The sequence below is a fragment of the Lycium barbarum genome, chromosome 6 (genome assembly GCF_019175385.1).
Source record: "Lycium barbarum isolate Lr01 chromosome 6, ASM1917538v2, whole genome shotgun sequence".
NCBI classification, from domain to species: domain Eukaryota; kingdom Viridiplantae; phylum Streptophyta; class Magnoliopsida; order Solanales; family Solanaceae; genus Lycium; species Lycium barbarum.
The window spans coordinates 106,924,771-106,996,859 of NC_083342.1; the positions used below are offsets into that span (position 1 = coordinate 106,924,771).

The following is a 72,089-nucleotide window of genomic DNA, read 5'->3' on the forward strand; positions in this document are numbered from 1 at the left end:
CAGTTCAAAGGAAGTGCCATCTTTCATGTGAATAAGAAGGTAAAAGACACCTTGATCTTCAATACTTTCGTACTCTGTCAAGTCTTCAATGAGTTCAATGCAAGGAACTTGGAGAAGAAAAACATATTCCATGGAATACTGAAGAACAGACTGTTTGTTGGGATAGTGGGAATGACAATACTTCTCCAGGTAATTATGGTTGAATTCCTGAGGAGGTTTGCTGATACTGAAAGGCTGAACTGGACGCAATGGGCTGCATGCATCGGGATTTCGTCATTGTCATGGCCTATTGGTTGGATTATAAAGTGTGTTCCTGTATCCAAAACAAATGAAAACTTCAACACCTAAAGCAGCAGCAAAAGACATATAAGTAGCGCCTTTTTTTTTACATAACAATAAGTTAAATACCTTGTCCTCTTTTTTGTTTTTTAATTTAAGCTTTTCTTTCATTTCTAGTTTTACTTTCTTGCAACTTAAATTAATCCACATGACGAGTTGCGGTAAAAGTTACAAGACGGAATGTGTTAGTAAAACTTCCCAAATCTTCTCTCAAAATAAGACTTATGATAACAACAAACTGTACAATTAGCTCTAGGGTCCACAATGTAAACCTTCCTAGGCTCAGAACAGTTTTTCCATGGATAAAATATAGTCGGCCCAGAAAATTCTTGCAATCCAAAGTTGACAAGAGTTTCTCAAAGTCAAAAACAAGGAACATACGCTAATGCTTGGGGAGCACATTTGATTTTCCACAGGAGGTTTTAGCTTAAAAAAAGAGAAATCACATTAGTTGCTTCAGTAACTTTATGGAATATGGAAACTAAGCCCCCGTTTGGCCATAAAAATTATTCGCTTTATTCCAGAATCAGCGTTTGGCCATGAGAATTCCGAATACAACTTGAAGTTGTATTCTGGAATACCAAAAACTCAAAAAACTTGTTTTTAAAAAAAAATTCACTTTTTTACAACTACATTTCACCAAAAACTACAATTCAAAAACTATGGCCAAACACAACTCCAACTCCAACGCCAAAATTCCAAAAAAAAATGATTTTTTTTTTGGTATCTATGGACAAACGGGGCCTAAAAGTAGCTAAAGGTGGTTAACAATTAAAGAGAAAAAAGAAAGTTCCACTGAACTATGGAAGATGATCGATAATGTGTTTGCTAAGGAAGTATGCAATGATAGATAAAAATGTAATATATAGTATTAAGAAGGATGACTGAGATGGAGGGGATTCTACGAGAAAACTAAGTGATAGGATACCTATCCATAGGATTTTGCACAAGTGGTGTCGGCTTATTATTATCTGAACTCTAGCTTCTATGTGAATTTCGGTGGACTATTATATAGCTTTACTACTTGTCTCAAATTGATGTTTACTTTGTACTACTTTCAAATGGTGTCAGTTGAAAAATATTAGTTTGAACATATAATATTTACCTATGTTGCTCGGACTTTCACTTTCAGTGCCGCACCCATGTCGACACGATATGGGTGTGGGTGTGGGATCCGTACCCGATCTGGTCAACCAATTTTGGGTACTTTGATCAAAATCGAGAGAGAAATTCCTAACAGATTCAATGATTATTTAATCAAAACAAAAGCTATGGTGAAATTGAAGAAAATGGAATAACTTGTTTATAGAAATTTCTATTTCACTCCTTTTCCTTTTATCTCCTTCCGAGATTATCCTCTTGAGCAATATTTTCTCCTCAAATTTTCCACATAACTCTATTTTTAGAAATTTGAATTAGTTTTTGCCCAATCCACGCACCCGTATCCGTACCTGGATCTGTACCCACGAATGTTCAAATTTAGATCATGATGAATCCAACCTCTAGATCTGTACCCCTATCCAGACACCCGCACCCGAGTCCAAGCAACATGGTTATTTACATAGATACCGAGTATTTGTGAATTTTTCAGCGAAGCGCTGTCGCATGACACTCCTTGTAGAAGTGTGTCTCTGCCACTGTCTATAAAGTGAAAGAAATGTTCTATACAATAATTATGATACCAACTATGTTATCTACAAATAGATGTTAGACCTCCAAGGCCCGACATATTCACAAGATAAATCTCATACGAAGATGAATGTGTAGTTATACAAAAATTAAACAATAAGAGAAATCATAAGATCTGACTGAGGCATCAGGCACGCATGGATGATTAAAAGAAAAAGAGAAAATTGTCTGAAATTGTTTTGTCATGTTCGACATATACTTCTAGTTAGGTCTATATTATGATGATAAAAGTTGCAGAAATGAGACGAGGTAGATTTTAAACTCACACAGAGTAAAACTTCTTCACCAACAATTCTAGAAAGTAAAAACAGATTTAGCTTAGAATTTTTTTTTATTGGTAGATTTAGCTTAGAACAAAGCACATTGGAAGCAAAAGATCCATATAAAGTGTTACCAATTCATTTTGGATTAAGCCTTAGTTATTGTTTTTACACTTATATCAGGTCTTTTATCAATCAAGAGTCTATTTAGGTTGTTTATAGATTTTTATGTTAGCATGACAAAAATAGTGAGATGAAGAGAACATTTAGGTTTAGAGAAATTGGCCCGAATAGAATGGAGCAGATTTTGAGAATTCATTCCACCGGCACCCACTAGGTTGGAATAGGAATGTAGTTGATTGACTAAGAGCCCGTTTGGGTTGGCTTATAAGTTGGTCAAACCAGCTTATAAGCCATTTTTAACTTATTTGGGTGTTTGGTAAAATAGAAAACAACTTAAATTAAGTTAAAAAGTGTTTAAAATAAGCCAAAATCAAGAAGTTGCTCAAACCCAATTTTTGTTTTTTGGCTTAAAAGCCATTTGGATTTGACCAACAACGTTACTGTTTTATCCCTTATATTTTCTGTTAATTCCAATGCTACCCTTACTTCTAAAAACCTTTTAAACACTTTTATCCAAACACGTAACTGCTTATTCGTAAAATAACTTTCAGCACCTCAAAGTACTTTAAGCACTTATGCTTAAAAGCCACTTTTTTTCGGCTAATCCAAACGGGCTCTAATTGTGTATAATAAAAATGGAAATTTGTCTCCTTCAACACATTTATCCATTTCAACTCAAAAGCATAAGAGAAAATGCCACTTTACCACTGCGTCAATAATCAAAAGGATTTTCAAATATATTAGTTTCAATTTCAATATCTTTCCACAATGTGCTTATAGTAGCATTCCTATAAAACTATATAGAGCTGTAAATAAAATTAAGTCTAATACACTTACTTTAAGCGTGGATAAAGGGACAACCATTAGAATGTATTCCTCAAGTACAGTTGCTTCTTTTTTAAAAAAAAAAATCAATTATTCCTTAACTAAAAGCTCATGGTTAAAACATAAAAAACCCCATAAAACAGTAATCTTTCATATCACTTTGCATGATTTATTGCAAGTCTAGTGAGTCTTGATCCTTAAAAATTTTATGTTCCTTCTGCAATGACTTCACCAAGAAGTTGCATCCCAATTATTATATAATGTGACTTGCCAAATTATTTCCATGATTTACTTATTGCTATCAGACATACGGTTACACCTCGAAAAATTTTCGCGTCGTTTGCGTCGTAAGTAAATTAAAGTAAGCTCAGAGAGTCATGGAACCCTTACAAGGTTAATGAATGCTCTTAACAAGTGTCAAGCAAGTACCTAAAGGTTTCGGGACCAAGCAAATCGAAGAAAATAAATTTGTCGAAAAAAATTTGGAAAAAAAAGTTGGCAGAATTTTGGGCAGATTTTTAGTCAACTTTGAAGGGGTATATCTCCTAGTATATTAGGAGTTTTAAGGTGTTTCAAAAGCCTAAAGTGAAGTTCGTCGAGTCTAGTTTCCAATGCAACAAACCGCTCATCGATACGACATTAGAGTAGAGAATTATGGACGTTACAAGTTAGGCTGACAGAACAGAAACGCGCTGCTACAGTGCTACAGTGATGCTACAGTGTTACAATGCCACCGACTTTAGCACACTATATAAGGGTTAAAACCCCTTTTTTTTGTCATAAAAATTTCCCAAATATTCCAGAAAATTCAGCAAGCATAAGAGAGCATATATACATCACAAAAGTGAGGATTTTGAGTAATTTCAAGTAACGGAGTACTAGTCGCGGTCCAGGTAACGTGTAGTCGCGATTATAATTTTGTTTTGCGTTGGAAAGGGCTTGGGTACAAATTAAATATTGAAGATCTTGCTACTTTAGTAAAGATAAGGTATGAATCATTGAATCTCTATCTTTATTAACGTTGATTTAGAAATATTTACGAGAATAAAAGTTATAGTTTGTTGCGTTGATGTTGTTGGCTTATGGATTGAGGTTTGAAGAAAGTTTGGATAGAATTGTGCATATTTATCTTGTAGAATCTTGATGATATTGTTGTTGATGTTGTTGGTATTGTTTGGGAGTTGTTTTGGTATTTGGAGGAGGTAAAGAATATAAGGGAAATGCTGCCCAAATTTTCGTAACCCAAATTAGTCTTCAATAATTAGTGCTTATAAATTGATGGAAATATGATGAAAGTATGATTAAAGATGTATTTCTCGATATATAGGTTCGGGTGAAGGGAAAACACCGAAGTAACAGATCCTTTAAGTGGTAGCTTGACGGATAAGGTATGGAAGGTGTTCGTTTCCCTCTTTCTTTGGCACGAATTCAACTAGAATATGAACATGAGCGTTCCATAGCAAATTCGCTCCACTCCTATACTTTGTATTTCCAAATCTTAATGTCTTAGTTATTTGATTGATTCTTGGTATATTATTATGTTCATCATCGTTAAGTTATTTCTTTGGATTCGACACGAATTCCATAATATAAATCGGAGGTTACCGACCTTACGTCACTCCGATAAAGTTGTAGCTTTTATATGACCTCTCATGCATGCTATTTACGTTATGTATATATTATATTTATGGATCGGGTTGTACGTTCCTTGGCACTAACAGGTGATATTTATGGATCGGGTCGTACGTTCCTCGGCACTAACAGGTGATTTTATGAATCGGGTCGTACGTTCCTCGGCACTAACAGGTGATATGTATGGATCGGGCCGTACGTTCCTTGGCACTAACATATCATAATTATGGATCGAGCCGTACGTTCCTCCGCACTAATATATCATATTTATGGATCGGGCCATACGTTCCTCGGCACTAACATATCATATTTATGGATCCGGTCGTATGTTCCTCGGCACTAACATATATGGATCGGGCAACACGTTCCGCAGCACTAATACTTATATGATATACATATACACATATGTGCTTACTTATATATGATTTTTAAGATTCATGCATGGCATATTGTATGTTCTCAGCTGACAGATTAACTTTACTCTATTTATATTTTCATCCCACTTATGTTATTGCTTCCAGCCGTACATACTTAGTACTTTTATCTGTACTGACGTCCCATTGCACGGGACACTGCATTTCATGCTGCAGGCTCTGACTGGGTTATTGAGGAGCGACCGCAGTAGGATTTTCTAGCTCAGCGATGTCAGCAAGTGCCACTACTCCGGACTTGCTACTTTTGGTACTTTTTTGCTTATGTAATATATGTTCATATGTACACTTTTAGTGGCTCATAGACATAGTGGGGTATGTACATATTATGTATGGCCCCATCGGCCTTGTTTTGGGTTCTTGATATTTTTCTGATAGTCTTGCCGGCTTTATGATACTCGTCAGGTTGTAGCGACCTTGTCGGTTCACATTTGTACATATATGTTGGATAATCAGACATTTCTATGTTGGGCCTTTTCTGCGTGCAGGTGCCCTTTGAGTTACGGTATATGATGTTTAGAGTAACCGCTAAGTCAGGTGATTCCCGGCCTATTTGTCGGAGCCCGTCCTACTCCTCGTTGGGGTGTGACACATTCCATGTTATCTCCTAGGTATACTCCAGCTAACTCCTTATGATATAAGTATAACCATTTCAGAAGTGACCTAACACTTGCTTGTACGTCAATATGGATTTATCTTAACACCAACTATGTTGAACCATTGTCAAGGGAAAATTTAAAAGAAAACAAGAATCAGCCTGTCTGCTCTCCTCTCTCCTCTCATTTAAACAGTAGGTCAGCAAAGGGTGACACCACATAGAAAAACGCTTCATACTCGAAGACGGATCCATAATTTTTAAATCGATTTGTGCAGATTACCAATACTTCCATTATTACTGGTAACAAGAGCAAACTTAGTATAGAAAGATAATTATAATTCAAACTGAAGCCAGTGGGTGCAGAGGGCAGCAAAGCTCTACATTAGTTACGCTTTTGGAACTGAATATGGGGGAAATCACAAGAAAAAGCAAACCATGAATTTTTATTTTATTTTTTGACCTTCAGTAGCCCTAGATTGGCAAAAAATTACGCCTGTACTACAAAGAAGCTCCCCTTCCCAAAAATTTTACCCAAACAATGAAACAATTAAAGAAATTGCAGAGCACCACAGTCAAAATACATACACAAACGTGGCGAGAATTACAAATTAAATAGTATCCTGAATGAGTGGTTGAGAAGAATTATCACCTAGGGTTAAGAGAGGCGACAATTATATCTGACCTCATGCTGCTGGCCTCGCTCCAGAGATTGTGGGGGCCAAGGAATAGAAAATGTTGAATAGGGGGAACACAGTTTGTACGGAGTGTACTTTGATTGAGATTTAACAATGGAGCCCTGTCGGTCCTAATTGCAGATATCTTCATTTCTCTCTACAACCTCAAGAAGCTTTTTTTCTTTTTCTATTTTTCGGTCCAAAATAGAGAAAAAGCCTACAAATTTGTAACTTTGTCCTGGGATCTAAAAATTCCGATTTTTTTTGACCAAAATGGTGTCCTTTTGGGGGCAAATCCAATAAATGGGTTTGTCAAAATTTCTGTGACCAAAATGGTGAAAACGCACCCGTGTCGGAGCGTCTTTAGTGTTTAGTTTTCACGTCTAAAAATAGACGGTCCGTTAAAAATATTTACACTGAAAGTTCTTTGAGATCCATGAGCCTTCAGTTGATATGTCCAACCTTGAAGAAAGGCTCATCTATCGTAAAACACTTTCAATGTAAACTTTAAAAATCAGAGAATCTGAAAATTTAATATTTTTTGCAGTGATATGACATTACGTGGCAGGTTTTCTAAACCTAAAGGCTCATACCATGTAAGGCACCTTCAATGAAGCTCATTTCCCCACCACTTTTCCAAAAACGCCCTTATTCTTCCCCACCACTTTCTGAGGTCACCCCATTTCCCCACCACTTTCTGAGGTCCCCCTATTTCCCCACCTTCTGTCAAAGAAAGCTCTCCACAAACAAAACCACAAAAAAAAAAAAAAAAAAAAAAACTTTCAAAACATTATTTAGAAGGTGGAGATCAATTCTAGCTGAATAATTAATCAACCGTTCAAATCGCATCTTCACGAGGTAACCTTTTCATTTTATTTTATTGTACTTTATTACTTTTCTAATTTGTGTATTAATTTTTTACCACATTTATCTATGCATTGTTGGGTTTATTTGTATTATATTGCTGATTTTGTCTTATAGAATTTTATTATTATTAACCATTGTATCCATTTGTTATTCCTCCATTTGCTTCCAATTTTCACCATTTCCTCGTAAATGAATTCAAACTTGGTGGTGATTAATTGCCTCAACAAATATTCATTGGTCATTTTAAGTGTTTGCTTATATGTTGCACTAATATGCCGAGCAATTCCCATAGGCCATCGGACTCTTTCGGACAACACTTCAGTAGCATTCCAGAGAACACACATGCTTCTGGCTTGCAGTATCCTAGTGAGACAAGCTATAACATGCATGACAGCCAATTTGATAGTCAATTAGTGTCGTACCAGCCCAAGTGCATCACACGTCAGTTCTCACCTCACACGCCATACCAACCCACACAAATGATGGATTCAGAATTTTATGGGCACTCGCCAGTCATTGCAAATCCCGATCCACGGAGAATGCATCCTACTGATCTAGTACCCTTTATGCTAGACCTTGAGTCGCAGGTCGATGATGATGGCGAGGATACGTTGGGTATGGTTAGAGGTAGGGGAGGTGGTAGGCCACGAGGTAGAGGTAGGTGCCAGCATGTGGATGCTCCGGCTATTAGGAGGACTAGGCCCGATGATACGGACGGCGACGAGCCTGCACATTCCCATATGCTTAGGCCTCTAGCCGTTATTCATCCTAGGGGTTGTGGTACTCATTGATGTTTTAGTTTTAAGTATCAGATTAATGTATTAACAACTGCTGAACATGAATTTTATGCTAAGCCTTTATTTTGCTCATTGTGATTAGAATTATATACTTTTTGAATTATCCTTAAACAGAAGATGAAAGATACACGCTACAGTGGTTGTTTGAAACATAAATAGTACTCCACTATTTAACTAGTTCATCACTTTGCACAAATATAGAACCAGAATTTGCCTACTTTAGTTTGTTATCATTTCCACTTAATTGTTTTAAGTCAATAAATAGATCCTATATCTCCTGCTCTATTTATTATTGCTGCTGAAGTTCTTTCTTGCAGGTTGAACAATCTGTTTAATGACCCTAAGTTTAACAGTTTTACTATGCAAAAAGAAGGCCCTAAGATCAATCATCTTGCGTATGCTGACGACTTGATTATCTTTTGTGGAGGTAAAACAGAGTCTTTAAAGAGTTTGATGAAAGTTCTAGAGGACTACTCAACCAACTCAGGTCAAATGATAAACAGGAACAAAAGCTGCTTTTTGATGGATAAGAAAACTTCTGAAAAAAGAAGCAGGATAGTTTCCAACATCTTACAAGTACATAGACAAGAATTCCCAATAAACTACTTGGGATGTCCTTTGTTTCAGGGCAGGAAACTCATTAGTTATTTTGCTGAAATGGCTACTAGAATTCTCAAGAAAATAAGTTCTTGGAACTATGGTAAACTGTCAGCAGGAGGCAAGGTGATTTTGATTAAACATGTTTTGTCTGTTATGCCAGTGCATCTTCTTGCTATATGTCAACCTCCTAAGACTATCTTCAAGCAATTGGAACAAATTTTTGCTAATTTCTTTTGGGGCAGTAATGAGGGCAAAAATAAGTATCATTGGGCAAAATGGTCTAGTCTTTGCCATCCAACAGAGGAGGGAGGGATTGGGATTAGAGCTTTACAGGATATTTCTGATTCTTTTGCTGCTAAGTTGTGGTGGCAATTCAGGACTAAAGAATCTCTATGGGCCAGTTTTCTGAAGGCAAAGTATGCCAGAAGAATCCATCCTGTAGCCAGGAAATGGAACTACTCTCAGTCCCATAACTGGAGGAGAATGATGAAGATCAAAGGGAAAGTTGACCACCTTATTTTTTGGAAGCTAAATAATGGTAAGGCTAGCTTTTGGTGGGATAACTGGTCAGGACTAGGTGACTTGGCTAAATTTGGTAAAGCTAACACTTCGGTGAGGGGTCAAGTAGCTGAGTACATTGAGAATGGCAGTTGGAATGTGAATAAGATGAGATTAAAACTTCCGGAACAGGTGGTTAATCATATCCAGGGAATTACTATTAAATTTCCACATCTCAATGATAAACCAATATGGACAATCACCACAGATGGGAAATTTAGTTGTAAATCTGCATGGAGTTGTCTGAGAAAACCCCAATATGCTACATTTGTCAACAAGATGATGTGGCATAGGAAAGCTCCTTTCAAAGTCTCCTTTTTTCTGTGGAAAACTCTGAAAAACAAGGTATCTGTTGATCTCAATCTTAATAGATTTAACGTTAACTTACCTTCTAGATGTTCTTGTTGTTTTGACCATGAACAGGAAAACCTGGAGCATTTAATGGTGAGAAGCAGGATCAACAAAAAGGTTTGGATGCATTTCAATCAAAGCTTTGGAATCTATCAGACTACAAACAACATAAGACAACGAGTTATTACATGGTGGCTCGTAAAAGGGAAGAATCCTATCCAGAAAATGGCATTGCAGATTCTTCCAAGCATCATTTTGTGGCAGATTTGGAAGGACAGATGCAAAGCTAGATTTGAAGGAAGGAATATGTTTGTACAAGGGATAATTCAGAGGAGTTGGCAACAACTTATCATGATCATTCATAAGCAATTCCCACATTTTTTTTTCAAAAACCACCTTGTCTATTATTTTCCGCAAAAACAAAATTACACTGGCTTGGAGGGGGGCTTTAGTACCTGATCTCCTTGATTTTTAGAACAGTAGGTTACACTATCCTTTTAGCAAGCTACAAACTTCTATCAGTCACAGTCTTAGCAAACTATATAAAGATGCATTGAAACTATAAGAAGTTAATGCATTTACAGAAGGTTTGCTCACGGAGGTTCGAAGAACCAGCCGGAGTTTTTCTTCACTTGTCTCCTGAAGGATGGGAGATCAAGTTTGTTCATTCTTAAAGGACCTCTAGCCTCCATAGGTAGGTCTCCTTCAATCAAAAAAATTCTTGGGGCCTGTACTTGTGCAGCGTATTTGGCTAGAGCATCCGCAACCTCGTTCCGTTCTCTGTAGCAGTGTTGAACTGAGATGTTTCTCCCTGTCATCTTTGCCCTTATTTCATTGATAATACCTTGAATCCTCCATGGGGGTTTAAGTGTACCATTTAGCATTTGAACCACCAATAATGAGTCCAGTTCCACTTCTAATGCCTCAAACTGTTGATTAACACACCAAGAGATTCCTATCAGAGCTGCTTGAGCCTCGCTATAATTGTTAGTGTAGAATTGGGATGGATATGAAAAGGCCATGATCATGTTCCCAAATCTGTTTCTAACAATACCACCAGTCTCCAGCTTTTCTCTGATTCTTCAGATAACTTCCATCTGTGTTGAGTTTCCACTTGTTGCCTGTTGGTTTAATCCACTTGATCATTTTACTTGTGATTACTGCCTTGAAATTCTCTGCCATAAGACAGACCTTGTTCCAGTTCCATGTGTAATCAATGTACTTGAATTTCTTCCCAATGCCCACCTTGATCTGAAAAAGAGATTTGAAACATATAATAGAGACTGTTGTCTTTTTATTTTCAAATTTTTGTTTACACCTTGCTTTCCAAATTTCCCAACATACTATCACTGGAGTGATAAGTAGCAAGAATTTATGGACTAAGCTCCTTGGTTTTTGTCTCCACCACTGCCAAAGAATGGCTTGGACTGAATTTGCAGTGACCGTAAATCCCAGAGGTCTTGTTATATTCTGCTATGTTTTTTTGGCCAGTTCACTTGCAGCGAAGACATGGTCACCTGTTTCCATGCATGCTACCCTGCAACAACAACAACTGGGGCCCTTGTTAATGTTAAATCTTGATAAGTAAGCATCTAGAGGAAGATTTTTCTTTAAAAGTTTCCACATGAAAAATGAAATCTTAAAAGGAATCTCTTTAGTCCAAATGTACTTATAAATAGGAGGGGCCACATTTTTATTCCTAACAATTTCATAAGCAGTTGAACAACTAAATGTTCCATTGCTATTCAAATTCCATATTGTTTTATCATCCTCCCTTTCATTGCCAATAGGGATAGTTTTGATCATTTCCAGGATGTTCCTTGGAATAAAAGGATCATTTTCATCCAACTCCCATTGCTGATTATGTAAAAAGTGTTTAACCATTACATTTCTAGGTTTGGGAGTTGGATTAATCATTTGATAAAGGGACCCTCTAAAAGTCCAGTTATCCCACCAGAATAAAATTTTACCAAAATTAATTCTCCAGTTGATATTGATCTCCATTTTATCCCTAATGTGAAGCAGGTCCTTCCAAGCAGCAGAGTCTTTTGAAGCTATCATTTTGGAATTGAGATTGCTTCTTTGACAATATTTGGCTTTTAAAAATTGTGCCCACAGAGAAGGCTCAGTTCTTAGTCTCCACCATCTTTTAGCAGTGAAAGTATGACAGATGTCCAGCAAACTTTTGAAGCCCAGACCTCCTTCTTTAACAGGAAAGTTCATGTTCTCCCGTGAGGACCAATGATAGTTGTTTTTCCCGTCTTTTTCACCCCAAAAGAAGTTAGCAAACTGCATTTCGATCTCATATAAAACTGTTACTGGTGGCATCAATGCAGCAAATATATGCAGAGTTTGAGATTGTAAAATATGTTTAATAATCACAGCCTTACCTCCAGGTGATAAGAATCTACCTTTCCAACCTGCAATCTTATTGATAATCTTTTTGGAGATATCAGAGAAATAAGAGATTCTTTTTCTTCCACAGTATATAGGACAGCCTAAATAAGTGACGGGGAAAGTAGCCTGTTTGTAACCAGTCCACCTTCTTATCCTTCTGTTATAGATCCTGTCAGTCTTACTATGAGTTAGAAAGCAGGTCTTATCCTTATTAATTTCCTATCCTGAAGCTCTTTGATACAACTTCAACTGTTTCATGATAAGCTTAATTGAGATTCTATCAGCAGATGTGAATAGAACAAAATCATCAGCATAGCTCAGGTGATTAATTTGAGGGCCTTTTTTATGCATTGAGAAACTAGCGAACCTTTCATTATGGTGAAGATAATTCAAGGCTCTGGTAAGAGTTTCAGCTGCAATAATAAAAAGAGCTGGGGACAAAGGGTCTCCTTGTTTTAATCCCCGAGAGGATTTGAAGAAACTAAATCTAATGCCATTAATAATCACAGAATACCAGTTATTAGAAATTAGTCTATAAACCATGTTAATAAAGAAATCGTCAAATCCCATCTTCCTAAGAATAGAAGTAAGGAAATTCCAAGATAATTTATCATAGGCTTTAGACATATCAAGCTTGATAACAACATTGCAATCATTAGATTTGGATCTCATACCATGAATAATCTCCTGTGTCAAGAGAATGTTTTCGGTAATCAGCCTTCCTTTAACAAAACCAGTTTGATTTTCTGAAATAATCTTAGGCAAAATAGTGTTGATTCTCAAAGCAAGAATTTTTGATAGAATTTTTGTTAGAAAAATTGCTTAAACTGATCGGTCTAAGCTTTGAAAAACAATCAGGAGAAGTGACCTTAGGGATAAGAGCTAAACAAGAGTGAGTATAAAACTTAGTGAGTTCAGCTCCATGAAAAAAGGAAAGAACAAAGGATAATACCTCTCTTCTGATGATTTCCCAGCAGTGTTGGAAAAAGAAACCATTGAATCCATCTGGTCCTGCACAACTATTAGGATCCATAGAATCTATTGCCATTTTGATTTCCTCGGCTGTTGGAATTTTGGTCAATAGAGTATTGTCCTCTTGACTAATCAAGTTTTCACAGTCTTTAACAAAGTCCAGATTTAAATCCCTCTGGTTTTCAGAGAACATCTCACTGAAGTAATCAGTGGCAGCTTTAGAAATGTCAGTATTACCTTCTACCCAATGGCCCTGTTGATGTTTGATTTTAAAAATCTGGGCTCTCCTTCTTCTAGCCCTGATAGTACTATGAAAGTACTTAGTATTGGAGTCTCCATCTTCAGCCCATTTTATTCTAGCCTTTTGCCTGATGATAGAGTCTTCCATTTTCAACCATTTTATATATTCAGCCTTGGATTTATTGAGAAGCATTCTATCAATATCAGAGTCTGAGTTCAAATAAGCTGTTTCAGCTTCTGAAACTTGTTTTTCCAGCTCCTTAACTTTCTCAAAAACATCTCCAATGCTATGTCTAGACCATTTACTTAGTTCCTTGGCTAAAAACTTAAGCTTTTGTTGTAACCTCCACATAGGATTACCATAAACTTCAATGTCCCAAACAGTTTTAACCAATGGAAGAAAGTCCTCTTGCTCTGTCCAAAAATTAAGGAACTTAAAATACTTGATTACCTGTTGGTTGTCCTCTGTACAGTCGACCAATAATAGATTGTGGTCTGATCCAGTTTTTGATAGATGCTCCACATGAATGTTTTGAAATTTGGTAGACCATTCTTCATTGTGCACAAGTCTATCAAGTCTCATATGTATCCTTTCAGTTCCTCCTCTTCCATTGCACCAAGTGTGGATATTACCTGTAAAACCTGCATCAGTCATTCCACAGTCTTCCATACAATTAATAAAGTCAAGACAATTGCTTAATCTAAATGGAACACCCCCTTTCTTTTCTTCTGCTTCCATTATGGAGTTAAAGTCCCCTCCAATGATCCATGGGCCATTTATGATATAATTTAGCTCTCTTAATTTCTGCCACAGGTGTCTCCTTTTATTTGCTTTGGATCTAGCATATACAATTGTTATCCAAGACATGTCTGCATTTCCTTGTAGCTGAACCTGCAAAGTAACTTGTTGTCTACTTTTGAACAGTACTGAACAAATGATGTTAGCTTTCCAAAAAATCCAAACTTTACTATGAGAATTGGAGATAGCATGATCAAATCCAAGCTTTCTCCTAAATTTTTCAATTTTATTACTTTGTAAAAAAGGTTCCTGCAAAGCAATAAAATCAATTATGTGAAGTTTAACTAATTTAGTAAGTCTATCGAAAGCACCTTGAGAGGTTATCCCCCTAATATTCCATATTATGAGCTTAATCATAAAGAAATTTTAGAGGGGGTAGCCATTTTTTCAGCTTGTTCAGCTTTGTTTCCTTTTCTACTGTTTTTACCTTTCCTGTTTTTGCTACCTCTTGGTGATAAGCCTTGCTGATTTATGACTTGTTCTCTTTCCTGTGTGATAGGGTCATTGATGTCTCTTGGACTTGGAGCAAATACTTCAACCAAGCTGTCCAGGATTTGCTCCTCTTCTGCTGTAGTAATATTCTCAAAACTGTCTGGCACCTCCTCATCTGATGAAATTCGTGCTATTTGTTCCTCGCTGGTGTCATAACATAATTCCTGATCTGAATTATGTTCTATATCCGGGCCATGTTTATCTTCAAGTGGAATGAACTTGACATATCCCAAATCTATCTCCAGTCTGCCTCCTTTTTGTTGCAAACATTCAGTATTCGCAGTAATAGGAGACATATGCCCTTTATGTTCTCCTTTAGAGCTACTTCCCTGGCTGTCTAAGAAATCATCTCCAATTTCTCCTTTATTAACCTCCATGCTATCTAAAGAGTTATTGTTCTTATAATGCTCTGTTCTATCAAGATTTTCCTTAGCATAAGATTGCTTTGGTTTCTGTTTAACCCATAGCATATTCTTGAGGAATCTAGCAGCATTTACTTTCTTCCTTTTCTTTCTTTGCGTCTTCTTCTGCCCTTTAGCTCCAACACTTTCCAAATTTAATTTTTCGTCTATGCTTCCTGTTAAAATAAGAGGTTTTTCTGGTGCCTTTTCTTGCTCTTTCTGCTTGCTTTGTTCAGCTACTAATAGCTTATTAACCTGATTTCTTGTATCTGTCACCTGTTGACCTTGATTTTGATTGGCAGAATAGTTCTGAGCATCTTTGGTGTCAATACCTTTCGTTGTATTGACTGGGTTTGTGGGCTTATCAAAAACTTTCTTGCTCTTTCTCTTAGTGACTTCTATGAACCCATCCTCATCTTGCTTCTTTTTCCCCATGTTGGAACCACTTGGTACATTGTTGTGTTTCTCATTGTGCTTGTTCTTATCCCCTTCCCTTTCCCTTTCATGATGTTGTGTTTCAATTTTTTCCTCTTGATTCTTGTTATTTTGTACTTCGACAGTAGCCTCCTATTTACCCTCCTGTTAATTTGTTTTTCTCCTAGCTTCCACTTTGCACTTGGATTGATCATGACCCTGTAATCTACAAGTTCGACAAAAAAGCCGGAACACCGTCGTATTCAATTTTTTGATAGTAACCTTTCAATCCTGCTCCTTTCTTTTCTATCCCAATGAAAACAGAATTTGGAAGAGGTTTCTCCAGGTCAACCTCTACCCTTACTTTAGCAAGATTTGGTCTGGTTCTAGTATTTGTTGCAATGTCCCCTTTTATAGGAATCCCTACTTGCTCGAGTATTTGACTCAGATAATTCCATTGATACAAATGATATTTCAAACCCGGAAGCAGAACCCAAATTGGGGCTAATGAGGTTTCCTCATTTGGGTCAAAATCCGGAGACCATTTAAACATTCTCATCAAAGAGTCATTAGTAGAAATAAATCTTCTAAAGTAAACGTCGTTGAGATCAGCTTCATTATCAAAATCTAAGAAAATATGTCTATAATCGTAAACACCTATGCGAACCTCACCTTTTAGAGGAATCTGCTCACGAAATTTGCTCCGAATGAGGTCGATTTGAGGTCTGCCATACGTGTATTTACCCACCAGAGTCCATTTGCCCTGTTCCGTCATCACCCCGTAGTAGTTATCAGCATCAAATATTGTCGCCGGTGTGCCGTTGTGGGTTGTTTGCCTTGCCTTCACTGGGTAATTATTAATAGGGATAAATTGTTTATGGGTTCCTTCGATTGCCCCTTTATAGCTGTTGTTTTTCAGATTTGGGTGTGTAGAAGAGGTCGCCTCTGTTGTTGGGTCCTTTGGCTGCTCAATACGCGCCGGAATTCCGGCCGTTGGAGTTGCCATAGGGTGGCGCGTGGGTGGACGCGCAGTGGTTTCAATGGCTGTATTTAGTACGGAGATAGAAAAGTTGCTAACAATGGTGAAAGGTAATTATAAGGTACACCTATCACACTGGAAAGTAGCAAGATTATTGCACTGGGAGGCCGCTGGGTGAATCTATTGCCATTGTAAAGGTTAGCAACGGTAATTTTTTTTTCTAGAGAGAAGGCAAACCTTCTCTTTCTAAAGTTGCTGTGTGTATCTTAACTATATTGATCCTTTTTTACATTGGAGGCAGTTCATACATGTAATGGAGCAAGCAAAACTACTTTTTAAATCTATAGTTGTGAAATGGGCTTTTCCTGCTAATGACTATGTGAAACTGAATACGGATGGTTGTTCAAAAGGAAATCCTGGCATCAGTGGAGGTGGGGGTATTATCAGAGACAGTAAAGGTACATTGATAGCTGCTTTTGGAGTGAATTTTGGCATCTCTACTAATAACTTAGCTGAGGCACAGGCGATGGAAATAGGAGTAGAATGGTGTGTGACGAAGGGATTTAGAAAGTTAGAAATGGAAAGCGATTCCAAGCTGCTGGTAGACTGGATATTGAATCAAAGTGAACCTCCATGGTCCATAATGGACACTATCGTGAATATTAGATCTCTTCTGGAAAATGTGGATAGTTGGAAGATGGAACACTGTTACAGGGAAGGCAATAGAGCAGCAGACACCTTGTCCAACTGGGGATTGGAATGCAAAGAAACAACGTGGATTACTAATTTCCAACAGCTGCCCAAAACAGTTAAAGGGGAGTTAAACATGGATAGAATGCAAATGCCTACTTTTAGGAACTGTCCAGTCAAGAATTCAAAGGAGTACCAAAACAAGAGGTATAGAATTTATACTTTTGACGTTCCTTAACTCATATTTTGTATAGAAGAAGAGTAGTCACTCTTCTATGACACCAATTTTTGTAAGCTTAAAGGAAAACCTATCAAACATAGTATGGGGACTGTCCATACAAAGATAGGTATAGGGAGATTTTCTCCTCTGTGATGTAATTTGGAGATATGAATAAAATAGAGCCCTCGAGGAGAGGGTGAATTGAAGAAAAAAAAAAAGTCAATAGCTGGGACATATGGTTGTCATTTCCATTTAATTCTGCATCTTATATGTTACTCCTCATTTCCCTTTTTTTGTAGTTTTGCGGTGATTGTGAATAATTGTACTAATCTTCATGCATTTGTCCACTGGATAATCAAGTCAGAATTAGAATTAGAGCGATCTAACGAATCACAAGCAAAGTCTTCTTCATTCATAACAACAACCAATACATACTAAAACATTACAAATTGCAAAAAGTACATAATATAACATTAGAAATAAAAACACATTTTAGCTATTGCCTACAGTTGTTTGCACGTTCTTGGTTCGGACTGCCATTGTTTTAAAAGGCAGTGTCAGGACTCGCCGCGAGACTCGCCGCGAGGCTCGCCTCGGGGCAGGGCAGTGGCAAAACGCTCTGGGGATAACTTGCGGGGCTTAGTTCCTATGAGGCTTACGCCCTAAACACGCCTAACGCCCAACGCGCAGGGCTCGCCTAACAGTTCTTACACAAATTATATTTTAAATTCCTTAATTAAAATCATTCACCCTCATAATTGTTTAACAAAATAATGATACTTAATAGTTTTTCATCTATAGAAATAGAAGATTGGGTGTAACTCATATAACAAGTCGTAGTATTGGATATTTACTATTTGAGAACGTCGTGAGGGTGAATATTACTTAATTTTTTTAAAAAAAACACATAGCGGAATTGTACATTTTCACTTGTCATTGGTCATAAGTCCTATGTATCAGAATTATCATGTAATTTTATTTTTTGTTCATGAAGAAGTTATGTTTTAATTGTAATATTGATAAATTTTATTGATTATTTGCTTATAGGGAGATAAAATGAATAGTATGATAGTAATAGTGTTTTAAGAAACTGTGTTTTTTTCCGTGTTTGAAAGTTAAAATGTTAGAATTGTTTTGCATTTCATAATAGCTTTTATTTCATTGTATTGTTTATACTTGTAAAATTATGTTATATATAATTACAAGTTATAAGCGGTGTATAATGAATTGCTTTGATCATTTTTTTGTGAGGATCAAGCGCGCGCGCGCGCTCACACACACACACACACACACACACACACACACATATATATATATATATATATATATATATATATATATATATTTCATTTATTTACAGTTTTCTTTTATTTTTTTAATGTAATTTTACCTATTTAAAAATATTTATTGTAATTATATTATTTTAAGAAATACTAAAATACCCATGGGGCTTACGCCCCGTGCCTCGAGGCTTACGCCTCGTCGAGGCGTATGTAAAACGCCCCGCCTTACCCCCCCCCCCCCCCCCCCCTTTTAAAACACTGCGGACTGCTACGCCTGTCATGCCCTGTTTGTCTGCACATTCCACAAGCTTTTGAGTATCTTGTACGTCCAACGTCCATCTCGTTTGGAATACAGGTGGTTCTTCTAGCTCCACTCTATCGGATAAATGACTCATTGCAAACCATTTTAAAAGGCGCCTCTGGCCAGTACGCTTCATCGCCAAGTGGAAGAAACGCCACTTGATATGTCTCAAAATATTTCACCGTGCCATGGTATTCACTGACCAAATCATGTGCAACCCTATTCATTTGCTGAGTAACTTTCAACACGTGTGAACATGGCATGCGGTACGCTTGCCATTTTTGACATTGACACGTATTTCTACTAAACTTAATAATATGTTTTCTGTCACCACGACCTTCACGACGGTATGTTTCAACCTCGAATACACCTGTTTCCTTGGAATAAGCTGTCACCTTGTGGTTTTTGCACTTCAATTCATATTTCAGAAATTTTCTTGAAACCACAGGGGGCCCTAATTCTTGTGCATCAATGAGGTCTTGTGCATACTGTTTCCTGGACACAAACCTTTCCACAATTTGGCCGTATGTAAGCTTAATCATTGCAGTAACTGGAAGACCTCGACATTTCTTCAAAAACCCATTGAATGATTCAGAAAGATTGGTTGTTAAGATGCCCCATCTTCTACCACCATCACGATGAACCGTCCACTTTTCTAGTGGGATTTTCATTAGGTAATTGTACGCCTCGGGCTTAGCATCTTTCAAACATTGCATGACAACTTTGAATTTACGTTCTTGGTGTTGGATGGAGGCCTGCCACATCAATCCCTCGAGCTGCTTGTTAGGATACTTAGACAACAAATTACTCTTCACGTGCCTAAGACAAAAACGAAGATATGCATTCGGCTCATGCAACTCAACCAAATCATCAAAACTTCTAAGTATTCCAAGAGCGCGATCAGATATGTATGTAACACCTCTACGACTAGCTACCACATGAATTCCAAGGTACGACAAAAACCATGACCACGCTTCTTTGGTCTCCTTATCAACAATTGCAAAAGCAAGTGGAAATATTTGTCCATTTGCATCAGCAGTCACAACAATTAACATATTTAAGTCATATTTTCCATAAATATGAGTACCATCAATGGAGATAACAGTTCTGCATCTTTTAAACCCTTTAATACAAGGTTTAAATATCCAAAACACATATTTAAAAACACTTACCTCCGTTGTTGATTGATCTGCATGCAACCATTTCACTACTGTTCCCAGGTTAAAATGTTGAAGTGCATTCATGTACATTGGAAGTTGTGCAAATTACTGATCGAAGTCACCGTATATTGACTTGAATGCACGCCTTCGGCCAAGCCATGACTTTTGTAGGACGATGTATGTTTAATGCAACCTGAACAGTAGTTTGGACATCTTTAACCTTGTATTGAGGGTTAATCTTGAGGTAAGCTAACAACAAAGAAGAGATCAATTTATAATCCAAGTCAAAATGATCGGTTGGGATTACACCCATGTGACAAGTATGTCTGTGATAGTATTTTTCGATAATCCATAAATTTGTTGGTGTTTTTCGACCTCTGAGCATCCAATCACATCCCGATTCCTACCTCCTACGCTTAACAGTCCAATAATTTTTTTGATTCCTATACGGTGAACTCTCTGTTACCCCGCAAACTCCATAGTTTTACAACAGTCTTTAATCTTTCCTTACTAGGGAACAACTGCCCAGACTCAAGATCAGATTCTTTATCATCCATCCAAACTTTACAGCCAACACCCTCTGATTCACGGGTAGAAGCATACACCTCTTGAAAATCTTGAAGATCGTAGAGAAATGGGATGTTCTCCCCGTGAAATGGTGTGTTTTGTGATATATTATCGGATGGCTATTGATCATTATCATTATCATCACCAGAGTCACCCATCTCATCCGACTCATATGCATCATTCGGGACATCGCTGTCGGAATCATCACCCCCTTCACCGAAATGAGCATCGACATGAGAATCAACCTCTACCCTAGCCTGTATTTCGTTTACTCTTGGAATGTCTGAAACTTGAGGGGACCTGCTAGTTCCTGCACCATCTCCAAAATCATGACAATTATAATTACCGACATCAAAATTTGTACCAAAGTTATTCCGCCCATGGCCATATCTATTGGATGGAACATCAATTTGTGGTATTGTACCCCGTGACAAAAAGCTTGTAAAACTTGGAAATCTGGAAAACTACTCATAATATCTGCAGATGGTTCATAAAGATCAAGAGGTGGCTCATTAAGATTTAAAGAGGGAGCATTTAGATTGTGTGCGGGCTCAACAACATCCAACACTTCTGTTTTAATATACATCTTGTCACGACCCAGCTAGGGGCCGTGACGGATACCCGGGGCTAGCCACCGAGCACCACTCGTTCTAATACTCATCTTACTCATTTAATGCCCTTTTACCAATTTTATACACGAATTGTAGGAAAATCATATTTTATATAGAAACATAAATACTTATATACATTTGCCTCTCGGTCATCAAAATAATATATACATAATAATAACATCTTGTGAGACCATCTAACCCACACTGCGTATCTACGAGCCTCTACTGACATACTAAACATAAAAACGGAACAAGACTCCGTCGTGCCCAAAATATGCATATATACCAAAAGAAGAATCATAAGCACCTCCGGACAATGGAGTGCTCTCAATCAGCTGACAGCTACTAAGGGTCTGGACCAAGCTCACCTCCCTGTCTACCTGTGGGCATGAACACAACGTCCAAAGAAAATGGACGTCAGTACGAACATTGTACTGAGTATGAGAGGCATAAATAATAAAGAAAGACAGTGTTAATATAATGTGAACATCAATATGAAACATCTAAATCTGAATGACAATCATAAAAGAAGTAATGCATGCTGTCTTACTCATACTCATCATAATTTCATATATGCATAATATGCAAGCTGCCCGTCCATATCGGAACGGTGTAATAATCAATAACATTAGCCCGCGTCCAGGCCTCCCGCGTCCGGGGTACCATCTCATGCCGCCCACTAGTGGTGTCTGCCCATGCCAAAAGGTCATGGTGTATCCGTATAGCTGCCCGCCTTGGCGGTGACTGCCCGGCCAACTAGGCGCGGTGTAATATGATCATGACATGCTCATAAAAAAAATACTTGTAATAATATGTTTATCATAGTATGCTTATCATAGTACATGCATAAGACTCAAGATCAACTATACTCTGTCGGGGTGGCGTAAGGTCGTGATCCCCCGATTTCATTATGGAGCAATTATTGACATTCTGCCTCACCTTGAAGGAATTAGTACATAAGGTGAGTGTAAGAAATAAATAGCATCATTATCAATATGGCATCATCATATCATATCTCTTATCTCTTATCTTATATAGACATTTATGGACTTAGGCTTCTAGCTTTCCGGAAAATAGGAACTCATGAAGAGGAAAAGAACTTATGCTATAGGATTCATGCCATTAGAAAGAAAGGACTAGCCTCACATACCTTTGTCGTTTAGCTATGTTATCGTTCACTTGCTCTCCCCCAATGTCACGTCGTTACCTTCACGGGAGAATTTGTATTAACATTAGTTAATCGACTATAAGAACGCGTCGTAAATTCTAGAGAAAATTGGGCAGCATTTCCCCGGTAAACTTAACAATCCTCGAAATTCCAACTTAGCCAAACATCAATCAAAATACCAACAACAACAATACTAACAATTTCATATCAAACTAGGATTAAATCCATCCTTAGATTACTCCCAAAACAGCCCAACATGCATTCGGATGCCAATGCTTGTATACACTTCCTTATTTCTGTATATCCATAATATAACAACAACTACAGCTAATCCCCCGATATTCCAGCCCACAAAACAGTCCATAACGACTATAAAACAGTCCCCAAAATATCATCGCAAAACAGCCACAAATATTATACCAAACAGCTCCAAAATATAGTCACAAAATAACCACGAAAATTACATAAAACAGCCCGGTATACGCTTTGTATACAATATCTTTATACACTTTATTCTTCCAAATTCAAGAATAACATCAACAACAATATCAACAACCTCATATAGCAATATAAGCACCTAGAAATCTCTCAAAGTTCCAATCAAAAACAACCCTCAAGGCAATCATATCAACCAACTAATCTATGACTTCATAACATAATTCCCTTCACTTTAAACTAGGGAATTCTCCCATGAATAACTTAATTAACAAGAATAGAGTATATTACATACCTTATTGCCCAGAATACTCAACTAAAATCCTAGCTCCAAGCTTCAATAATCAGTCACACATCAAGCACCAAATACTATAATCCTTTCTTAACTAGTTTCCAATTCCTAAGATGAAATCTTGGTTTGATTTGGAGGACTTCAACTTGAAAAATTTAGAGAGATTTTAGGAGGGTTTGGGAGGGTTTAGAGAGAGTTTAGGGTGAGAGAGAGAGGTAAAAATGAAGAAAAAAAATCAGATTTTTCGATTTTTACTTTCCAGATTTTTACTGTTCACCGAGTACTGTTCATCCGCGTCTACTGTTCCCGTGTTACTGTTCATCCGCGTCTACTGTTCGCCGAGTTACTGTTCATCCGCAGAATTATTTCATGGACTCAATTTTTTTTTTTTCTGAGGTGTAACACATCTCTAGCAAATCAAGATTCATCATATAACGCACCGTATCAGGTGCCACCAAAAAATATTGCAAAGACTCATTGTCAAATATGGGAATTTCAGAATAACGAGCATTACCTTGAACGGTAGAAAATGGCCATCTACTAGAAATGACAAGCCTTAACTCATTCGGATTAGTTTTCATTCTAATATGTAAGTTTCTAACTAACCAATCATACTCAACATTTAATGGAAGTTTAACAACAGAACGAGCACCACAACTATATCTAACTGTGTCAGATTCATATATTATATCACCACCCTAATACAATGCAACTCTAACACGACATTCATTTGACATTTTTTAGACCTGCAAAAATACATCGGTTATCAGTAAATATTTACTCAATGGGAAGAGCAATTGACAATGAAAAAAATCACTAACCCTTTTTCTCCATATTCAGATTGGTGAGAATTCAATGTATTCTGCTCCAGATATAGAGGACTGGGAAAATAATGTTGAAGGCTCTTTAAGGGAAGGCTCCCTCGGATGTATGAGCCTTTAGGTTTAGAAAGTCTGCCATGTAATGTCATATCATTGCAAAAAAAAAATTAAATTTTCAGGTTCTCTGATTTTTAAAGTTTACACTGAAGGTGCTTTACGAAAGATGAGTCTTTCTTCAAAGTACATATCAACTGAAGGCTCATTGATCCCAAAGAAACTTCAGTGAAAATATTTTTAACGGACTGTCTATTTTTAGACGTGAAAACTGAACACTAAAGGCGCTCCGTCAAGGGTGCGTTTTCACCATTTTGGTCACAGAAATTCGGACAAACCCATTTATTGGATTTGTCCCTAAAAGGACACCATTTTGGTCAAAAATTCAAAAATTCCCTTACCCCCTCTGTTTGGAAGTTGTTTCCTGTAGTTTATTAATCTTTTTTATGAAACTATGTTTGTTTTTATTGTTCTTAAAATTATGTTGTATGGTATTATAAACCTGTTGTAATCTCATGGTTATATAACCATGAAAAATCTCAATTTTTATAACTAAGGATTTGGTGATTTTTCCGTAGTTACGTATTTTATTTCCCCATTATATTCCTTATTTTCAAAGTTCCTATTTTATTCTTTACCCTAATTTTATTAATATATACTATAAACTAGATGTTTAATTTTCCCTCCAAAGACTGAAGTCAGTTCTGCCTCCAACTCCTTCAAACGTCTGAAGTCAGTTCCTTTGTGAACTCCTTTGCAAAACTTGTATTGAAACAGAGGGAGTATAAAGGAACAAAAAATCGGTAGAAACCAAAGTTTGAAGCACGTCTCTTTACTGCTTTCATTTTGCTTTTTTTCTTTTTTCCCATTTCCAAAAGTGGTGTCCCAGCCACCTTATGCACTTCTATATAATGTACGTGCATCCTACATACAGGGTAACACTCTGAATTGCTATTCAACACCTCAAATCTCAGTCGTACTTACTAATACTCAGTTGGAACTCAATTATATTAAAGCAGTGAGAAAAAATCAGCAGCACACGCGTGGATCAAACAGAGAGAAATGAAAGCTTTTGTTAGAGCTTCATGCAGTGGCGGACGTAGATAGAGCCGAGGGGGTTCACCGAACCCCCTTCGGCGAAAAATTACACTGTATATATAAGGTGAAAATTATTTTTTATGTATATATAGTAGACGTTGAACCCCTTAGCTTCTTCATTTATGGCTTCTTTATATTTTTGAACCCCCTTGACATAAATCCTGGCTCCGCCACTAGCTTCATGTAGGGCACGCAAGCTTTTTTTTTTCTTTTTATAAAGTAACTTGAACAAACACTTGTATTCGAGGTTAAAGAGTCAAAGAAAAAAAAAAAGAGAAGAAAGCAGTTATTTATTGTCTTTGTAATTGGGATTATCCTAGTGATTGTTGATATTTTTAATAGTTATATTAGTTAAGGGTATTCTAATAAACTTACATGTTATTATATAGTAGCGTACAGTCAAATCAAACAATAAAAATGTTATTAAACCACAAGAAACGATACAGTTTATCCAAACATAATGTTCATTAATACAGTACAATACAATACCATACTGTACATTAATGAACTAGGGGAAACAAACCATCCAAACAGAGGCTTAAGGGCATGTTTAACCAAATTTCCAAAATTTTATTTATTTTGAATATATTAAAAAGTATGATTTGGCGGAATTTAAGTAACTTTAAAGTATCATATATTAAAGAAACTATAAGGCATTTAGTTAAAAGTGACAAAACTAAGATAAGTGATTGATGTGTTTCATAATCAACATTTTGTAGTTAAGAGATTGAAATACTCTTAAAGATTTAACACTAAGAATTAGATTATTAAATTCCTTTTTACACGAACATGTTGTCAAAATAGCAACAATCTTAATATATTTTTATTTAATAACTGAAGGGCTTAATACATATTTTTCCATCTCAACTTGCAAAATTCATTTTATATACTAACCTGAATAATCAAATTGTAAGAGGACAAGAGATTTCATTTCCTCCTAAAATATGCCCAAATCCCTTCTTCTTCTTCTTTTTTTTTTTTTTTTTAATGATTACACCTTTTTGCTCAAAAAAGTATTGTCCCTTTCTTCTATCTTTCATTTTTTGAAAGCAATCTTTCCTTTGTCACACACTACTGATACAGTTAGCACAAAGCCACAAATTGATACTTTATGGACCAAGTCAAGCCTTAGGCCTAATAATAGGGTCCACTGTTTGATCACTCCACAAATAATAATTCTAGCAGAAAAAAAATATGGAGTAGCTAATATAGTCTCAACTTTGCCCGAGATAAAACACAAGCAGACATATCCTAAATTTAAGAGGGAAACGATAAACAACATGCAAAAGAGTCAAGCCTGCACTTGCAATAGCACAGCATTGATCATTTTGTTGGTGGTGGTGTAATGGAAAACTTATATGTTGCCTTATAAAGAGCCTCGCCAGTTCTCTGCCCTGCCACTTCACCAACGGGCACTGCATCAGAACGTTCCTCTACGTCTTCCTCTATGAGCTTTACTCTCATTATCGTGAAGATTTTTTATCTTGGTTGTACCTATAATAAGAGAGGAGGCTAACTCAGTATTCACACGTCGTGTCTTTAAGAAATCAAAGCACAATTTGTAACGGCGTCTGATTTCTTGATGCTCTCCATTTCTTGAGGCAGAAAAATTTAAAACGGAAATATTGCACAACTTTCTCTTTTTTTTTGTCTTTTAGATTTTATAATGGCATACAACCTACAAATCTTCTGGTTAACAAAGTATCAAGTGAGTGCTACTGCTAGTTTTGCAGATTGAGAAATGAGAAATGGAGTGCATATACACAAAGCTTTCATGCGATAAAGTTTGTCTATCTCTGGATAAATGACAATACTACATTAAATGGCATTACCAAACTTAATAGCAGCTAGTTATCAATCATGTCAAGATTAATGAATAACATATCCCCCCTACACCTCTCAGCCTCTCAAATGCTGTACAAAGTCTATCTTCGTTAATGCGCCTATATTCATAATTACTCATTCGGCTGTTTCCACTAGCCAAAATCCTGAAAAAACAATTCTCACTTCTTCAGCATTTTGATGACATAGTCAGTTAGCAGAGAACCTTGCTTTTCTTACCTATTATAGCTGTTTTCACATTTCTTTCTTTACAACTACTCTATGATCATCTTTGTATTAGTGCAGCTACGAGAAGAATTTCTTACCAGGAATAGGTACAATATCATCCCCTTGATGAAGGACCCATGAAATAGCAAGTTGAGCAGGAGAGCATCCATGTTTCTTGGCTATTCCTTCCATACGGATGTATATAGATTTGTTCTTTTCAAAATTCTCTCCAGTAAACCTAGGGTGTGTAGTCTGATAGAGAGTAAATGAATCCAGATTCATAAGAGTGTAAGAAAAAGGGATTCAATGCAAAAATACATTAATAATAATGAAAAGTAGAAAGAATTTAGAATTAAGATAAACAGCTGTTTGTTTTCTTACCAAAAAGCTGTTAGCGGGCAAGCTTTCAACAACCGCTTTTCCAGCAAAAAGCCCACGTCCAACAGGGCCATATGGAACAATCCCAATTCCAAGCTTCCTATTAGAATAAAGATAGAATGAGAGTACTGAAAAGCATGTTGAAAATTTCTCAGCATCACTATCCATTAACTTTCCATTTAGTGGTTCATAATTTTAATAGGGAGAGAGGAAATAATACATTCTCGTACAAAAGGACAACAAGAAAAATGATTAGTAAATATCTCCCGGGAATGTGCCCTTTTTTCAGTTAGATAGCACTCCAAATTATACTAACTAGTAGAAAGTCCAGTTAGTCTTGTCTTTGATTTCGAGGTTCTTTTCTTCTTTTTCAAAATGTGTAACGGAGTATAGAGAAACCTGCAAACTGGAATTATGTCATCCTCAATTGTCAATGTCACGCGTCCATAGGGAATACTCCGGCTGTACAGCAGTGATAGGATGAACTGCATGTGCTCTCCTTATCGTTTCTGGGTGAACTTCAGACAAGATCTCACGTGAACATATGTCATAGCACTGAATATTTATTCTCCTCTCATGTATACACGTATGCACTTCAATTTTAATTCTTCGACACATATTTATTTTCTCCGTGCACTTTTACTTGTTCACTTTTGATTTTTCACGTTCTTTAAAAATTAATAAATGAAGTACTCCCTCCGTCCATATTACTTGGCCACATTACTAAAAATATACGTCCAAATTACTTGTTCATTTACAAACCAAGATAAAATTAATTAAATCTTTTCCATCTTACCCTCTCCTTCCCATATTACTTGGTCACGTTACTAAAAATATATGTCCAAATTACTTATTCCTTTACAAACCAAGATAAAATTATTTGAATCTTTCTCATCTTACCCTCTCCGTTCCATATTACTTGGCCACATTATTGAAAATATATTTCTAAATTACTTGTTCATTTACAAAATTAAGATAAAATTAATTAAATCTTATCGATCTTACGCTCAGTAACGAATAGCAAATATAGTCTTTTTCTTAGAGTTAAGTCAAATCTGATCATTTTCCGTTTTAAATTTAAAGTTTATAAAAATGAGTTATTTTAAAGTGACAAAATAAAAAGTTGAGTCGGTTTCGGAAAACCTATATAAGCCGTATTCGTAACTCTATTTCTAGACACAGATAATTTCAAGAATACTGCATTTGTCCCATTTCAAGGTACCAATCTGCCCTAAGTAAATTAATTTCTATCTATCTATTATTATTACTAGTGAATTAGTCCACGCTTCACGTGGTTGTAAAAGACACCAATAATTTACTAAATTTTATATATATCGTAACAATATCATCCCTCAAGCAATGGTTGCATGTTTAAACCAAAAAATGAAAAAAGCAATATTCCATGTTACATGTTGTCCATGAAAGCTTCCAGATGGCCCGACTTTATAAATAGATAATATTTGTAAAATACACACACATAAGTCAAGATTTTTAAATATTTATTGGGAGTTTCTCCCTACATAAAAAATAATATAAAATAAATAACTACAAATAATAAAAGAAAATTACAACTACTCGGCTGTTTCTATAAATACACAGACGTAAAAATTGGTTCCATAGAGAAAAAGGTTGGGAATTAACATGTAATCATCTTCTTTAGATCAATCTTTATTCTTGCAATTTACAATGACTTTAAAATAAATTATATAACTACACCATTTCTCAAAGTAAAAATAAAAAATAAAAATAATAATAAACATTTAAATAAAACATATATGGTTCTTCTTCGTGTACATAAATTTTGTAATATTACTGTATACGGGTAAAACCGAGGACAAGGATATCCTCAGTTTCCCGACATAGGAATTGATCTCGGTCGTTGAGTTCGGTTGAAATTGGACACCGAGGTACGATGAGAAGACAGTTGATCATCACCATAATGGGAAGACCGAAATATCCGCCATCAGCCGGATATTTCGACATCGATCTCGTCCATCAGTTACCAAAAGATTATGTGCCTTATTTAGACTTGTACTAGGGTTAGGACTCCTCTACTATATAAAGAGGAGTCCACCTTCGTTTGGGCAGTTCTTTTCATACGCACAAATCCAAAAGGCAATACAATTAGCAAAGTGTTCATTCATCTTTCTAAGTATTTCACTACTGTTCATCTTTCACTACACAACCATTATAGCTCGATCTCGGTTCCCTGAACCCGAGGCCGACCACTACCTACTGTGGTTAGATCTTTTACATCTGTATTTACTTCATTGTTTATCACATAATACTCAATCGTGTTAAATCAAACCGCATCTCCTTTGCACCGCGTACAAATTTAATTGTTAACCATTTTTAGGTTAAACAGTTTGGCGCCCACCGTGGGGCCTAGGATAATAGTGGTGGTTCAATACGAGTTTTGATACCACTCGATATTTTTATACTTGTTCTTTGAAGTTTGATTTCAGGTCTACCCGATATGTCAGGCTCTCATTCTGTCAATTTTCACGCTGAATCAAGCCACCACGAGGAAAACGACAATGGGGTACCTAACAATAACGTGCCGCCAATCGATCCTGACCAAATCAGGTCGTCAGTGGAAGACGTACCAGTAGATGGGGATAATGGAGCCACATTGCAACAACTCTGGAACCAGTTGGATATGGCTATGGCGCAATTGCAAGCCTAGTAAGTGGTTATAGCGCAATTGCAAAATCAGAATCGAGCACCCAACGCTGCTTCATCTGAACAGACTGAGGAAACCGAGGAAAGGCACATTGATTGGAACAACGAGAACGACCTCGGACAAAATGTCAAGCTGATAAGAATGCTCGAGGAACTGACGAAACGAGTATAGTCCAGGGACAAGAAGGTGGAAAACTATAACGCAAGGGTTGATCAAATTCCTGGAGCGCCCCCGGTATTGAAAGGACCGAACTCGAAGAAGTTTGTTGTTACACCTCAGAAAAAAAAAATTGAGTCCATGAAATAATTCTGCGGGTGAACAGTAGACACGGATGAATAGTAGACACGGATGAACAGTATCCGGTGAACAGTAAAAATCAGAAATTAAAAACCGGAAAAAAATCTGATTTTTTTCATTTTCTACCTCTCTCTCTCACTCTAAACTCTCTCTAAACCCTCCCAAACCCTCCTAAAAGCTCTCTAAATCTTTCAAGTTGAATTCCTCCAAATCAAAGCAAGATTTCATCTTAGGAAATTGGAAACTAGTTAGGAAAGGATTATAGTATTTGGTGCTTGATGTGTGGCTGATTATTGAAGCTTGGAGCTAGGATTTTAGTTGAGTTTTCTGGGCAATAAGGTATGTAATAAACTCTATTCTTGTTAATTAAGTTATTCATGGGAGAATTCCCTAGTTTAAAGTGAAGGGAATTATGTTATGAAGCCATAGATTAGTTGGTTGATATGGTTGCCTTGAGGGTTGTTTTTTTATTGGAACTTTGAGAGATTTCTAGGTGCTTATATTGCTATATGAGGTTGTTGATATTGTTGTTGATGTTGTTGATAAGTTGTTGTGCTTGAATTTGAGAGAATAAAGTGTATAAAGATATTGTATACAAAGCGTATACCGGGCTGTTTTGTGCCGATATTTGGGGCTGTTTTATGTAATTTTCGTGGCTGTTTTGTGACAATATTTTGGGGCTGTTTTATGTAATTTTCGTGGCTATTTTATGACTGTATTTTGGAGCTATTTGGTATAATATTTGTGGTTGTATTGCGATGATATTTTGGGGACTGTTTTATGGTCGTTATGGACTGTTTTGTGGGATGGAATATCGGGGGATTGGCGGTAGTTGTTGTTGTTATATTATGGATATACGAAAATAAAGAAGTGTATACAAGCATTGGAATCCGAATGCATGTTGGGCTATTTTGGGAGTAATTTAAGAATGGATTTAATCCTAGTTTGATATGAAATTGTTGGTATTGTTGTTGTTGGTATTTTGATTGATGTTTGGCTAAGTTGGAATTTCGAGGATTGTTAAGTTTACAGGGGAAATGCTGCCCAATTTTCTCTAGAATTTACGACGGGTTCTTATAGTCGATTAACTAATGTTAATACAAATTCTCCCGTGAAGGTAACGACGTGACATTGGGGGAGGGCAAGTGAACGATAACATAGCTAAACGACAAAGGTATGTGAGACTAGTCCTTTCTTTCTAATGGCATGAATCCTATAGCATAAGTTCTTTTCCTCTTTATGAGTTCCTATTTTCCGGAAAGCTAGAAGCCTAAGTCCATAAATGTCTATATAAGATAAGAGATAAGAGATATGATATGATGATGCCATATTGATAATGATGCTATTTATTTCTTACACTCACCTTATGTACTAATTCCTTCAAGGTGAGGTAGAATGTCAATAATTGCTCCATAATGAAATCGGGGGATCACGACCTTACGCCACCCCGACAGAGTATAGTTGATCTTGAGTCTTATGCATGTACTATGATAAGCATATTATTACAAGTATTTTTTATGAGCATGTCATGATCATATTACACCGCGCCTAGTTGGCCGGGCAGTCACCGCCAAGGCGGGCAGCTATACGGATACACCATGATCTTTTGGCATGGGCAGACACCACTAGTGGGCGGCATGAGATGGTACCCCGGACGCGGGAGGCCTGGACGCGGGCTAATGTTATTGATTATCACACCGTTCCGATATGGACGGGCAGCTTGCATATTATGCATATATGAGATTATGATGAGTATGATTAGTAAGACAACATGCATTACTTCTTTTATGATTGTCATTCAGATTCAGATGTTTCATATTGATGCTCACATTATATTATCACTGTCTTTCTTCATTGTTTATGCCTCTCATACTCAGTACAATGTTCGTACTGACGTCCGTTTTCTTCGGACGCTGTGTTCATGCCCACAGGTAGACAGGGAGGTGAGCTTGATCCAGATTCTTAGTAGCTGTCAGCTGATTGAGAGCACTCCATTGTTCGGAGGTGCTTATGTTTATTCCTTTGGTTCCTTTATGTATTTCGCGCACGACGGAGTCTTGTTCCGTCTATATGTATAATATGTCAGTAGAGGCTCGTAGACGCGCAGTGTGGGTTAGATGGTCTCACAAGATGTTATTATTATGTATATATTATTTTGATGGCCGAGAGGCAAATGTATATAAGTATTTATGTTTCTATATAAAATATGATTTTCCTACAATTCGTGTATAAAATTGGTAAAAGGGCAATAAATGAGTAAGATGAGTATTAGAACGAGCGGTGCTCGGTGGTTAGCCCCGGGTGCCCGTCGCGGCCCTATTCGGGTCGTGACATTTGTTCAGATGCCTTTCCCACCTAGTGTTGCACCAAAACCGATCCCAAAAGGGTTCCGCATGCCGCACATCCCGAAGTATAATGGGACTACTGACCCAAACGAGCATGTGACCGCATACACATGTGTCATTAAAGGCAATGACCTTGCTGAAGACGAGAGGGAGTAGGTACTACTTAAGAATTTCGGAGAAACCCTATCCAAGGGAGAAATGATATGGTACCCGAGCATTCAATTGACTCGTTCAATATGCTTGCAAATGCTTTTGTCAAAGCTCATGCAGGGACCATCAAGGTTAAAACTAGGAAATCGGACTTATTCAATATTAAACAGCGAGCTGATGAAATCCTCCGTGAGTTTGTGGCCCGGTTTCAAATGGAGCGTATGGATCAGCCATCGGTTATAGATGATTGGGCCGTTCAAGCTTTTACCTAGGGGCTCAACTTAAGAAGCTCGATCACATCTTTGGAGTTGAAGAAAAATCTGGAGGAATACCCGGCAATCGCTCGGGCCGATGTGCACAACAGGTACCAATCGAAGATTATGGTCGAGGATGATAAGATTTTGAGAACTGCATCGGGATCGTGGCATCCCGGTAGGGGGAATGATCGATCGAGAAGAACGATGGATCGGGAACTGAGACCATCACACGATAGATATCAACCTTATCCACTCGATCGAAGGGGTAATATGCACAACGGTGAATTAGGCAAAAATGATAGGAGGAATGATCATGGCTCGAGGAATCGAAGATTGATGAACAGGAATGCTATCGACAGATCATCAGGAAGTAAAGAAGCCCCAAGATTGTGGGAGTATAATTTCTGCGTCGATGTGGCGACCATAGCAGCAGTCGTTATCCACAACAGAGAAACAAGGCATCTGAGGCCAATTCAGTCTGACCAGGAAAAATGGGATAAGAGCCTGATTTGCAAGTACCATCACACCCACGGTCTTCGAACCGAAGACTGTCGACAGTTAAGAGAGGAAGTCACTCGTCTGTTTAATCTAAGTCATCTTCAAGAATTCCTAAGTGAATGGGCCAAAACTCATTTCAAGAACGTAAATGCCAACAAGCAAGATAGACAGGAAGAGCCTCACCAGGTGATCCACATGATTATGAGGGGAGCGGACATTCCCCAAGGGCCGGTAATTAAATGCACCAAAGTTTTCAAAACGAGAGAAATGCGTATCCAGAGTTATGACCCCGATGGTCCTATCTCGTTCAATGATGAAGATATAGAAGGCATCGTTCAGCCCCACAACGATGCACTGGTAATATCTGTCCTCGTTAATAAATTTAGAATTAAACGTGTGCTAATTGATCCAGGTAGCACGGCTAATATCATCCGATGGAGAGTCATCGAGCAGCTGGTACTACTAGACTAGATCGTACCTGCAGTCCGAGTCCTCAACGGATTCAACATGGCATGCAAAACGACGAAGGGTGAGATCACTTTACCGATCAACACAGTTAGAACCACGCAGCAGACCAAATTTTGTGTGATAGAGGGAGACATGGGATACAATGCATTATTTGGAAGACCATGGATTCACAATATGAGAGCAGTGCCCTCAACTCTGCACCAAGCGTTAAAGTTCCCGACCCCGGAAGGGATCAAAACCGTTCATGGTGAGCAGCAAGCTGCAAAGGAAATGTTCGCGATCGAAGAAGCGGTTGTGGTGGCCAAGGCTCTAGTATTGAAGGACGGAAAGTCAAACAGAGGGGAAGAAGCCAAATAGCAATCACAGGTTCCGATCCTGGTGTCCTCGGAAGACTGGGATAGGAACATGCTAGATGAAGAAATCGACTTTGGAGTCCCGAGATCTTTCGTAGTACCCGATGATTCAGATACCACTAAATCCACGGTCGAAGAACTTGAGCAAATCATACTATTCGTTAATCTACTTGACAGGAAGGTATACCTGGGCACGGGGTTGACCCCCGAGCTCAAGAAAATTTTTATGAATTTCTTAAAAATAACTCATATTGTTTGGCTTGGTCCCATTTAGACATGACAGGTATCCCACCGGAGGTGACAACGCACAAGCTGATTCTGGACCCAAATTTCCCTCCAGTTAAACGAAAGAAAAGGCCGCAGCCCGAGGTCAAGCATGCGTTCGTCAAAGATGAGGTATCTAAACTCCTTAAAATGGGATCCATTCAGGAGGTTAAATACCCGGACTCGTTAGCTAATGTTGTAGTAGTATCTAAAAAGGGAAACAAATTTAGAATGTACATAGACTACAAAGATTTAAATAGGGCATGCCCGAATGATTCGTTTCCTTTGCCCAACATCGATCATACGGCGGGCCACGAGACACTGAGTTTCCTCGATGCCTATTCCGGGTACAATCAAATACAGATGGACCCAAAGGACAGAGAAAAAATCTCTTTTGTGACTAGGTTCGGCACATATTGTTATAATGTAATGCCCTTCGGCTTAAAAAATGTCGGAGCCACCTATCAACGGCTGGTCAACTGCATGCTCGAACACCAAATAGGAAAATCAATGGAAGTTTATATAAATGACATGGTTGTTAAGTCCCTGCGAGCAGGGGACCATTTAAAGTATTTGCAGGAAACTTTCGACATACTAAGGAAATACAACATGAAGCTGAACCCGGAAAAATGTGCCTTCGGTGTCGGATCGGGTAAGTTTCTCGGATTCATGGTATCGAATCGAGGGATCGAGATCAGCCCGGACAAGATAAAGGCAATTGAAGATATTACCGTTGTTGACACCCAATTTTGTCCCACCTTTCCTCCTAAATATTCTATTTACGCTTCTAGTATTTTTGGAAACTTTAAAAATAATTATTCATATTTTACTACAATTATTAGCTTTTATTAATACCGGCGTTTCGTTATTCTATTGCAGTCAGTAGCTGTTATTATTTTTGTTATTTATCCTTATCCTTATTATTATTATTGTTATTACTATTATTATTATTATTATTATTATTATTTATTATTATTATTATTATTATTGTTACCAGTATTATTATAGTTCGCATTTTTATCATTTCAGCATTTTTACCATCCTATGCACACGCATCACATTTATTTTGCGCAATTTAATAATAGCGTTTATTTATTGTTGAATTTTAAAAATATTATCGCACGGCTATTCACGACGTCATATAATTTTATTTTTATCTGAGCCCTAATAAATATGTACTTTTATTAGGTAATATTTTGGCACATGTTAGCATATAGTTAATTAAAGTAGATCTTTTACTTAAATTTAGAAGTTCAAATTATTTCTTTCATTCAGCCATATTTTAATTCATCTAACCCAAATCCAAGCCCAATCAACAACAATATTTTCAGACCAGCCTACATGTTAATTCATCTGCCCAGCCCATTACCCGCCTAAATCGACCCAGCCCATATATTTTTTATTATTCACCCAGCCCATGTTTCAGCTGGCCCACGACCCGATTCAACAGATTTGAAACACTAGGGTTATACCCTTTTTCATTTCATCCGCCGCACACACCACCCCCTTGCCCTCTCTTCCTCGCCACTTTTAGCAAAAACCTAGCCTACCTTTAGCCATGGACAGAGTTGTCCACCCCTTTCCCGTGAAAAACTTGACGCGCCCTTTCCCCTCCTCCCTCTCTCTCTCTTCAAGAACAAGAACGGAAAATCGCAGAGCTCCTTTCGCGAACCCAGGCCGTGCATGGCCATTTCGGGGAACGGCAATTAATGCTCGTCCTTTCCCCGTCAGATTTCAACCATGAAAAGCTCTCCAACGTTCAGACTTAGTAGGAGCTTTGACTCGACTTTGAATCTTGGTTTTCAAATCCCACCCAGATATTTCAAACCCAAAACCCTAACAGTTCCCCTATAAATAATTGCTAGATTGAGTCATTGAGAGAGGATTTCAGCCGCCCAAATCCCCTTAAAAAATATTAGTTCTAGCCGCCTCAATTTCCCCTAAAGTATTAACTCACTGTTTTTTGATATTCGAAGCGTCGAATCATTTGTTTTATTCTCATTTTTTTGGTCATGTTACTGTTTCATATCCGAGTCTATGCAAACTCGGAGGTCGTAGCTGTTTCGAGGTATATCGGAGATCCCGCACCCATTTCGCTGCACCCGAAAAAGGTCGGTAAATCTGCTTCCTTTAGCTGTTTTTCTTCCTATTTAGTCTTAGTTGGTAGTTTCTGTCATGCCTTAGTTGTTGTGTGTTTTGATCGCTGTTTGTTTTAATTCCCAGTTAATTGTAGTTTAAGCATAATTAATGTGTACTAATTGCTATTTCTGGTTATCCTTCGTTAGTAACGACTTAAGCACGATTAATGGACATCAGTTATTGTTATAGCAAACTTATGAATGTTAGCAGTTCAGTGTGATTAGGCATTTTAGTTATTTGTTTTAGGTTAGTTACTGGTCGATGTTAATATCGTCCAGTTTAACATGATTTTCATGTGCTGCTTTAGTTTATTTCCTGTTAGTAGCCATTCAACATGATTGGAGTGTCTGTGTTTACTGCCTAGTTACTGCATTATTAGCGATAGCCTGATATAGCATACGTTTCGCTTATTGTTGGATCCTGCTTAGTTTAATGAGACCGGTATTGCCCTTATCGATCAAATCATGTTGTTAATGACGTTCTGGATGGTTTAGTTTAGTTTGTAGTGTGCTATTTCATCCACCCTCTTGTTCGCCTATATGGTTTATTGTTAACACAATCAGTGTTTTAAAAGACAGTTCTGGGACTCGCCTCGGGGCTCGCCCCGGGGCGGGCACTAGCAAAATGCCCCAGGGCTCACGTGCGGGGCTTAATTCCTGCGAGGCTTACGCCCTAAGCGCCCGATTGTACGCCCTAAACACGCCTAACGCCCAACGCTCGGGGCTCGCCTAACAGGTCTTACACAATTATATGTTAAATTCCTTAATTAAAACCGTTGACCCTCATAATTCTTTAACAAATGATTGATACTTAATAATTTTTCATTTACCGAAATAAGAAGATTGGGTATAACTCAAATAACAAGTCGTAGTATTGCATATTTACTATATGAGAACATCGTGAGGGTGAATATCACTTAATATTTCTTTTAAGAATACATAACCGAATTGTGAATTTTCACTTGTCATTGGTCTTTTGTCCTATGTATCAAAATTATCATATTTTATTATTTCTCTATTTGAAAATAATTTTATTTTTATTCATGAAGGAATTACGTTTCAATTATAATACTGAAAAAGTTGTTTATAGGGAGATACAATAAATAGTATGATAGTAATATTGTTTTAACAAATTGTGATTTTTTCATTGTTTGAAAGTTAAGATGTTAGAGTTGATTTGCATTTCATAATAGCTTTTATTTCATTGTATTGTTTATACTTGCAAGGTTACATATATATATATATATATACTTTTCTTTTATTTTTTATGTAATTTTACCTATTTAAAAATATTTATTATAATTATATTATTTTATGAAATACAAAAAATTAAATACCCATGAGGCTTACGCCCCGTGCCTCGGGGCTTACGCCTCACTGAGGCATATGTAAAACGCCCCGCCTTACGCCCCTGCCTTTTTAAACACTGAACACAATACCAATTTGCTACTTGGAGTTCTTTATTAACCCTAGCATAAGTTCATCATGTCTAAAACAAGTATGAGAACTTGTCTGTGTGCATTACTTGATTTTAATTAAAATGCCAACCTGTGTTTATACTGTTTTGCACCCTGTAGATATGACTTCATACCTAAATATGGCTCAGTAGAGTAAAAATGGCATAACTAATAAATTTGAGCAAAGTTCATCCATTTTAGCCTAATATGATATCGCCAAGGTCTTCGTTTGATTTATGGGTTAATTTGACAATTGTTGGCATTAGTAGTAAGCGTATCCGATTCACTCAGCTAACTAAATCTCAAATAGGGTTAATGAGGATCAGGATTTAACTTCAGTCACCTTTAGATGTGTGGTATCTCTGAGTGTTTTTTTTTTTTTTTTTTTTTGCATAAAAGATGATTTGAAATTTGTCCTTATGTCTCTCTAGATGGTGTCGCAATATGCCATGTGAGATAAGATAGTTTCTCTGAGTTTGAGTGTCAACTCCTGCTTAAGAATGAGTTAGAATGAACCTGCAAGTTTTGAGTTATCATATTTTTTATCCAATTCTTATCATATTTCAATTGTGAGATGTGCTTCCATGTCTCTTTGTTCATGAAAACTCCACACACCTTTTTGCCTAAAACAGTTTCTCCTACAGATCTAAATCTATTTAAATTTATATTATCACAATTTGGTTTGTTTTCTCCGTTGAATCTGTTGAAATTCTGAAACTTGATATTCCAAGTATCCATTGACACTTCGTGTTTCAATCGGTTGTTTAGAGCTGCAAGTCTCTGATTGTGGCTGTTGGTAACACATTCGAATGTCATATTGAAATCCCTTCCTCAAGAACCCAGCTGCTCGTAGGATTTAAAACAGTAGTAAAAATAGCTCTACATCCTAAATCTCTTTAAACTTCTGTCTTAATTATTGTTGCTTTGACGAGTTCATTGTCATAGCTGGTTGTTTTGGTGCTGGTTGTTTTGGTTGCTGAACTTTAAAATGATAGAGCATACGCTTGGCCAGAGAATAGTTGTTGTTTGGGTATACTTTGCCATTGAAAATCTGTTGCCTTTCGATAGGAATTGGTTATTGCTTTTTTTTAAAAAAAAAAGGGCTGGTCTCCATCTGCCTCTTAGAATAGCTGGTTGTCATCGTCACATGCTCGATAGCACCAGTTGCTACTGGTTGTGCTTTCCTATAGTTCTGATTAGTTGGTGTACTCTCATAAAATGTGCCATGCCTTGTTACCTCGTTCTGCTGCAAACCTTTTTTTGACACAAGTGCTGCCTACTATTTATGCGTTATAAGTGTTGCACCTTAATTCCTGTGGCATTTCGCTAAATCTTTAAGCACATGCTTTAAGATGTTTTCGTTTATTGATTATATGATATCTTTCTTTAGCTACTGCTTTCCTTATTAAAAATTCAAATTATCCTTTTTATAAATCCCTACTTATTAATCCTTTTTCTTTCATTTTTTTGCATGAACCTCGCATACGAGTCCAAGGGACTCGTCTCCCTCCGCATTCGGTGTTGGGCTAAAGCCCAACGTGATATTCGCTCTCGAGTCAATCTATGTCCGCAGCGAATAAAAGATTTCTGGGCCAAAGCCCAATAGCAGCTACAGATCGCAGCAGCCCAAAAATGGGCTGATCCATTTGATTCTATTTCCGCTATTTTATTTTCCTTGTGTATTTGATTGCTGGGCTAACATTTAGTCTTATTTTTGTTTCCTTAGTTTAGGTGAACCGTAGCGGAATTAGTGGGATTAGTTCTAGTATAATGGGTGTTGATCACTAATTCCATAAGTTTCATTCTTCTCTTAATTTTATGTTAAAATATTTATAATATCTAGAATATTTATCTTTCTTAGAATAATTGATTTTCAAAGATAGTATCACTATATATTTTGAGTCAGGGGAATCATGTTTATTCTTATAATCTTAAAATTTCAAGACGTCACTAATACATAAATATTAGTCCAAGTATATTTTATAAACATTTTTAGACTTATCCAATTATACATATTTTTGGCCGAACATAGCTAAATAAAGTTAATAAAAAAGAAAGAAAACTCATGCCCCTTTTCATCACATTTTAAAGAAAATAAGTCTAGGCATTTCTACATCACCATATTGATATAATATAAATTTTATCTAAAGTTCACATTTGCTAAAAAACTATTATTTATAGGAAAATTATTATATTTTCTGCAAGTCTCAGTTCCAATAGCATTACTATATTTTCATTCAAGGCTTTAGCAACGTTTTTTTAGGTTTTATTTAGCATTTAAAATCTTCCCCTACCCAAATTATTATATTTTCTACAAGTATTATGTTTAATAGCATTATTATACTTTCATTGTCTTAACAACATTTATAAATCTTATTTTAAATAGCATTTAAAATCTTCTTTTATGCAAATTATTATGGTCACTACCCAGTGTAATCCCACAATAGTGGGGTCTGGGGAGGGTAAGATGTACGCAGCCTTACCCCTACCTGGGTAGGGAGGCTGTTTCCGATTGACCCTCGGCAACCCTCCTCCTTTATCCGGGCTTGGGACCGGCAATGTGAGCGAGCTCACACAGGCGGAGTTTTTATGCAAATTATTATATTTTCTCTAAATCTTATTTTAAGCAACATTCTTATATTTTCCTTAAAAACCTCAGCAACATTTCTTAGCCCTTCCTTAAAATTTAAAGCACCTTATTTAGCATTAATTAATTAACCTAAGTTTAGCCGGATAACCGTAGTTAACGGATTCTAGAGGATGCCTAACTCCTTCCCTTTAGGATAATTAGAACCCTTACCTAGAATTAAAATTTAAGCAGACCATTAACGGGGTTTAACTAGCTTTACCTTAGTTAATAATTAGGTTCCCTAATTCACCTTTAAAATTAATTAGGTGGCGACTCTTTAAAACAAAGCAAAATAGGAATCATCAAAATGTTGTACTCTAATTTGACCCGTTTAAATGGGGTATAACAACCGTGATAAACGACATCAAAGGGGTGCAGAGGTTGACTGGGCGGATAGCTGCCCTTAGCCGATTCATCTCCAGATCCTCGGACAAAAGTCATCGATTTTACTCTTTGCTGAAGAAAAAGACCGACTTCGCCTGGACCACCGAGTGTCAGAAGGCTTTAGCAGGACTCAGGAAGTACTTATCGAGCCCACCTTTACTGCACACACCAAAGGCAAACGAGCAGTTGTATCTATACTTGGCGGTGTCCGAGATAGCGGTAAGTGGATTCCTGGTTCGATAAGAAGAAGGTACGCAATACCCAATTTATTATGTAAGCAGGACCTTAGGTGATGCGGAAACTCGATACCCACACTTAGAAAAACTAGCATTGGCTTTATTGAGTGCATCTAGAAAATTAAAGCCTTACTTTCAATGTCATCTTATCTGCGTCGTAACATCATGCCCCTTAAGGAATGTCATGCATAACCCGAACTCTCCGGTCGATTAGCAAAATGGGCTGTCGAGATTAGCGGGTACGATATTGAATACAGACCCCGAACTGCTATCAAATCCCAAATACTGGCGGACTTCGTGGCCGACTTCACACTGGCCATGATCCCCGAGGTCGATAAAGAATTACTCCTTACCTCGGGGAAAGGTTCGGGGGTCTGGACCTTGTACCCGGACGATATCATATAATAGGTATATATAATATATTATATATTATATAATATATGGATCGGGTCATACGTTCCTCGGCACTATTGTATGATATATGGATCGAGTTGTACGTTCCACAGCACTATCAGTTATATTATGACCTATGCATATCATATGCCCTTAGAGGTAGTTTCAGTTATACAAAGTTGTAGATCTTCTCAGCTGTTGGCTATAGATGCATTCAGATATTGAGATTTGCTTTCATGTTTCAGATGTCTCTCATGACTTCTATGTACTTGTTATTCTTGTGCCTTACATACTCGGTACATTATCCTTACTGACTCCCCTATTTCTCGGGGGAGCTGCGTTCATACCGGCAGGTTCAGTTAGATAGAGAGACGATCCAGCTCAGTAGGACTTCCCATCAGCTGTAGTCGGTGTGCTCCACTTGATCTGGAGTTGCGGTCCATTTTGGTATGTTATTTTGAGATGTATATACATGTATATAGGTAAGGTGGGGCCCTGTCCTATCCTTTCTACAGCTTTCTGCTCCATTAGAAGTCTGTAGACAGTTGTATATAGTTGGTACATGATGTAGCCTTGTCGGCTCTCATTCTTTTTGTGTAAAACATATATAGCAGCCTAGTCGGCTTGCACTGTTACCTCGGTATTTTTGCATATATATATATATATATATATATATGCAAAAATACAGTTGGATATGAGTCAAATATGGGCCACCCTGTTGTTATGTGATAATTAAACAAGTGTAGGGGTGTCTGGTCATTAGGGGTCAGGCACTCGTCATGACTCATCAGCTTGGGTCGTGACAATTCCAATAGGTTTTCCTTCAACTTTAGCGAAGCACTCGAACTCCTTGGGTTTAACCCTTTGGCAAATGCCTATGCTGCCTATTCGTCCGGAACGGCAGGAAGCAGCATGCACTCCTTTTGAAACCAGATAACGAATTCTCTGAGCAACTCATTATCTCCCTGAGCAATTTTAAATATATCAGACACCTTTTTCGGTCTAGCATGTGCCTTGATAAAGGCATCCGCAAGCATCTCCAAAGAGTGAATGGAATGCTCCCTATATCATTTCCTTTGACAGCACACGTGTATTAAGTCACGTGCTCCTGAGGATCTGTAGTCCTATCGTATTTCGGCAGATCCGACATCTTAAACCTTTTTGGAATGAGTTTAGGGGTTGCACTTGGTGGGTATGGTAGCTGCACATATCTTTTCGAATCTGGTCCCTTTAACACTGGCGGGGCTTCCGGAAACTGATCTATCCGGGAATTGAATGCCTTGAACTCTTTCTCACTCCGATCCAACCGACTGTTCAATTCTTTGTCATTTTTCTCCAACCGGTTGGAAAGAGCCTCCAAGTACTGCATCACCTCAGGTGCCGCAACATTGCCTCGGGCTTCTCCACTGCTTTCTTCGTGTGCTGCCTCCCCATTAGGCGGATCAACATTTTTTTCCCTGCTTGCCAATCCGTAATGGCTTTCTACTATTTTTTCCAATAACTCCAGTATTTTCGTTATTCCCGGATCTGCTTTTACAACTGCTTCTCCTTCGTGGTCATCGCTAGGAATGTTGTCATCTCCAGTGTGCTTGGATCCATGAGGTGATTCTAGAATCCGCTCGTTACTCGTAGGGTCGTCTTCTTCGGCTTGATTTCTTCCCTGAGTGTTTGAATAGTTCAACACTCCATCGGCCTGATTTCTAGTATTCGTCATCTTTCAAGACTTATTTGGTGACAAGAAATTAAGAATTGTAAGTTTCATGGTTAGAGCAACAAAACAATATCACTATTATCCTTATCCCCACAGTGGGCGCCAAGCTGTTTACCCAAAAAAATAGAGAACAATTAAATTTGTTCTAGGGTTTGAAGGATACGTGATTTGATTTATTATAAGTAACGAAATAAAACTTATTTATAGAAATTAATGTGATAGTAGACAAATTGAGTGACTAAAATAAATAATAAAGCAATTGAGCCTGAGCTTGGTTGATCCTCACAGCAAATCCTTTGGTAGTCTTCCTCCGGTGGAACAGTCAAATGACTAGACTTCGAAGAACAAATATAGTATTCCGGAGCAAAAGCTATTATATAAATAGCTAAGCTTGTAAGAATGTTATATAATCAGTGTTCTTCGATCCTTTTTTTTTCAGGGTCGTTAAGCTCCTTTTATAGTACAAGTGCATGAACTCTTAAACCAGTAATTTAATCCTAATAATGGGCAATGAATATTGCCTTAATACTGAGTCGCAACATCTGTTTCATATCTAGTTCGGTCTTGTAACATTACTCCGCTATTAATCAGTCGGTGCAATTTCCTTCACGGATTTGATCCGGGTGTTACCCCGGAGGCTTCCTTCGCGCATTCAATGCCACTTTTCTCAACGTTCCATCTTCCATTGCCATGTGTTCCAGTATTATTCCGACACGTTTCAAGCTGTATTTTGCCATGTATACACTAACTAAATCATTCAAATTACGTAAGAATTTTAACTATATATGTTTTCTTGTCAAATATTCAAAAACGAAAAAGAAAAAATTAAAGAGATAAAAAAGAAAAGTGGAAAAAACGAAGAAAGACCAAAGTTAGATGCAGGTCCAATTTGTCACTGCGCGACTTAGACGTTTTCTTAATTAAGGATCATTCTTTTTACTTTGAATTTAACATATATACATAGTCAATATACAAATATTTTTTATATTATAGGTCATTCAAAATATATCTATGGATAAGTCCTTATAAAAATTGATTTTACATGATCTTAAAAGTAAGAAAAATTACATATTAAAATAAGAAATAAAAGTGATCTGATATAACTTACTTTTAGTAAAACAAAAATAATGGACTGACGTCTATCCATATAATTATAACGTCAGTGACATAGTTCCAAGTGACGTTTTAGTATATACTATTAGTGGAAGAAAGGACCATCAAAGGATGTGGTGCAAAGGATAGGGTTGCTCCTCCTTTAATCAGAGGTCTTGGGTTCGAGTCTGGGTATGGAAAAAACCTTGGTAGGGAGCGCTTCCCCCCCCCCCCCATGGGGCCCTATGCGGCGCGAATCCGGATATAGTTAGGCTCCAATACGGGTACCAACTACTAGGTGGGAAACCAAAAAAAATTAATGGAAGAAAGGGACATACACTTTTCTAGATAGTGTAATGTAATGTTTAACAAAACAAGACGTTTTTCCAAAGAGCTAAAGCTAACCTATTTATATTCTACGTACGACTCAAGACTTTTACCAAGCCAATTCAATATATGATGAGTAAATTCACAAAGAAGCTAGCAAAACAATCTTTTATCAATTAAAAGATGAATTAAATTCATCATTACAACGATCATCGGCGAATTTTCATTTCATGAAGTTTGTACGTAATAGTTGGTTCACCAGCAATAATATCAAATACTTTTTCTTTTTTATATGAGGCAACAAAGTATTAGAGTCACTCATCAATTCATCATTCATTCACTTCGCAATTCAATCCTGATCAATTTAGTCGAGTTGAGCGCAAATTGATCCAAGCACCACAATTATCCTAAAGAAAAATGCAACATGTTTTTTGAAAACTAATTATTTCTATCAAAGAATTCTGATAATAACTTGAACAAACATCGTTCCTTTGGTTTTTGAAGAATGAGTTTTCGAGAACACCTTTGTAAGGTTTTCCGCGAAAATCTACGTTTGATTTGTTTCTTGTCTTTACGGAACATTTTGCTTTGAGTTCCCGTAACAATTATGCTATTTATGCCTTTATTGAACCAACAAACTTTGATTCTAGTTTTGGAAAAGGTTGTAGAAAACTGTATCAGAGACACCAGTATACCTAGAAAAAGCAACCTGGAAAAAAGACAGAAATAATAAAAAATAAGACATGCAGAGCGTCTTTAACAAACATGCATTTTCAAAGCCACTGCATAAACCAAAGTCTTTTGCCTTTCAGGGGAACATTTTCGGTAGGAGTTGAAGTTATATGCATCGAAGGTCTATTGAAGCGGGATCTAGGATTTGAAGTTTGTGAGTTCTTACAGCTACTTCAGATTAACATACAATAAGAACTGGGTTTAAAACAAAATATTTATAGATATTTCAAGTTTCTTATTAGATATACACGGCATGCACAAAAATTACTGAGTTTATGTGAACCCGTAAGACATACTCTACATCTGCCACTGGGGCGTAAATAATACTAACATAATTGAGTCACTAGTTAAGTAATTACAAGTAAATTTTTTGATAAACATTAATCTAATAAAAGACAGTAAACTACTCTCAGATGTTAAAGCTCCACACAATAAACATTGTCAATTTATATATAACTTTAATTAATCCTTGAGTAAAATCCCAATGACGAGTATATCTTGACATACACTCTATTGTTCAACCATAATTAATTACTGTAATACACAATTTCCTTGTTTGAGGTACATCTTTTCTTAAAAAGTGATGCTTCCTCTCATGAAACGCAAGCACTGGGGCACCAACAAACTATTGCATGGAATATGTAATTGAATTTCTTCCCAATTTCCTTGTACTTATCTGGAAATTGGAACGAGCTGAGCGTCTGGAAATTGCATGGAACTTTCTTCTCCTAGCTAAGGTTATTTATGTTACAACTTCACACACTGAATTCAAGTCGCAGATAGTTCAATATTTACCTGCAGGTTAAAAAAACAAAAAAAACAAAAAAGCAAAATTTTTTTTTTTTTTTTTTTGCAAAAAATCCTAATGGCTATACAGTCCTCCAAATACAGTGATACCATCATGTTTTTAAGCAATGACAGGGACATCTCCCCGGGAAAATTTAAACCTCAGAAGAGGTTGCAGTTAGTTTTTAGAGCCATATATTTTGTGTGTTTCTTGACCAAGAAAAAGATTGCTAGAAACAAACTAGTCAGTTCTCAGTTGTTGCGCAATCCGTCCTACGTTATCAACATTGAAAGCATCAATGATCATGAGCAAGAACTCTCTGATGGCATCAACAAAGAAGCACTTGCCAAGTTGGTTAGAGAGAGAGACTTCAATGGCCTCCTTCAATTTGGAGGAGCGCGACGAGTCGTAGAAATTCTTGGATCAGACCTGAAAGCTGGTTTAACAATGCATGAGAATGAACTAAAACAAAGAAAGGAAACTTTTGGTTCCAACATTTATGACAAACCACCAGCCAAGAGTTTCTTGAGTTTTGTGGTTGATGCTTTCAAAGACACCACCATTATCATCCTTCTGGTATGTGCCGTTTTCTCCCTTGGCTTTGGGATTAAACAGCATGGGCCTAAGGAAGGATGGTATGATGGCGGGAGTATCATCGTTGCAGTTGTTCTTGTCCTTGCAGTCTCATCTGTCAGTAACTTCAAACAAAGCAGACAGTTTCTGAAGCTTTCGCATGATAGCAAGGATATCAAAGTCGAGGTAGTGAGAGACGGCCGTAGACAGGAAGTATCAATCTTTGATATTGTTGTTGGTGATGTTGTCTGCCTCAAAATTGGCGATCAGATACCAGCAGATGGACTCTTTTTGGATGGCCACTCGCTGCAAGTAGATGAGTCCAGCATGACAGGTGAATATAGACGGACAGACATTTTCAGTATAAACAATAGACATAAATGTGAAAACCCTAAAACAGTAGTATAAGTTTTGAACCTATACTCTAAGGAACTAAGAACTTTGAACTCATTAAATTTATATTTGGATCTACCCATGCAGGTGAAAGTGATCATGTTCAAATCAACGAGACACAAAACCCATTTTTGGTGTGCGGAACAAAAGTAATGGACGGATATGGACGCATGCTTGTCACATCAGTAGGGAAGAATAATGCATGGGGTCAGATGATGTGCACAGTAACAGATGACAAGAATGAGCAAACGCCACTGCAGCATCGGCTAAACAAGCTTACTAAATATATAGGGAACGTTGGTCTGTTGGTGGCTTTTCTTGTTCTAATCACCTTAATGATCCGTTACTTCACGGAGCATTCTGAAAATGATAGTGGTCAGAAGGAGTTCGTAGGAAGCAAAACCAGGGCAGATGATATAATGCATTCCTTGATTCGTATAATTGCTGCAGCAGTAACCATCATAGTGGTTGCAATTCCAGAAGGTTTGCCATTGGCTGTCACGCTAACCTTGGCATATTCTATGAGAAGAATGATGCTTGATAATGCAATGGTCCGTAAGCTATCTGCATGTGAGACAATGGGATCAGCAACTACCATATGCACAGACAAAACTGGCACTCTCACCTTAAACCAGATGCAGGTACTATAACTGGGTTCAACCGAACTTACTATACGGAGCATATATGTGTGTGTTGAAAATGAGTAGTAAACTTTCAACAAATATTAAATTTTAAACCCATAAGTTTAAATTGCAATGAATTTAACAGTAAGAGCTTAAAGGTTAAACTGATCAAATTTAAATTCTGACGCTAAACTGATCAAATTTAATTTCTGACGCCTTTGCAGGTAACTGAATTTTGGTTAGGAACAGAAATGATTACAATGATGACATCACAGATAGCACCTGAAGTTCTTGAATTGCTACAAGAGGCTGCTTGCTTGAATACTACTGGTGATGTTTATACAACACCTTCTGGTCCTCCAGAGATCTCTGGTGGCCCAACTGAGAAAGCGATTCTATCTTGGGCCATGACCAGTTTACTAGTCAACTTTGATGAATTAAAGCAAGAGTATCAGATCCTCCACGTTGAAGTTTTCAATTCACAAAAGAAAAGAAGTGGGGTAATGGTGGCAAAAAAGAATACGGGAAAAGTTCATGCACATTGGAAAGGTGCTGCTGACATGATTCTAGCTATGTGCTCCACTTATTATGTCAAAAGTGGAAGAGTTTCACCTATAGATCATGAAGAAAGAAAAGAACTTGAGTTGAGAATTAAATATATGGCAAGCAAGAGCTTGCGATGTATTGCATTTGCTTACAAAGAAAGCAATGCAGAAAGTCAAATTCTTGAAGAAACTGAACTAACCTTACTGGGTCTGGTGGGTCTAAAGGACCCATGTCGGCCTGGTGTTAAAGAGGCAGTAGAATCTTGCAGGGCTGCTGCAGTTAGCATCAAAATGATTACTGGGGACAATGTGTTTACAGCCAAAGCAATAGCTTTTGAATGTGGAATACTCCAACCAGGTGAAGACATGAATATTGCAGTTATTGAAGGACCGGCATTCAGGAATTATTCACAAGAAGAGAGAATGAAGATTGTTGAAAAAATACGAGTGATGGCAAGGTCTTCACCATTTGACAAGCTTTTGATGGTTGAATGCTTGAAGCAGAAAGGCCACGTTGTAGCAGTAACAGGCGATGGAACAAATGACGCTCCTGCACTAAAAGCAGCAGATGTTGGACTTTCCATGGGGATCCAAGGCACAGAAGTCGCAAAGGAGAGCTCCGATATAGTTATCTTGGACGACAATTTCAATACAGTGGTCACGGTCTTGAAGTGGGGTAGGTGCGTGTATAACAACATACAAAAGTTCATTCAGTTTCAGCTCACAGTAAATGTTGCTGCCCTTGTCATCAACTTTGTCGCTGCTGCTTCATCTGGAGAAGTACCACTGACAGCAGTCCAACTTCTGTGGGTGAATCTCATAATGGATACTCTGGGGGCCTTAGCTTTGGCAACTGAGCGACCCAGTAGTGATCTAATGAACAAGCAACCAGTTGGACGAACTGAACCTCTGATAACTGGTGTGATGTGGAGGAATCTCCTTGCTCAAGCCTTGTACCAAGTAACAGTGCTATTGATCCTGCAGTTCAAAGGAAGTGCCCTCTTTCATGTGAATAAGAAGGTAAAAGACACCTTGTGTCACGACCCAACTAAGGGCCGCGACAGGTACCCGGGGCTAACCACCGAGCACCGCTCGTTCTATGACTTATCCTACTCATTTAATGATCTTTTATCAAATTTATACTCAAATCGTAAGAAAAACATTTTCCATTTGAAAACATAAATATTTTTATATACATAAGCCTCTCGGCTATCAAAATGATAATATACACATATATACATATATACAGTAATAACCTTGCGAGACCATATAACCCACACTGCGCATCTACGAGCCTCTACTGGAGTGCTAGACATAGGGACGGGACAAGACCCCGTCATGCCCAAAATACATATACATATATATATATACACAAAAGTATAACCCGATTAGCACCTCCGGAATAATGGAGTGCTCCTGAAAATCTGCTGATAGCTCCTATAGGTCTGCGTCGTCTCCCTGTCTACCTGTGGGCATGAACACAGCGTCCAAAGAAAACGGACGTCAGTACGAATATTGTACTGAGTATGTAAGGCATAACAATGAAAATACGTCAATGAGATAAAGGAAGCATCAATAAGGAGCAACTGTATATGACTGTCACTTATAAAAGGAATAGCACATGCTGACTTACTTCATATCCATCATCATATCATATATTGCTGCGGAACGTGCAGCCCGGTCCATACATCATCATATATATAAATATATTGTCGTGGAACGAACGGCCCGATCCATATATGATATATAAATATATTGCCGTGGAACGTACGGTCCGATCCATAAATAATATAGTATATTAGTGCCGAGGAACGTACGGCCCGATCCATCACCCATATATCCCGCGTCCGGGCATCCCGCGTCCGGGATGATATCATAAGATACCAGCTGATCAGGTGGTTATGCGTCTATAGCGCCTCACCTTTCCCCATGTCCCCTATGTACATATACACATCATATACACACATAATATACGTAGCATGCATGAGAGCCCAAGGAAATTTATGTTTCTATCGAAGTGACGTAAGGTCGGTAACCTCCGACTATATTATGGACATTTATACGTATCCTGCCTCACCATGAAGGAAGTAGTGTATAAGGTGAGTGTATGCCATAACAGACATCTGTAACTTAATAGTGTTCTGCCTCACCTTGAAGGGACAATACATAAGGTGAGTGTATACAATGCATGACATACTTCACTTAATGGTATTCTGCTTCACCTCGGAGGAAACAATGTATGAGGTGAGTGTATACAACATACGACATCATTAGCGTTATAGGAATGTCATAACATGAACTCTAGAGTCTTTAGACTCAAGCTTATCATCATTGTACTCATAACATATCTCTTATCTCATATAGCTATTCATGATCATAGACTCTTGACTTTCTGTGGTATATATAGAGAATTCATGTAGAGAAAGGAGAATCATACCATCAGATTCATGCCATAGAAATAAAGGACTAGCCTCACATACCTTTTACGTTTAACTATTCTATTGCTTGCTTGTTCTCCTTTAGTGCCCACGTTTCTACCTTCAAGAGAAGTTGCATTAACATTAGTCAATCGATTACTTAAACGTGTTTACTATTTCTAGGAAAATTTGGGCAGCATTTCCTTTGTTTATACTACTCTCCCCATGTCATATTTCAACTCCCAAAAATCAATAATAGCATTCATAATATCATCGTCATTATTCAATTCCTACAATTTACTCTCATGGTCATCCATAGTCATAATCATACTACAACATTACCTTCATCCCCATATAATGTTTCTCCTATGTTCTTGATATCATTTATAACTTAACTATACTCGTAACATACGAAGAATCATGATTCATATTAAGCTACAACTCAAAAACGTCACTATTCCCATATTTGTAACCCATTTTCTATTTCCTTCTATAATCCATGTCTTTCAACCCCTCAATACTCTAAATAACATGAATTGATCAAAAAACTTACCTTTGATAGTGTAGTAATGGGTTTTGGATAGCAATACTCCACTTGAAGAAAACCCTAGCTTCAATATCCAAGGAATTCTTGTAGCTTATTAATACTAGCAAGACCTCTAGCACATGGGTATCTTGATTCTTGCTTAACAATAATTAATCTCTCTTGGATTTTGGCTTGGATTAGTTTATGGAGTGGAAGAGAGGGTTTTTAGAGAGCTTTTGGGTCTGATTTTGTAAGATGAAATGTCTAAATGAAGTGGACTAAATTATATAAAAGGGAACTTAAAATCCCGTCGGGCAATTCTACGTTAGTTTTTACGGACCGTCAAACTGTTTGACGGACCGTCAAAATGGACCGTAAAATTGCCCAGCAAAATATGAGTTTCTATGACCGCTTTACGCTGGTCTGGGTCCATTTTACGGACCGTAAAAATGTTTTACGGTTCGTCAAAAATTTCTACGGACCGTCAAATGGTCCGTAGAACTTCTCTGCTCAGACAGTCTGTCGTAGAATGCCCATAACTTTTGATCCCGATAAGCTGTGAGGGCCCACGACCTATGGTTAGAAAGCTATTTCAATTATCTACAACTTTCATCCTGTGGTGTTTTTTCCAAATTCCAATTTTATAATAGCGTTTTGGCCCCTACAAACCAGATCATCCGAAAATGTTTTCCTTAACTCGCCCTTTTGGATGGCTTATGCCCATATTTGGCTTATGGGTCCTTCTTGACACTTACTTAACACTTTATTACCAATATAAGGGACATTATAACTCTTCTCCAAAATGTCATTAAGCCATCATTAATTCGATACTCGAAATTCTTTCCCGATACACAACATATACCTTACTTTCCTTAACAACTTTCGTCTCCTACCTCCAATGTCTTTGAAATCTCATTTAGAATCATTAAATATTATTTCTTACTTATCAAAACATCATATGCATCATGCCCTTCGTCAGTCAATTCACTGTGCATGAACGGAAAATTTTCCGAGGTGTAACACCTTGATCTTCAATACTTTCGTCCTCTGTCAAGTCTTCAATGAGTTCAATGCAAGGAACTTGGAGAAGAAAAACATATTCCATGGAATACTGAAGAACAGACTGTCTGTTGGGATAGTGGGAATGACAATACTTCTCCAGGTAATTATGGTTGAATTCCTGAGGAGGTTTGCTGATACTGAAAGGCTGAACTGGACGCAATGGGCTGCATGCATCGGGATTTCGTCATTGTCATGGCCTATTGGTTGGATTATAAAGTGTGTTCCTGTATCCAAAACAAATGAAAACTTCAACACCTAAAGCAGCAAAAGACGTATAAGTAGCGCCTTTTTTTTTTCCCTGGTCCAATCTTCACATTATAATAAGTTAAATACCTTGTCCTCTTTTTTGTTTTTTAATTTAAGCTTTTCGTTCATTTCTAATTTTACTTTCTTGCAACTTAAATTAATCCACATGATGAGTTGCGGTAAAAGTTACAAGATGGCATGTGTTAGCAAAACTTCCCAAATCTTCTGTCAAAATAACACTTATGATTTTTTTTTGAAAATGTAACATTGGTATGTATTGACTTGATCAGTGCATAGTTTGCACTGGAACCATATTTACAGCAAAAGTGAGAAAGCTGATCCAAAACTCTGAAAATCTAACAAGAGCCTAGGATTTCAATTATGGATTCAGTCTCCTCAAGGTAAATCTGTTTGCACCAAACACAAAAAAGTTTGACGCAATTCAGCTTGATCTTTTGTACATCACTACTACTGTCTTCAAAGCACCTTGAATTTCTCTCTTTCCATATTGTCCACCAAATGCAAGCTGGGACAATCCTCCATCTATCTCTGTCTGAGGCTCCCATTCCTGCCTCCTCCCAAATATGGAGTAGATTAGTAATCCTATTTGGCATTACCCAGATAATGCCCCTAAGATTCACAAAGATCCTCCAAAGCTGTATTGTGATCGGACAATGTAAAAATAGATGGCTGACTGTCTCACCCTCTTCACCACACAAGTAACATCTGGAACAAAGAGAGATTTTTCTCTTTTTTAGGTTTTCTTGAGTCCGTACTGCTTCCCTTGCCAACAACCATGTGAAACATGCAACTTTATTCCAATTAACAATTGGCTCTAGGGTCCACAATGTAAACTTTCCTAGGTTCAGAACAGTTTTTCCATGGATAAAATATAGTGGGACCCACAAAATTCTTGCAATCCAGAGATGACAAGAGTTTCTCAAAGTCAAAAACAAGGAACATGCTAATGCTTTTGGAGCACACTTGATTTTCCACAGTAGGTTTTAGCTTAAAAAAGAGAAATCACATTAGTTGCTTCCATAACTTTATGGAATATGGAAACTAAAAGTAGCTAAAGGTGATTAGCAATTAAAGAGATTTTAGAAAAAGAAAGTTCCATTGAACTATGAAAGATGATCGATAATGTGTTTGCTAAGGAAGTTTGCAATGATAGATAAAAATGTAATACATAGTATTAAGAAGGATGACTGAGATGGAGGGGATGCTACGAGAAAACTAAGTGATAGGATACCTATACATAGGATTTTGCACAAGTGGTGTCGGCTTATTATCAGAACTCTAGCTTGTATGTGGATTTGGGTGGGACTATTATCCAGTTGTACTACTTGTCTCAAATTGATGTTTACTTTGTACTACTTCCAAATGGTGTCAGTTTAAAAATAGATTATCTTAGACATATATTATTTACATAGATACTGAGCATTTGTGAATTTTTTAGCAAGTATTGTCGCATGACACCCCTTGTAGAAGTGTGTCTCTGCCACTGTCTATAACGTGAAAGAAATGTTCTATATAATAATTAGGCATAATACATAAATAGGCCCTTAAACTTGGCTTCAGCTGGCATGTATGCCCTTCAACTTTGGGTGTGCACAAGTAGGCACCTTAACTTGTATAAAGTTGAACAAGTAAACACAAATGTTAACGTGGCATTGATGTGGCACTGTCGTGGCCCTCCAATATTTATGTGTCACGTCAGTGCCATGTCATCATTTGTGTTTACTTGTTCAACTTTATACAAGTTAAGGTGCCTACTTGTGCACACCCAAAGTTGTAGGGCATACTTGCTAGCTAAAGCCAAGTTTAAGGGTCTATTTATGTATTATGCCTAATAATTATGATACCATCTATGTTATCTACAAATAGACGTTAGACCTCCAAGGCCCGACATATTCACAAGATAAATCTCATACGAAGATGAATGTGTGGTTATACAAAAATTAAACAACAAGAGAAATCATAAGATCTGACCGAGGCATCAGGCACACATGGATGATTAAAAGAAAAAGAGAAAAATTGTCTAAGATTGTTTTGTCATGTTCGACATATACTTCTAGTTAGGTATATATTATGACGATAAAAGTTGCTGAAATGAGACGAGGTAGATTTTAAACTCACACAGAGTAACACTTCTTCACCAACAATTCTAGAAAGTAAAACAGATTTAGCTTAGAAAATTTTTGATTGGTAGATTTAGCTTAGAACATAGCACATTGGAAGCAAAAGATCCATATAAAGTGTTACCAATTCATTTTGGATTAACCCTTAGTTATTGTTTTTACACTTATATCAGGTCTTTTATCAATCAAGAGTCTATTTAGGCTGTTTAGAGATTTTTATGTTAGCATGACAAAAATAGTGAGATGAAGAGAACATTTAGGTTTAGAGAAATTGGCCTGAATAGAATGGAGCAGATTTTGAGAATTCATACCACCGGCACCAACTAAGTTGGCATAGGAATGTAGTTGATTGACTAATTGTGTATAATAAAAATGGAAATTTGTCTCCTTCAACACATTTATCCATTTCAACTCAAAAGCATAAGATAAAATGCCACTTTACCACACTGCTTCAATAATCAAAAAGGATTTTCAAATATATTAGTCTCAATTTCAATATCTTTCCCCAATGTCGCTTACCCCCCGTTTGGATGGTGGTTTCCCGTGATTCATTAATGTATGGTTTTCTAGGAAACCATGTTTGTTTCCATTGTTCTTAAAATTATGTGGTATGGTGTTGTAAACCCGTGGTTCATTCCATGGTTATATAACCATGAAAAGTCCCAATTTTTTAAACCACGGATTTGGTGATTTTTCCATGGTTACGTATTTCATTTCTCCATTATACCCTCCACCCTCCACCATCCACCCCACCCCACCCCACTCCCACCCCTGCCCCACGATACCACTCACCCCCACCCACCCCCCGCCACTCACCCCAACCCCAACCCCGCCCTACCACCCACCCCCACCCCCAACTACCCCACTCCTCTGCCACCCACCCCCACCACCCCAACCACCACCCACTATCCCTCACCACCGCCCAACCCCACCACACAACAACTCACCCTCACGCTCATCCCACACTACCCACCCCTACCCACTACCCCTCACCACCACCCAACCCCACCCCCACAACCACTCACCCCCACCCTACTACCCACTACCCCCACTCTCATCTCACCATCACCCACCTCACACCACCCACTCCTCCCCCACCCACTACCTACTTATTTTTTAAAGTTCCTATTTTATTCTTTACCTGAGTTTTATTAATATATATAAATTATTTCTAATTAAGAGTTAAGGATATTTTAGTAAACTTACAAGTTATTATACAGTACCATACAGTCAAACCAAACAATACAAATGTTATTAAACCACAACAAACGATACAGTCTATCCAAACATTATATTCATTAATACAGTACAATACAATACAACACCATACTGTACATTAATGAACCACGGGAAACAACCATCCAAACAGAGGGTTATAGTAGCATTCATATAAAACTGGAGAAAAGGCTCAAAACAGTCCATTATCTTTGGGTGTGGACTCAAAATCATCCATATTCTTTTACCTGGAGCATTAATAGTCCATAATGTTTGTTAAAATGGTGCACTTTTAGTCACCTCTCCCTAACTTTCTGTTCAACTTTAACGGATGTGGAGTCATTTGCTCATCACATGAGATATTTTCCTGACAATACCTAACGTGCATCCTTTTTCTCCTTCATTATTTTTTTATCAGCACTAACCTTCCAAAATGAAAATGAAAATCCCCTTGAGAGGAATTGATTTGGCAACACTAAAAGTGAAGAATCCTATTAATATCATGCAATTCTTCGAAATATTGTTAAGCCAAAAGGTTTTAATACTTGAGAATCCAACTTGTTCAAGAGAGGCTTCGTAAAAAAAAAAAAAAAAAAATGCAGGCTGAAAGGGAAAACAACTGTTTGATCCCTTTGGGTCTCAAATCTCTCTTAAAGATTCAAACTTTGAGTGCTAATCTAAAAAATTATTCAGCAACCCAAATGAAGAACTCAATTTTCCCACCCATTTTAGTAGAGTTGAAAATGAGTCTCAAATTTCTGACATTTCAACATCTGAAGGAATCTTGGAAAAGGAAAGTGAGGCCAAATCAGTGGCTTATGACATAAACAGTAATTTATTGGCCTTGGTGTGAAAAATGACTTTTTTTTTGGTAAACGTTCGACGAAATCCAAAGTTGTTTCCGGTTCTTATTTGATCCCAACTTCTTAAGATCTTCAAATAAAAGTGCAAATAGTTGTTCCTACTAGGAGGCAGCAGCAGCGGTATGTGTCTGTTAAGATCTAACGGAACCTTTTTGTATTGACCAAAAGTACACCACCTTAACAAACATTATGGACTATTAATGCTCAAGGTAAAAGAATGTGGATGATTCTGAGTCCAAACCCTAAGATAGTGGGACTGTTTTGGGCCTTTTCTCTATAAAACTGTATATAGCTGTAAATAAAATTAAGTGTAATAGACTTACTTTAAGCGTGAATAAAGGGGTAACCATTAAAATGTTAGAACATATTCCTTAAATACTGTTGCTTCTTTTTTTTCAAATCAATTATTCCTTAACTAAAAGCTCATGGTTAAAACTTAAAAAACCCGCTCATGGTTAAAACTTAAAAGACCCCATAAAACAGTAATCTTTCATATCACTTTGCAAGATTTATTGCAAGTCTAGTGAGTCTTGATCCTTAAAAAAATTATATTCCTTCTGCAATGACTTCACCAAGGAGTTGCATCCCAATTACTAATGTGACTTGCCAAATTATTTCCGTGATTTACTTATTGCTATCAGACATACCGTGTTATCTCCTAGGTATACTCCAGCAAACTCCTTATGATATAACAATTTCAGAAGTGGCCTAACACTTTCTTGTACGTCAATATGGATTTATCCCAACACCAACTGTTTTGAACCATTGTCAAGGGAAAATTTTAAAAAAAAACAAGAATCGCCTTGTCTGCTCTCCTCTTCCCTCTCGTTTAATCAGTAGGTAAGCAGAGGGTGACACCACATAGAAAAATCAATGTCTGCAGATTACCAATACTTCCATTATTGCCTTCTTTTTTTTCACTAGAAACAGAAGCAAATTACTTAGTATAAAAAGATAATTCTAATTTTTTTTTATGATGTGGGGACCCGCAGCCGCTACTCTTCGGGTGTGCAAAAGGTAAACTCAGCTCCTATGCAATAGCTCGCAAACCACTTGGGAGAGATAATTCTAATTTTTTTATTTTTTTTTTGTATAATTCAAATTGAAGCCAGCAGGTGCAGAGGGCAGGGAAGTTCTATATTAGCTATGCCTTTGGAACTGAAATAAGGGGAGGGTTGGGGAAAAAAAGGGGACGATGAAATTTTATTTTATTTTTTGAGGTTAGGATGAGCAAATATCAGTGCAGCACAACCCCAAAATCAGAGAATTGCTACTTTCACTAGCCCTAGATTGGCAAATGTTCAGTTTCCTATTAGAAGCTCCCCTTCCCAAAAATTCATCCACACAAATAAACAATTAAAGAAATTGCAGCTATACGATGAGCAGAGCACCACAGTCAACATACATACACAAACGTGACGATAAGTAAGAAAAAAAAAATAGTATCTTGAATGAGTGGCGGAGAAGAATCTTTCACCTAGGTTTACGAGAGGCGACAATTATATATGACCCCATGCTGCTGGCCTCGCTCCAAAGATTGTGGGGACCAAGGAATAGAAAATGTTGAATAGGGGGAACATAGTTTGTACGGAGCGTACTTTGATTGAGATTTAACAATGGAGCGCTGTCGGTCCTAATTGCAGATATCCTTATTTCTCTCTACAACCTCAAGAAGCCTTTTTTCTTTTTCTATTTTTCGGTCCAAAATAGAGAAAAAGCCTACAAATTTGTAACTTTGTCCTGGGATCTAAAAATTCCCTTACCCCCCCTGTTTGGACGGTTGTTTCCCGTAGTTTTTTAATTTATTTATTTTCGTTGTTCTTAAAATTATGTTGTATGATGTTATAAATTTGTTGTAATTTCATGATTATATAATCATAAAAAATCTCAATTTTTTTAACTAAGAATTTAGTGATTTTTCCGTAATTTCGTATTTTATTTTCCCATTATACTCTTTATTTTCAAAGTTCCTATTTTATCCGTTCCCCTAATTTTATTAATATATATATAAACTAGATGCTTAATTTTCCCTCCAACGACTAATGTTAGTTCTGCCTCCAACTCCTTCAAACGTCTGAAGTCAGTTCCTTTGTGAACTCCTTTGCAAAACTTGTATTGAAACAGAGGGAGTATAAAGGAACAAAAAATCAGCAGAAACCAAGTTTGAAGCACGTCTCTTTACTGCTTTCATTTTGCTTTTGTTATTTTTTCCCATTTCCAAAAGTGAAGTCTCAGCCACCTTATGCACTTCTATATAATGTAAATGCATCCTACATACAGGGTAACACTCTGAATTGCTATTCAACACCTCAAATCTCAATCGTACTTACTAATGCTCAGTTGGAACTCAACTATATTAAAGCAGTGAGAAGCCAAAGAAGTTAAAAAATCAGCAGCACATGCATGGATCAAACAGAGAGAAATGAAAGCTTTTTTTTAGAGCTTCATCTAGGGCACGCAAGCTTTTTTTCTTTTTATAAAGTAATTTGAACAAACACTTGCATTCGAGGTTAAAGAGTCAAAGAAAGAAAAAAAAGATGAAAGCAATTATTTATTGTCTTTATAATTGGGATTATCCTAGTAATTGTTTGATATTAGGGTATTTTAGTAAACTTACATATTATTATACAGTAACATACATTCAAACCAAACAATAAAAATGTTATTAAATCACAATAAACGATACAGTCTATCCAAACATAGTGTTCATTAATACAGTACAATACAATACCATATTGTACATTAATGAATCAGGAGAAACAACCATCCAAACAGAGGCTTAAGGGTATGTTTAACCAAATTTCCAAAATTTTATTTATTTTGAATATATTAAAAAGCATGATTTGGCTGAATTTAAGTAACTTTTAAGTATCATATATTAAAGAAACTATAAGGCATTTAGATAAAAGTGACAAAACTAAAATAAGTGATTGGTGTGTTTCATAATCAACATATTTTAGTTAAAGAGATTGAAATACTCTTAAAAATTTAACACTAAGAATTAGATTATTAAATTCCTTTTTACACGAACATGTTGTCAAAATACCAATAATCTTAATATATTTTTATTTAATAACTGAAGGCTTTATACATATTTTTCCATCTCAACTTGCAAAATCCAGTTTATATAGTAATCTGAAAATGGGACAATTGGGTTTTTGGGCCTTTACAATTTTTTTTTTAGTTTTATGACCCTTTTACAAAATATCTTCATTTTTTACACAAGAAATATGAAAAAAACACATAAAAGATCTGAAAAAACTATTTTCTTCTATTCAAATGGTAAGACAGCAAGAGATCTCATTTCCACCTAAAATATGCCCAAATCCCTTCTTCATCTTTTTTTTAATGATTACACCTTTTTGCTGAAAAAGTATTGTCCCTTTCTTCCATTTTTTAAAAGCAATATTTCCTTTGCACACACTACTGATACAGTTAGCACAAAGCCACAAATTGATACTTTATGGACCAAGTCAAGCCTTAGGCCTAATAATAGGGTCCACTGTTCGATCACTCCACAGGTAGAAAAAACTATGGAGTAGCTAATATAGTCTCAACTTTGCCTCAGATAAAACACAAGCAGACATATCCTTTATTCAACTATGGCAATTCAAGAAGACAGATCTTTATGCAACTGTGGCATTACAAAAAGAGAGGAATCATATGACACTAAATTTAAGAGGGAAAACGATAAACAATATGCAAAAGAGTCAAGCCTGCACTTGCAATAGCACAGCATTGATCACTTTGTTGGTGGTGGTGTAATGGAAAACTTATATGATGTCTTATAAAGAGCCTCGCCAATTCTCTGCCCTGCCACTTCACCAATGGGCACTGCATCAGAAAGTTCCTTCACATCTTCCTCTGTGAGCTTTACTCTCACAGAACCTATGTTATCGTGAAGATTTTTTATCTTGGTTGTACCTATAATAAGAGAGGAGGCTGACTCAGTATTCACACGTCGTGTCTTTAAGAAATCAAAGCACAATTTGTAACGGCGTCTGATTTCTTGATGCTCTCCATTTTTTGAGGCAGAAAAATTTAAACCGGAAATATTGCGCAACTTTCTCTTCTTTTTTGTCTTTTAGCTTTTATAATGGCTTACAACCTACAAATCTTCTGGTTAACAAAGTGTCAAGTGAGTGCTACTGCTAGTCTTGCAGATTGAGAAATGGAGTGTATATACACAAAGCTTTCATGCAATAAAGCTTGTCTATCTCTGGATAAATGACGATACTACATTAAACGGCATTACCAAACTTAATAGCAGCTAGTTATCAATCATGTCAAGATTAATGAAGAACATATCCCCGCTACACCTCTCAGCCTCTCAAATGTTGTACAAAGTCTATTTTCGTTAATGCGCCTATATTCATAATTACTCATTCGGCTGTTTCCACTAGTCAAAATCCTGAAAAAACAATTCTCACTTCTTCAGCATTTTGATGACATAGTCAGTTAGCAGAGAACCTTGCTTTTCCTACCTATTATAGCTGTTTTCACATTTCTTTCTTTACAACTACTCTAGGATCATCTTTGTATTAGTGTAGCTACGAGAAGAATTTCTTACCAGGAATAGGTACAATATCATCCCCTTGATGAAGGACCCATGAAATAGCAAGTTGAGCAGGAGAGCATCCATGTTTCTTGGCTATTCCTTCCATACGGAAGTATATAGATTTGTTCTTTTCAAAATTCTCTCCAGTAAACCTAGGGTGTGTAGTCTGATAGAGAGTAAATGAATCCAGATTCATAAGAGTGCCAGAAAAAGGGATTCAATGAAAAAATACATTAATAATAATGAAAAGTAGAAAGAATTTAGAAGTAAGATAAACAGCTGTTTGTTTTCTTACCAAAAAGCTGTTAGCGGGCAAGCTTTCAACAACCGCTTTTCCAGCAAAAAGCCCACGTCCAACAGGGCCATATGGAACAATCCCAATTCCAAGCTCCCTAGTAGAATAAAGATAGAATGAGAGTACTGAAAAGTATATTGAAAATTTCTCAGCCTCATTATCCATTAACTTTCTATTTAGTGGTTCATAATTTTAATAGGGAGAGGAGAAATAATATATTCTCGTACAAAAGGACAACAAGAAAAATGATTAGTAAATATCTCCCGGGAATGTGCCCTTTTTCCAGTTAGATAGTACTCCAAATTATACTAACTAGTAGAAAGTCCAGTTAGTCTTGTTTTTGATTTCGAGGTTCTTTTCTTCTTTTTCAAAATGTTTAATGGAGTATAGAGAAACCTGCAAACTGGAATTATGTCATCCTCAATGTCACGCGTCCATAGGGAATACTCCTGCTGTACAGCAGTGATAGGATGAACTGCATGTGCTCTCCTTATCGTCTCTGGGTGAGCTTCAGACAGGCCAATATACTTTATTTTACCTTCTTCAACTAATTTTTTAAGTTCTCCCATCTGTCACACACATCACTACAATAAGGAATAATAGAGACAGAAGTGCTTCAGGGGAAAAATAAAAGTGACATTCTTGATTAGGAATGCAGGCATTGTTGGAGACCCCCCACTCCAAGCAGATGAATATCATGCGGGCTAAGGGACCAAAATTGAACCATAAATAGGTAGAGCACTTACTGTTTCCTCAATGGGCACTGTTGTGTCTATACGGTGCACATAGTAGAGATCAATGTAGTCCACTTCTAGGTGCTTTAAGCTGGCTTCACAGCAGGAACGAACATATTCCGGAGTTCCTTTCACTGTAAGCTTAGTTGGTTCGATCTTATAAATACCGAACTTTGTTGCAAGCTGTATTTTTTCCCGAGGCGATTGCTTTAATGCCTGAAACAATGAAATTCTTAGATGGGTTACGGACTACTTAAGAAAAACCAAATAGCTATTTTAACTCCATGGTAGTGGGTCTTCTGGCATTCCATTACCTCATATAGTACATGAGCCAAACATGAAGAACAGAATTCAGTCCAACATTGCCATTATAAACTTATTTTTTACGAATTAACACTTCCCTTCCATTTTCATTTTCTGCCAACTTAAGATATGCTAGATGGAAATACAGAACTCTTCAAATCTATATATCCTATAGTGGAACATATGACTCAGTTAATTATTCTAGCAACAAGTTTGTAGCAACTTCTCTTTTCCATATGCAACCAGTTGGTGCTTAAAATACTGAACAGCAAAACAAATTCAGTAGTCTGATAGGACATTTATCTGATGAAGCATGTGAAAAATGGCAATACTTCATCATATAGCTGGACCAGCCTTTTCCAGGTTATACTAAAGAGAGCCTCATATGTGTCTCATAGAGACTGTAATTACAGAGGAGACCTGTTCACCACTTAGACAAGGCATATTGAATTTTTCAGGAAAAGAAAATGTTTTCTCTGTATTATCATACTACAAATTTATTGTGTACTTCAGATAGTGTAATACTATAGCCTCAACAAGTGATAGCTTCTTTGGAAACAAAGTTTTGTAGTTGAATGGGCAATGGCTTGGCAATGGCTAACACGTAATAGCAAGGATTGCAATAAGATAATGGGAAACTAAACCTAGTTAAGATGAGGAGATTTCAACTACATTTCCCACTCATGCATCTGCCCCCTCCACCCTTCTCTCTTTTCCGTATTGATACTCCTGCAACATGGTGGTTTTACACATCAACTTTATTATTGATGCATACACAAGTTTATTATATCTTATACGCTCACTGCTTTATTATGTTGAGATGATTTGAGAATCATCAAGCTGGAACCTGAAAAAAAGAAACCATATTGTGCTCCACTTTCTTAGTTTTGTTAATATATACAACATTCCATGCCAAGTGTAACAGATGTTTCTGCTAAGAAAATGTATCTTTTGATGATCATGATTTGTGAGAAACCAATTATCTGTACTTACCTTCCCGACCAAGTATTCATTCGAATGATCCATGCCATAAGCGTCTGCTGTGTCAAAAAATGTGACTCCCTTACTAAAAGCCTCCTTGATTATTGCAATCGCTTCCTCCTCGGGAAGAGGAGTATTATAAACTCCAGTAAGCCCCATACAACCAAAACCTAATTTGGAGACCTAAAAAACAAAGGTTTAACATGCTATCAATGACCATTACTCCAAAATCATATTCAAATACCTTAGGAAAGAAACAATCTCGCAAAAAAGAATTAACAACTAGAAAGCAAATTACTGCATCCATTTCGTAAAGGGTAGAGCGTCCTGCTTCATTCAGAGTAAAATTTATCTATTAAAGTCACATAAATAAGTTCATGAAATTTAGCTTCTGATCCAAAATGTAAGTCAGTCGCAATTCCGTGTAAATAACAAATCTAGCAACAGATCAGTCAGCCAGAAGGGTTCAGAATCCAATAGCTTTGGTTCGAACCCCTGTATATGTGTTAAAAATCAAAGTACAAATTTTAGATTCTGAGCCCAGTACATCAAATAGGTTGTGGTAGAATATCGAGCTCAAACCCATAATGTTCAAATCTTGGATTCATCACCTCTGATCCACCTGGACTAGTAGCGGAGATATCTATGGTGAAAGGTGTCAAATTAGGTCTTGGGCCTAACTCACACCCCAAAAGCTAGCTCAAAGGGGGGGAGGATTGACCTAGCAGAGCCAAGGTTCTCGTCCGTCACCAATTTGGTATATTCTCTTCAAAAGGGGTCCAATTGAATCACCTTCCTTGGAAAATTGTACTGCATATATAGGTAAAAAAAAAAACTATATATATAACTTGTTGAATCCACTTTCTATTAAGAAAGCTTTTAGTGTAGTTAGAATTTCTAGCTGCACCACTGACTTGGACCAATTAAGATAGCAACTGTTAAGAGCTCTCAGTAGATATGTTATCGGAAAAAGTCCATCATATCTTCCAAAAAATATATACTCATACTAGGGATCAATGCAATGACAAAATAATGTACAGAATAAAGTACTTTTTCATCTCCTTGAGAATTCCACAAATTAAAAACACCACCAATGTGTAAAAACCAGAAGCAATAAAAGTAGTCTCTTATTTCCAATACAGAAACACCCGAATTGTGGAAAGAAAGAATGATATAGGGGTTGAAGTTTTACCTCAAGTCCTTGGCTTCCCAACTTTACTCTAGGCATATCAACTGCGTCCCCCATTGCTCGACTGGAAAAAACTCCCTTTTAGTGTTTTCTTCTTTTTTTAGGGGGGCCGTAGTAGATTGAGTAAATTTGTACTCATTCTATGTAGATATATATATTTCTTCTACTATTAAGAAGAGCCGGTTGGGCTGCCAGGATCGCAGTCCGTTCCAATTTAATTAAAAAAAAAAAAATTGTGAGCCCCATTTATATTAAAAATAACAACTAATATTAAAAAAAAAAATGTGGGCCCCATAATTCTAACATATATATATATATATATATCCGTTCCAATTTAATAAAAAAAAAATTGTGGGTCCCATATATATTAAACAACAACTAATATTAAAAAAATAGTGCAAATTAATAATGTCAAAAAAAAAGTGCACCCTATATTAAAAAATCAAACAATATTCATGTAATTTCCAAAGTATCTCATTAAGTCAATAATGATGGATTCATTGTCACGTGCGTATTCGTAGCAAACACTAATATAATAAAGTTTTTAATACGGAGCACAAACTACAATATTATATTAATCGTGTTTTGAACATAATATTAGGGGTGTTCATGGTTCGGTTTGGGTCGGTTATTGGTTAAAACCATAATCAAACCAATTTAGTCGGTTTTTAAATGTCTAAAACCATAACCAAATCAAGTAAAATAATAACCACCGGTTTGGTTATTGTCGGTTTGGTTCGGTTTTTCGGTTTATGACTAGCCGTGACAATTCAAATATTCTCTCTCTACATTCTTCAAATTTCTTATGAAGCTTTTTTTTCCTCATGGCCCACAAGGGTGAACTTTGCTGTATATTGAGGGAAAGACACGCTGTTGGCAAATCAGGTGGACCAAACTTGCAACGCAGTTTAGATTCAAAAGAATAAGTCAAACAGAGGTTTCAAAATACAAACAACCTTTATGCTTACGACTTATTAGAGTTGGGCTTGAATTATTAGACATATTCTTTTAAGACATGAGCCTTAAAAATAAGTAGATCAAAATTAAATTAATAATTAAAAGGTATAAAATATCTTTAATTATTTATGAAAAGTTAATATTATACATATAAATAATTATAAATTTTATGTATATAATTATCGGTTTGGTTCGGTTATTTTTACTATAACCATAACCAAACCAAATATTATCGGTTTTTCAAATTTAAAACCAAACCAAACCAAACTAAACCAAATGTCGGTTATTTTATTCGGTTTGGTTAAATTTTCGGTTTGGTTTTGGTTTTAACCAAAACTGTGAACAGTCCTACATAGTATCCCATATTGACAAAATCAAGCAATATATATAAAAAAAAAAAAAAAAAAGTGAATCCCATATTAAAAAAATAAACAATGTAAAAAAAAAAAGTGCAGACTTTGTATTCGTAGCAAACACTATTATAATAAAGTTTTAGATACGGAGCACAAATTATAATGTTATATCAATCGTGTTTTGAACATAGTGTATATATATATATATATATATATATATATATATATATATATATATATATTATATGCATAAAAATAGTGCAAACTAATAATGTCCAAAAGGGTGGGCCCCATACTAAACAACACCAAGCAATATAAAAAATAAAAAAAAATAAAAAAAAACTATATAAAGCATGGGTCATGCTTCGTCGTCTGTTGTCCCTTAAAAAAAGGGTGGGCCCCATACTAAATAACAGCGAGCAATAAAAAAAAAGGAAGAAAAAAAAGTGGAACTCACCATCTCCAAACTCATGAAAAAAAAAAGTGGACCCTATATTATCAAAATCAAGCAATATAAAAAAAAAAAAAAAAAAAAAAAAAAATGAACCCCATATTAAAAAAAATATAATTTAAAAAAAAAAAAGTGATGGCTTTGTATTCGTAGCAAACACTAATATAATAAAGTTTTAGATACGGAGCACAAACTACAATGTTATATTAATCGTGTTTTGAACATAGTATATGTATATATATTATATGCATAAAAATAGTACAAACTAATAATGGCAAAAAAAAAAAAGTGCACCCCATAAAGGGTGGACATCATACTAAACAACATCAAGCAATATATAAAAAATAAAAAAAGTGGAACTCATCATCTCCAAACTCACTGTAAAAAAAAAGTGGACCCCATATTAACAAAATCAAGCAATATAAAAAAAAAGTGAATCCCATATTAAAAAAAAAAAAGTGCAGACTTTGTATTCGTAGTAAACACTAATATACTAAAGTTTTAGATACGGAGTACAAACTATAATGTTATATTAATCGTGTTTTGAACATAGTATATATATGCATAAAAATAATGCAAATTAATAATGTCCAAAAAAAAAAGTGCACTCCATATTAAAAAATCAAACAATATTCATGTAATTTCCAAAGTATCTCATTAAGTCAATAATGATGGATTCATTGCCACGTGCGTATCAATCCATTAGTGGGAGCAAATGAAATTGCTTTTCTTCAAAAAGTTAAGTAGTCAAACCATACATTTTTTTTTATATTAGCCTGAGATCTAATCTAGTTATTAAACTGTTGTATTTGCTATTCCGCCATGTCATTTATTTGTTATGTTCACTAAAATAAATATACTTAAAATATTTATATTTTAAAATAAGATAGAATTTAATTACTGAAAGTATCAACTGATGCTTAAATATTGTTATTGTTTTATCTCAAAGAGAGAAAAATAGTTTCCTTTTAAAAAAGTCTTCTCTTTTAAAAAATATTAATAAATTTGCCGATTTTGTATTCGTAGCAAATATTAATATAATAAAATTTTAGATACGGAGCACAAACTACAATGTTATATTAATCGTGTTTTGAACATAAGATATACTATATATATATATATATATATAATCACTATTCAAAGACAACTACATACACATAGATGTGTTATAATTTAAAGTGTTGGGCCCGTGCGCAGCACGGGCATAGGCCGTCTAGTATATATATATATATATATATATATATATATATATATATATATATATATATATATATATAGGCTTTCGTCATTTGCACTTTTATCTTTTTCATTTTGATTTTCTTTTTCTGCTCATTTATACTTTGAGAAAAATTGGTTACCTCAGACAACTTGTGACTTGTAATCTTCTAGTCTCGATTCCACCTTGTACTGCTGGGGTGTAATAATGAAAACCAATGGCACCAGAGGTAGCTTTAGAAAATAATAGCTAAAATTAAAAAAGTTGCCCAAGCTGGGGATTGGGCCCATGACCTTGAGAATACAAAGATAACCTTTGACCAATGCTCTACTTAGCCTATTATGACCATGTGTTTACTTAGTTAATATGAGATATATTTTCAGAATTATACACATAATATATCGAAATTAGTCGAGTGATCATGTGTTCACGTGACCCAAAATTTACACGCAAATTCGCCCCTGAATGGCAATACATAAATGTGGTGGAATTAATGAGATCTTATTAGACATTACGCTCTAGCGTAGAGGTCTTGGGTTCGACTTATGAAATAGAAAAATACTGGTAGATTATATGTTTGTCCTTTTAACAGGCATGGGAAAATAAATTTAAATTAGTCGGATCAATAAATTTAAAAATGGTTAATAAACCAAAAATAATGTAGAAGTTGTTGGAGTTGGGATGAATACACCACATATGTTGTTAGAGTTAGCCAATCATCTTGTGGTAAATGAAAACTTTTACTCAACAACAGCAACTTCTCTTAGGTGTGACTGTAGACCCAATTGGAGTCGTACGGTACGCGTACTAAGTTATTCCGGAATTATATTTCTGAATTATAATTTCTGAATTAATTTATCTCACCTGGGAAGTGGATAAAATAATATCAAGCTTGATAGGATAAGATGAGATATCCAAGACTAAGTTTAGGTTAAATTTTATACCTTCAACCAAACAAAGTAAAAAATTTATTTCAAACTTAATCTTGGATGTCTTATCTTATCCCGCATACCAAACGACCGCTTTGCTCCTAAGCTTAACGATCCTCTAGCAGTCAAGCTGATCCATTGGGCTCGGTCTATAACTGATAAAAGGCCTTGTGTTCGGCCTATCTGTGAAAGCCCGTTTTCATATCTGGCCCAATTCAGGTCATTAGCACAATTATCCTTCAAAGGCGCTGGTCTTTAATTTTTGTCCGTCAAAGTGGTGGTCTTTAATTTTTGTTCTTCGCTTAATACTATGAAGTTTGGGATTCGAACCCCGGCTCAGTCAAAAAAAAAATCGCAAGGCAGAGTTTTGTAGCAAAGTTCGGCTATTCGGGCCAAAGTTAGGCCTCAAATAGAGTTTTGCATTCAAAACTCTGCCTTACGATTTTTTTTTTTTTGCTGAACTTGGATTCGAACCCAGAATCTCGGGATATTAGGCGAAGGGCAAAAATTAAAGACCAGTGCCTTTGAAGGGTAATTCGCACAAAAAAATGATTCAGAAGCAACGTAAGTTTTTTTTTTTTTTTTACTTAAACTAGTCAGTCTCGTTAATGATTTTTACGTGTGTTTTCTTATGCATATCTTACTTGTATCGTGAACCGCTTATTTTATATATTTCGTAATTATTTTTAGACAATGTGCACACAATATCAGTAGTCATGAATGTAAAAATATTTTCCAGTAGTCCCTATATAATCCTGAATGTCTAAATTTTTTATTTCTAGCCACAAATTTTTTTGGCTTCTTTTATATCACATGATTTAAAAGTCTTTCTTAAATTTCGTGTCCAGTCAAACATCATCACATAAATTGGGACAGAGGGAGTAAAATGAAAAAGTTAAGGAGGCTAACTAAAAATAGGACATACAAAAAAACGTAACTATTTAGGTTTAAAAAAATAAAAAAATAAAAACAAAAGGAAAAAAAGGACAAAAAGATGGAACATAATTTCGTAATAAGTAAACTTGACATTGTCAAAATTCTATATTCACTTGTACATTAGACAGAAGGGTTCTTCCATCTCCGTCCTCAAAAGAATCAAAGTAATACAATAGAAAGAATCATAAATAGCAGGGACTAGGAAGGTAGCTGCTTTAGAAAATGAAGATAAAATAAAATATGAAGAAATAAGTAAGAGACAAAAAATAAAACCTAAGGGGGAAAACGCAAAAAGAAGAACGAAGATGCATACCATTATCTCTTGTCCAAGTAAGATTTTTTTGTATAACCAAATTTTTTGTTCTTAAATTAAAGGGGGAAGAACGCGTGCCCTCTCAAATCAAAATAATTACCCGTCAATATCTCCATTACTTTCGTATCCCCGGAAAGAATCAAAACTATTTATCCAAGATGCCCCAAAATTATGATACTAACATGGTATATAAATATACTGAGACAGTATTGTGAAAGACTGCTTCAATCCTTCTCTTAGTCCTCCATGATACATCATGTTATATAAATATACTGAGATGGCATTATGGATGATCATGTTCATTCATTCAAAACGACACACTTTTCTAAAAAAAACCCTCTATGATACAATCATCTTATATACATTAACTGTGATGGTATCATGGAGGACTACTTTAGTCCTTCAATGAAACACTCATCAGGACCATGGCATCATCGTGATATATAAATATACTGAGATAGTATTATGGAGGACTGCTTCAGTCTTTCTCTTAGTCCTCCACGATACCAACATGATATATAAATATATTGCGATGATATCATGAATGAAGGGTTTTGGGCGAGGGGCTAAATCGGGTAAATAGTTTTGGCCGGTTGAATAAGAAGCGAATTAATTTAGGAGGGGCATGAAGCGGGTAATTATTTTGTATCTTAGGGGTATTTGGTGTTGTTTTCCCCAAATTAAAAGGAGTTCAACCAATATTTAGTAACTTGTTTTTTTGTTTCTGAGCAGTAAATATTCATAAGAAAAATGATCCGGAAATTATGAAAATGGATTCAATATTACTTTGTACATTGTAAAATATACATGATGATAAAACTTTTCGATTTCAGAATAACCATAAATTGGAAGAGAATCATCAAATTCATTCACATTTTTCTATTCTTTAATTTCTTGATTCCTTTATTTTTATTTTTTATTTCTTTTGCCCTTTCATTGTGATTTTCTTTAATACTACGTACACTTTCATTCTGTACCCTTTTTAAAATTATATTTGAATAGTTACGTACTGAACACTTCCAAGAGCAGGCCAACTAGCTACTAAAGCCGGCAATGACATCACTTTCATTCTTACAGGAAAGACAAAAGGAAATACTCCTGTTAAACTAACAGTTGAAAGCTATTTGCCCATTTCTTACACAGTCACTATCCTATCATATTCTTAATCCTAAATTATTCCTAATAGGTGACAATTAAAAAGAACAACTAAAGAAAAAAATTAGCACTCCTCGTAAAACCCTTCTTAAGCATAACATTAGACACCCATTGAACTTCAAGTTTTCCTGCTAATTGTTGCTTCATTACAGCAACAATCAAGCCTCGGTTCCAAGCGAGCTGAGGTACAATATATGATCTCACCGCTAACATTGCTTCATTTAAACTCATCTCATTCTTTGTTGCTCCAGTATTAATTGGAACACGAGCAGCTCTTACAAGGGACACTGTGTCTAATGGAACTTCCCTCAAATCTAGCACCAGATGAGGCAAGTCCGGAATGGATGAA

At 36.5% G+C, this 72,089-nt stretch overlaps 4 protein-coding genes, 2 long non-coding RNA genes and 1 pseudogene across 8 annotated transcripts in view; 3 read left to right on the forward strand and 4 right to left on the reverse strand.

Annotated features, from left to right (window-relative positions):
* Positions 1–449, forward strand: part of LOC132645280 (putative calcium-transporting ATPase 13, plasma membrane-type) — a 3,970-nt gene extending 3,521 nt beyond the window's left edge. Inside the window, exon 3 of the mRNA XM_060362186.1 lies at positions 1–449. This exon is cut by the window's left edge and continues 1,302 nt beyond it. Within this exon, the coding sequence (XP_060218169.1) occupies positions 1–348 (348 nt within the window). The 3' untranslated portion in view covers positions 349–449.
* LOC132645281 (uncharacterized) overlaps positions 1–7,416 on the reverse strand; it is a 9,872-nt gene extending 2,456 nt beyond the window's left edge. The window contains exons 1-2 of the long non-coding RNA XR_009584061.1: positions 6,547–7,416; positions 1–313 (exon numbers count right to left, since the gene is read on the reverse strand). The exon at positions 1–313 is cut by the window's left edge and continues 781 nt beyond it. This is a non-coding gene — a long non-coding RNA (uncharacterized LOC132645281). The remainder of the gene's footprint in view (positions 314–6,546) is intronic.
* Positions 7,417–26,396: 18,980 nt separating this feature from the next.
* Positions 26,397–29,548, reverse strand: LOC132644345 (perakine reductase-like; annotated as a pseudogene).
* A 17,073-nt stretch (positions 29,549–46,621) lies between these two features.
* On the forward strand, positions 46,622–50,282 carry LOC132645284 (putative calcium-transporting ATPase 13, plasma membrane-type). The gene is made up of 3 exons (XM_060362192.1): positions 46,622–47,673; positions 47,820–48,373; positions 48,580–50,282. The coding sequence occupies exons 1-3, from the start codon at positions 46,845–46,847 to the stop codon at positions 50,080–50,082; spliced, it is 2,886 nt and encodes a 961-aa protein (XP_060218175.1). The 5' UTR covers positions 46,622–46,844; the 3' UTR covers positions 50,083–50,282.
* LOC132645287 (uncharacterized) lies at positions 47,057–59,163 on the reverse strand. Of its 3 annotated transcripts, none has more exons than XR_009584064.1 (7): positions 58,848–59,163; positions 51,871–53,129; positions 51,381–51,438; positions 50,296–50,366; positions 49,101–49,878; positions 48,638–48,967; positions 47,057–48,296 (listed from the first exon to the last, which is right to left on the reverse strand). It is a non-coding gene; the product is annotated as an uncharacterized LOC132645287 (long non-coding RNA). The 3 variants fall into 3 exon arrangements; XR_009584065.1 differs by having other exon boundaries at positions 47,057–47,645; positions 48,013–48,967; XR_009584063.1 differs by lacking the exon at positions 48,638–48,967.
* Positions 59,164–60,939: 1,776 nt separating this feature from the next.
* LOC132645286 (perakine reductase-like) lies at positions 60,940–65,589 on the reverse strand. The gene is made up of 7 exons (XM_060362193.1): positions 65,434–65,589; positions 64,254–64,424; positions 62,970–63,173; positions 62,620–62,792; positions 62,224–62,320; positions 61,941–62,094; positions 60,940–61,294 (listed from the first exon to the last, which is right to left on the reverse strand). Exons 1-7 carry the CDS (start codon positions 65,485–65,487, stop codon positions 61,113–61,115), a joined length of 1,035 nt encoding a protein of 344 aa, XP_060218176.1. The 5' UTR covers positions 65,488–65,589; the 3' UTR covers positions 60,940–61,112.
* A 6,321-nt stretch (positions 65,590–71,910) lies between these two features.
* LOC132645288 (ammonium transporter 2 member 4-like) overlaps positions 71,911–72,089 on the forward strand; it is a 2,495-nt gene continuing 2,316 nt past the window's right edge. The window contains exon 1 of the mRNA XM_060362194.1: positions 71,911–72,089. This exon is cut by the window's right edge and continues 535 nt beyond it. Coding sequence (XP_060218177.1) covers positions 72,037–72,089 — 53 coding nt within the window. The 5' untranslated portion in view covers positions 71,911–72,036.

Bases quoted from the DNA above. Each gene is read 5' to 3' on its own strand.
- LOC132645284 (XM_060362192.1), top strand. From the start codon at position 46,845: ATGGCTATACAGTCCTCCAAATACAGTGATACCATCATGTTTTTAAGC. The intron at 47,674-47,819 runs GTGAATATAGAC...CTACCCATGCAG, and splicing joins AGATGAGTCCAGCATGACAG to GTGAAAGTGATCATGTTCAA. The intron at 48,374-48,579 runs GTACTATAACTG...ACGCCTTTGCAG, and splicing joins TCACCTTAAACCAGATGCAG to GTAACTGAATTTTGGTTAGG.
- LOC132645286 (XM_060362193.1), bottom strand. From the start codon at position 65,487: ATGGGGGACGCAGTTGATATGCCTAGAGTAAAGTTGGGAAGCCAAGGA. The intron at 62,793-62,969 runs GTAAGTGCTCTA...TGTGTGTGACAG, and splicing joins CAGTGCCCATTGAGGAAACA to ATGGGAGAACTTAAAAAATT. The intron at 62,321-62,619 runs GTTTCTCTATAC...TTATTCTACTAG, and splicing joins GACATAATTCCAGTTTGCAG to GGAGCTTGGAATTGGGATTG.